At 40.8% G+C, this 51,638-nt stretch overlaps 2 long non-coding RNA genes across 2 annotated transcripts; both read right to left on the bottom strand.

The window, feature by feature from the left end:
• Positions 1 to 6,806: 6,806 nt before the first annotated feature.
• On the bottom strand, positions 6,807 to 12,429 carry LOC129653839 (uncharacterized). Its single transcript, XR_008715233.1, has 3 exons — positions 12,341 to 12,429; positions 9,390 to 9,962; positions 6,807 to 7,607 (listed from the first exon to the last, which is right to left on the bottom strand). It is a non-coding gene; the product is annotated as an uncharacterized LOC129653839 (long non-coding RNA).
• Positions 12,430 to 29,202: 16,773 nt separating this feature from the next.
• Positions 29,203 to 51,056, bottom strand: LOC129653838 (uncharacterized). Its single transcript, XR_008715232.1, has 3 exons — positions 50,983 to 51,056; positions 34,283 to 34,320; positions 29,203 to 29,576 (listed from the first exon to the last, which is right to left on the bottom strand). It is a non-coding gene; the product is annotated as an uncharacterized LOC129653838 (long non-coding RNA).
• Between the last annotated feature and the right edge of the window lie 582 nt (positions 51,057 to 51,638).

The following is a 51,638-nucleotide window of genomic DNA, read 5'->3' as shown; positions in this document are numbered from 1 at the left end:
TAAAAACTCTCCCCAAGTCACACAGCTAGCAAGTGACAGAGCCAACAGTCAAGCTCAAGACTGGCTGCTGTGACCATATTTTCATTCCACCATAGTTTAGATGGCACCAATTTTTAAGTTGAATATTTATTTTGTGAATGTATCAGTTAAGGTTCAGTAAAGAGATGAGAATTCCATGGACAGAGGCTATAATCCATGAGGTCAAAAAGTCAGACACAACTGAGCGACTAATACTTTTACTTATACAGTACTGAACAAAGAATATCTAATATAAGGAATTATTAGTGAAAGATATTAATTAAAAAGAAATTAGAAAGAACCCCCCAAAATACTGGAGTCGAAGGTGCAGGGTAAAGCTTCCACTTTTGTGGCTTAGGAAGAGCATCTGAAGCAGGAAAACACTTGGCAGTCTCCCCACTCCCTACCTCTTGACTCCAGCTGTGATTCAGACCTTGATGGAGAAGGTATTGCTGAGACGTATAGGCTGGTGATGTTCACTGAGGTGCCTCATGCCAGAGCTGGTGAACAAGAATCCGGTCGCTGGGAAGTTGCCTGCTGGGGTACCACTGAAACTCACCAGAGGACATCCACTACTCGCTCTTCATCACTGCCAATGCTTTCTGGCAAAAAAAAAAAAAAAAAAACCAAACAAACAAACAAACAAAAAAACCCTGTCTGCTGGTAAGGAAGGTGCCCTCTGGCAGTGCACCATACAAGCAAGAATAAAAGCCTGATTCCAGGCACAGAATCCCATTCTTCCTCCAGTATTCCTCTAGCACCCTCCACTGACAAAGTCATATACTGTGCTGTCTGTGAAAAGGGGAGATGTTTACAAACATCCAGATCTAGAATCAAAAAGCTTGGGAAAGAGGGTAGATTTGGAGGACCAAGGCAATACGTTGATAATGGGCACAGTGTATTAATTAGGGTTAGTCATGATAACTGTGAGATCAAAGAACTTTAAGTCAGTTTCACAATAATAATGATCATGACATTGAAATCATGATCAAGAGACTCTACAAGGTTACTCTTCTATAAGCAGAAATTCAACCACAATTCTTCCCTCGTGGAGCTCCATCTCCTGGAAGACTTTTGCTTCTGCAAATGGGAAGAAAAAACATAGGAGATTGAGGACCATGCTTACAAGCCAATCCTGTACATCGTTATATCACATTTGCCTACAGTGGACTGACCAAAACTTAGAAGATGCCATCTATTTGTAAGAGCAGCTGGGAACGAACCAGAGAAAAAAACAATGGAGATTGAACATTTGGTTTGTCTCTGCCACATGAGATAACAAATGTTTGCTCTGTCTTATTAGCGGTAACCTTGTATAAGTTGTTATGTCTCTCAGAGTCTTAATGAACTTATGTATCATATAAGATAATGATATTTACTGATAAGAATGCCACAGGATTTAAAGAAATATTATATAAAGCACTAAACAGCATGATCAATGCAACTTAGATCCTGCCATTTTAGTATTCAGTACATACTTTGCTATTCAGTAAATATTAGATTCTCTAAATCAGTCATCATCAAAGGTAGAAGAAAGAATGGGTAAGGCATTAAAACCTCAAAAAGATGGTGATAATGGGAAAAATACTTCAACTAATAGTTTTGTATTTGGAAAAATAAAATATCTAATATTTTTGTAATAGGCATCTCAGAAGATTTAAAAATCCTCACGGATTTGTGATGGTAAGGACTGGAAGATGGGAGTGATACACAGAAGGTAGAGAGGGTACTGGGAGAAGGACGGATCAGAATCTGATGTGTGTTTGTGAGACTAAAAGAAGGAAAGAGAAGAGAGGGATAATGTAACACTGACTGAACAGTCATGTGCTCGGTAGGGGGAGAAATAGTGCCCTAAATGCTCATTAGGTGCCTACCTAACGAGCATCATCACACCCATTTGGCTTAACTGGTACACTTGAAATTCAAGACATGAAGTTTGAGTGCTTTTGTTCCGAAATGATATTTGTTGTTCAGTCACTCAGTCATGTTTGACTCTTGCGATCCAATGAATTGCAGCACGCCAGGCTTCCCTGTCCTTCACAATCTCCCGGAGTTTGCTCAAACTCATGTCCATTGAGTTGGTGATGCCATCCAACCAACTCATCCTCTGTTATCCCATTCTCCTTCTTCCCCTTCTCCCTGAAATGATATTACCTACATTCAGATTCCAGACTTATGACTTAATACTCACTGCCCTTGAAGAATCTACTTAACATCTCTGTGGCAGAGATGGCTAGTTGCCACCTGCTGTTGTCTGAAAGTCTGTGTCCATCACCGACTCAATGGATATGAGTTAAGTAAACTCTGGGAGTTGGTGATGGACAGGGAAGCCTGGTGGGCTGCAGTCCACAGGGTCACAAAGAGTTGGACACGACTGAACTGAATGAACTGAATATATATATATATATATATAAAATGTGTTTTTTTAAACTAAACCATTAATACTGGACATCTAATATACTGTCAGTAGCTCTGCCTTTGCACAAGCTGGAATCAAGATAGCCAGGGGAAATGTTAACAACCTCAGATATGCAGATGACAGCACCCTTATGGCAGAAAGTGAAGAGAAACTAAAGAGTCTCTTGATGAAAGTGAAAGAGGAGAGTGAAAAGGCTGGCTTAAAACTCAACATTCAAAAAACTAAAATCATGGCATCTGGTCCCATCACTTCATGGCAAATAGATGGGGAAACAATGGAAACAGTGACAGATTTTCTTTTGGGGGGCTGCAAAATCACTGCATATGGTGACTGCAGCCATGAAATTAAAAGACACTTGCTCCTTGAAAGAAAAGCTATGACCAACCTAGACAGCATATTAAAAAGCAGAGACATTACTTTGCCAATAAAGGTCTGTCTATTCAAAGCTATGGCTTTTCAAGTAGTCATGTACAGATGTGAGAGTTGGGCCATAAAGAAAGCTGAGCACTGAAGAATTGATGCTTTTGAACTGTGGTGTTGGAGAAGACTCTTGAGAGTCCCTCAGACTTCAGGGAGATCCTACAGTCAATTCTAAAAGAAATCAACCCTGAATATTCATTGAAAGAATTGATGTTGAAGCTGAAGCTCCAATACTTTGGCCATCTGATGCAAAGAACTGACTGATTGGAAAAGACCCTGATGATGGGAAAGATCGAAAGCGGGAGTAGAAGGGGATGACAGAGGATGAGATGGTTGGATGGCATCACCAACTTGATGGACATGAGTTTGAGCAAGGTCCAGGAGTTGGTGATAGACAGGGAAGCCTGGTGTGCTGCAGTCCATGGGGTTGCAAAGAGTTGGACAGGGCTGAGTGACTGAACTGACTGATGCCTTTAAACAGTGCTACAAAGATAAATTTCATGCATACCCATGATCAATTCTTTAGAATAAATTCCTAGTAGCAAAATTGCTGAATCAAAAGTTAAGCAAAATTTTAAAGCAATCTTTATAATTGCTTTTGGAAAGTGTATACAAATTTCTACTCTCATCAGTGATATTTTGAAATATCCAAAGAGCACAATAAGATATGATTATAGCTCCTATTTATATTCACAAGCACAGCAGATCCCCTGCAGAAGGTCTTCCAATGTGTTTGGGGGAAGGGTAGTAAATATATGAATAGAAGAGAAGGCTTTGCTGACACTAAAAACATGATGTCAGATTACAGCAATGTCACTTTCCATTGGAGATCAGATTAAATTCAAATGTGAGTCTCTTCTCTCCCCTTCTCCTGCGATACCCTTGAGAAAGATCAGTTTGTTCTCTAACAGTCAAAGTATTATGGCAGTAAATAAAAATAAATTTAAGAGAAAACAGGGTTTACTAAGAAGTAGTTTGTCTACTTAATAGGTGAAATCTGCAGGCTCTTGCAAAACCTGCTTTCCCATAATATTACTAAAATTAATAAGTTGTCATTGTGTTTTATAGTCTGTATCATAGTACATCTATGGTACCAAAAATGCCATTACAATTTGGACTGCTGAATTATTTTACTTTGTTCTAAATCCATGGCAATAGAATATACTTCCCCAAACTACTGGCAGAAAGTGAAGAAGAACTAAAGAGCCTCTTGATGAAAGTGATAGAGGAGAGTGAAAAATTTGGCTTAAAACTCAACATTCAGAAAACGAAGATCATAGCATCTGGTCCCAACTTCATGGCAAATAGATGGGGAGACTGTAGAAACAGTGTCAGACTTTATTTTTTTGGGCTCCAAAATCACTGCAGATGGTGATTGCAGCCATGAAATTAAAAGACGCTTACTCCTCAGAAAGAAAGTTATGATCAAACTAGACAGCATATTAAAAAGCAGAGACATTACTTTGCCAACAAAGGTCTGTCTAGTCAAAGCTATGATGTTTCCAGTAGTCATGCATGGATGTGAGAGTTGGACTGTGAAGAAAGCTGAGCGCCAAAGAATTGATGCTTTTGAACTGTGGTGTTGGAGAAGACTCTTGAGAGTCCCTTGGACTGCAAGGAGATCCAACCAGTCCATTCTGAAGGAGATCAGTCCTGGGATTTCTTTGGAAAGAATGATGCTAAAGCTGAAACTCCAGTACTTTGGCCATCTCATGCGAAGAGTTGACTCATTGGAAAAGACTCTGATGCTGGGAGGGATTGGAGGCAGGAGGAGAAGGGGCCGACAGAGGATGAGATGGCTGGATGGCATCACTGACTCGATGGACGTGAGTCTGAGTGAACTCCGGGAGTTGGTGATGGACAGGGAGGCCTGGCGTGCTGCGATTCATGGGGTCTCAAAGAGTTGGACACGACTGAGCGACTGAACTAAATTGAAGTGAAACTATGGAGGTTGTTCATACATTAACTTAGCATAAACTAGAATTCTAAAAACAGGATATATGCAGACATGACAGTTTTCCCCTCAGTATATTCAGTCTTCTATTTTAATTAAAAAGGGAACCAGGTTCTTTGATAGATTAGTGGGACATAAAATATGAAACATCAAGGGTTAGTGGGCTATGCATTATAATTTTAACACACCATTTTTAAGTATTGTCTTATGCTATCTCTTGTTGTTTTTTTTTTTCCCATGTTATGCATCATCCCCTTTCATTTCTTTTGTTCCCTCAGAAGAATGCTTATTTTGTTGTATTTAGTTGCTAATTCATGTCCAACCTTTTTGCAATCCCTTGGAATGTAGCCTGCCAGTCTCCTCTGTCCATGGGATTTCCCAGGCAAGAATACAGGAGTGGGTTGCCATTTCCTTCTCCAGGGGATATTCCAGACCCAGGGACTGAACCTGAGTTTCCTGAATTGGCAGGCCGATTCTTTACTGAGCCACCACAGAAGCCCCAGAAGAACGCTAACCTCCTAGAAAACAGTCATTCCGTAAATGCTCCTCTATCTACTTTGACCTTAATTCAGAGTTTACGACATCTGTGAGACTATGCTATCCTCTTTCTTGGGGATTTGGGATAGAGGATGGAGTAAGTTCTTTTATTTGTATCTGTGTGTGGGGAGGAGGGGGCGTATGTGATTTATCATTAAGGGAGGCCATCAGAAGTTGCCAGGATTAAATACTTTCTAATAAAACAGCAAGAGTGAAATTCCTAATCATGGAGTTTCTGACTGGATGGAATGAGAGAATTTACTTGAAACAAGGGTTCCCTGATGGCTCAGATGGTAAAGAATCTTCCTGCAATGTGGGAGACCTAGGTTCCATCTCTGGGTTGAGAAGATCCCCTGGAGGAGGGCATGGCAACCCCATTCCAGTATTCTTGCTTGGAATATCCTCATGGACAAAGGAGCCTGGAGGACTACAGTCCATAGGGTCGCAAAGAGTTGGATATTACTAAGCATACACACACTTGAAGCAGAGTGTCTGAAATCTTAAACTAAGGACATGCTAGCTATTATTATTCTGATATGTATTAAAATTCAAGTTGTCACAAGGCAAAAGTCTTAACTGGATACTGTGTTCAAGGGTCTCTTCTGTGGCAACCATGTGTTTAGATTTAGAGAGATTAGAGCCCAACACTCCTATTCTAAGAGGATGTCAAGCCCTGCAAGTGCTGGAGGAAGCTCATTTGGCGTGCTCTTACATACGCTCCCATTCGTTAACCTCCTAGCTGGGAGCTCCGAGTTTGTGAGGGGTGTGTGTGTATGTGTGTGTGTGTGTGTGTGTGTGTGTGTGTACATGCCCACATGTCCCTGCACTGTGTTTTAATTTAGCTATGCTTACACTTTGGCTTTGTTTCCCCTCCTTAGGCAATTCTAACTGAAGGCAATGGAATGTTAATATGATTTAAACAGAATTTCCTGTGTCAATTTGAAGTTCTCTTTCTCCTTCCCTTCATATGATTTCTGAAATGTCACAAACACACACACAACAACAACTTGAGAGACTCAAGAGGGAATGAATTCTGTGAAAACTGAAAGGCAAAATAATATAACAAGGAAAAGGGTTTACTTGAACTCTAGAGCATAAAAGTCACTTTTTTATTTAATATTTAATATTATTTATTAACAATATTTATTAACAATATTTAATAACAAACCAGATTTTAAGCCCAGTCTATTTTTCATTTTATAGCATTTTAATATATTACACATCATCAGTTTGCAAAGGAGAAAGTTACATAGACAAATTTCCTATTCTATTGAGATTGCATTTGATTTTTTATATCAGCTATAATTCTATTTGGCTTTTAATAATCATTAAAACAAATAAAAATGATTAAAGAGCTTTATTTGAAACAAACAAGTAAGGAAGCATTTTCATTTCTATTGTTCCATTCTATGCTCAGTTAAAAACAAAAACAAAGAAAAGATTCAGGATAGAACTAGCTTCTCTACAAATAATCTATTTTATGACTTTTTTTTTTTTAGTTGCATGCCTGTTAAGAAGACACACATTGAAAATGGACTGTTTTTACATAATGTAGGGGTCTGTTCTCTCTAGGACATGATGGGGATGTCAGGAATAAATATCATACATAGGGTGTCCTTAGTCATTAACCGTTAAATCAGGCTTCTAGTAGGAGCAGCCTACCGAGGTCAGCTGAAGTGCACACTAATAGTACTGGCCTTGGGTTTGACTCTTCTGCTGCATCCCAGAGGTGCTTTTGTAAGACATTAGCGAAAGCACAAAGTATAGCTTTCTTTCTATATCGTCCCCCAAAGCTAAGTTGCTTTAAAAACATAGAGTGGCGATGTCTTTAGGGTTTTACCCAAGCCATTCATTTTACAAATGAAATTGAAGTTCAGGGAGGTCAGTGACATATGTGAGGTCATGCAACAAGGTAAGATATAGAATAATGGCTAAAAACTCCATCTCCACCATTCCCTTAGTAATATTTCCTGCCACTGAGTGGTCTATCGGGTACAGGCTATTCCACTCACATTATTTTACTCAATTGTCATCACAAATTTGCAATGTAGATTTAAATTTATGTTTGACAAATACAGGAAACAAGGCTTAGAGAGGGTAATACATTGCTTGATGTCACACAAAAGTAAAAATGGGTTCAAATCCAGTTCTGACTCAGCGGGGTGTCCTTCTGGTACACTGCCCTGTCTCCTCCACAACAGCCTCTCTATTCCATCCTGCTCTCTCTAGCTGTTGACGTATCTTTCATTGTGCTTCTGCCTGGTTTATACCAAATTTCCAATAAGAAGTCACTTATTAAGAAGGCACTGCAAATAGGAGAATATGTGATACCTATACATTTAAAAATGCATACATATAAAACATACATTATAGAGTAATGTGTATTATCTGCATCTCTAACATTACTGGTCTGTACTGGCTCAGACGGGGCTCTGGGCAAATGCCAAAGGTGCTTAGCCATTCTCCTTGATACAGCAAATAGAAAGGCAAGCTGGTGGCTGTGTAGAGGGGCTGACCACAAAAGAGAGTCCTGAGCAGTGGAGGGTTGCTAAAGTGACGCTGTGTGTATTTAGTGTTTTGTGGATCTTCACTATTCAATGTTCACAACCAAATATTTCTTTTTTACATAAATAACTCATTATTCATTTATTTACATGAATAGCAACAGAATCAATTTCAGCACAATAGTATTCAAAATATTGACATCTTAACATCTTAAAGTTAACAGTCTTAAGTATTATCATTTAGAAGGCTTAATAATGCTTTAACATATTTAAAATATTTTGGCTTGTTTGTTTTTTTGCCAGTCTTATTGAGAAATAATTGACATATATCATTGTATAAGTTTAAGGGGTACAGCATAACGGTTTGATTTAATATGCTGTGAAATGATGACCACAAGAGTTTAATTAACATCCAGCATCTTATATAGATACAATAAAAGAGAAAAAAACTTTCCTTGTGATGAGAAAAGTTAGGATCTACTCTCTTAATGACTTTCCTTTATATCAAATTATAGTATTAACTATAGTCATCTACACTGTACATTATATCTCTAGTACTTGTTTATCTTATATCTGGAAGTTTGTATTTTTGACTACTTTTCTCCTATTTTCCCTCCCCCCATCTTCCTATCTCTGGTAGCCATAAATTTGATCTCCTTCTCTATGAGTTTGGTGAGGTTTTTGTTTTTGTTTTTTTGTTTTTTGGATTTCATCTATAAATGAGATTGTATGGTATTTGTCTTTCCCTGTTTGATATATTTCATTTTGCCTCAAAGGCCCATTCATGTTGTTGTAAATGGTAGGATTAGTATCGCAAATGGTAGGATTCAAGATCCATTCATATTGTTTCAAATGGTAGGATTCCCTTGTCTTTTAAATAGTTGAAAAATATTCCATTTATTATATATATATACATTTATTTTTATATATTTATATATATATTTACATTAAATATATATATATGATGACCACAAGATGTTAATTAACATCTAGCATCTTATATAGATACAATAAAAGAGAAAAAAATTTTCCCTGTAATGAGAAAAGTTAGGATCTACCCTCTTAAGAACTTTCCTTTATATCACATTATAGTATTAACTATAGTCATCTATATTATACATTATATCTCTAGTACGTTTATCTTGTATCTGTAAGTTTGTACTTTTGACTATATTCCTTCCAATATCTGTAAGTTTGTACTTTTTACTTCCTTCCATCAAAAATAATTATTATTATATTGTAATTATATATATATATATATATATATATATATATATATACCACAACTTCTTTATTCATTGATCCATCAGTGGACACTTAGGTTGTTTCCATGTCTTGGCTATTATGAATAATGTTGCTATGAAATGAAAGTGCAGATATCTTTTCCAGTTAGTGTTTCATTTCCTTAGGCTATATTCTAGGAAGTGGAATTGCTGAATTGTATGACAACCACTTATTTTACTGATAAGAAAACTGAGGCTCTGATATTTGAGCGTAATTAAGATATCAGCTATTCAGAAACATAATCAGAACTTACCCTCCACCTTTGGAAACCTCTTTGGTCCTTTTCTAATTATCCAGGCTTCTCTTAGTGTAGGAATTTTTTTGGGTTTGGACATGGAGGTTGGCTATGAGAATGTAGAGCCAACGGGGAGATGAAAGCATGAAGGAACTCCAATGCTGTGTGTAGGATTTAATAAATTTGGTCCTGGTGCGTTCATCACCTCCCCACTACACCTTTATGAGAGACAGAGCTGAGGCCACCATGCGGCCCCCAGCCCTGTGAGGTCCCAGCAGCCCTAGCGTGTCCTGGCTGCGCCTGCAGAGGACTCCATCCCCACTGCCGGCCACTCGTTTCCCTGTGTTCCTGCAGAGCAAGGCACATGCGTTACTCACGGTAAAAGACTGCTTTTCTTTCCAAATTCAGACTTGGCGTCGTTCCCCCAAAGCTGATGAGCTCTCTGGGGCACAGATGGACTGGTGTGTTTCTTCCGTCCCAGCTCTCAACCAGAGAGGTGCTGAAGGCGTGCTGACGGTCTGATTGAGCCTGCCCAAACTGTGCGTCTCGAACTGGACTGGAAACACTCTGGCCCCTCCAGAATGACAGCCACTTCATGCCCGTGGGAAAAGGGATGGAAAGAAAAGTCTCCTTTAGGTGTAAAACCAAGTCTGTCTTGACTTAGATTGTCCTGTATTTGGGGTTTCTGTGTAGACAATGAATTTCTAAAATATGGGGATCCAGATTTCCTTTTTCTTTCTTGTATTTAATTCATAAGAATTTTTTCTGTTTACAAATTTTCACCGGAATAAATTCTGCTTTTTCTTTTAGAAAGACAAAATAACAGACAAAAGAATAGGCCCCTCCTCAACAAGCAAAATAAAAAACCATTTCACCACATTCATACTACTGAAAGATACACTCTGGTGATACTATAAGATACATATATTTCTAGACTATTTTCTATGTATACATGTTTTCTTTCCTTTTTAAAAATTTTTAAAATGTGGTATCAAGTTATTTACAGAATGTTACCCTAAATAAGATAATTTCTTCTCTGTACAGAACCTCTTTTTTAAAAACAAACAAACAGGTTTTAAAAGAAAATCTTAATTCCTTCCTTCACTTTATCCTCACTTTCTTTCTTTACTTCATTATTGTTATTGTAATAGAATTCTTTCTTTAAGCGCAATTATTTATTCAACAAGTTGCCAGCAGTTTTGAGTTGCTATGGATTTCTAGAGGTTGAACCCTAATGGTTACTAATGAACAATGTGCAAATAAATATACAAGATGGTCAATGTTAATGAATTTCACAGAGAAAAATAAGGACATGTAAGAGGGAGAGAGAATGTTTTGTTGGGGTCCTGTTTGCATAAAATAGTCAAAGAAGTCTTCTATGATGAAGCAACCATTGAGCAGAGACTTAAGCAGAGTTTCAAAGCAAAACTAAACCATGAAAATGTCTGAGAGAAGAAAATTCCAGATGGAAAGAATAGGAAATGCAGAAGCACTGAGATTTGCATGTATTTGGAGTGTCCAAAAAAAAAAAAAGTCTCAAAAAGGCCAGTGTGACTTGAAGATATTGAGCAAAAGGAGAACAGCATAGGAGATAAGAAAGAACTGGAAAGGGAGATGATACAGTTTTTTTACCTTGCCTTTTAATTGGAATAAGATAGGGAGTGATTGGAGAAGGCAATGGCAACCCACGCCAGCACTCTTGCCTGGAAAATCCCATGGATGGAGGAGCCTGGTAGGCTGCAGTCCATGGGGTCGCTAGGAGTCGGACACGACTGAGCGACTTCACTTTCACTTTTCACTTTCATGCATTGGAGAAGGAAATGGCAACCCACTCCAGTGTTCTTGCCTGGAGAATCCCAGGGACGGCAGGGCCTAGTGGGCTGCCGTCTATGGGGTCGCACAGAGTCGGACACAACTGAAGCGACTTAGTCGCACACTACTGAAGCGACTTAGCAGCAGTAGCAGCAGCAGGGAGTGATTAGACAATATTGAGAAGAAGAGTGGCATGATCTAGTTAGATCTGAAGAAGACCTCTCTGAGGTCTGAATGGAGAAGAGGTTATAGAATCAGAGGCAACAGCAGAGAGACCAGGTAGGAGATCACTATGATGATGATCCAAGGGAGTGATGATGTTGGTGGCAGTGAAGGAAGGTTTGAGTAGAAATGAAAAGGTATGAAATAGTCAAAGAAGGGAGAAGGATGACTTGATTAAAAAAATATAATAGCCTGCCAGCACAAATAACTCATTTGAAGCTGATGGTTGTGAATTTAAAATGAGGTCAGCCAGTATTGTTGTGCTTCTTTTTCCCAGGCGCATATGCCATGCAGGTTCAGTGAGAGTAGGAAGAGATTTAGATTTAACCTGCGTTGTAATTTAATGCGAAAGTACGACTTAGGAAAAGAGGGATAGTGGAAATCAGAGCATGTGAGAGTTCATACAGTAATTAGCAGTGGAGTTCTAGTGGGTAAGGGCGAAAGTGAGGACATGAGGAGTCGAGGCACAGTAAGGAGCTGGTATTAAAGGTATGCCTGCCTATGTGTACGCTCAGTCCTGTCTGGCTCTTTGCAACACCATGGACGGTGGCCCGCCAGCCTCCTCTGTCCATAGGATTTTCCAGGTAAGAATACTGGAGCAGGTTGACATTTCCTTTTCCAGGGGATCTTCCTGACCCAGCGATTAAACCTGCATCTCCTGCAGCTTCTGCATTACAAGCAGATTCTTTACCACTGAGCCCCTGGAGAAGCCCCTAAAGAAGATAAGGTCCATGCTATTAGAGAAATTATCCATGTGTCTATTTAAACCACAAAAAGTATTATCACACAGGTGGAATTAGAAAGTCATGGCGAGTCACAGGATAAAATCTTTAAATACAAAGGAAGAGAGTAGCTTTGGAAGTTGGTATCTCTCCAGGAATGGGGGAGAATATTGTATAAACACTCAAGCTGGTTGAAAGAAAGAGTCCACTTACCCAGGCTCCTGACCAGTGGAAGAGACAGAAAACAGATCATTAAAGCTGTGTTCTATGTGATCAACCAGCCATGGAGACAACAACAAAAGAGTGGAAGGTGTTGGAGGAATCTTCTCAGATAAGGTAGCTGGGAGTCCTTTGAAGGATAAACACATCTTTCAAGACAGATAAAGAGGTTAGGGCATCTTGCAGAAACAGAAAGTGTACAAAAATGAAGTGAATTGTGAGGGGAGAGTTAACTGGCAGGGCACTTACTTACTGTGTAAATAGTACATTAATAGAAGTTGTTGAGTTGGGTCTGAAACACAAGCTGAAGCTGTGGTAAGGATGCCTCATGTTGCAAACAGTTGGAGTCACCATTGGTTTTAAACAAAGACGTGACCACCAGGTCTAGATTTTATAAAACTTCTGGAAGTTGTATGGAAGATGGGTTGAAATCAGCCCTGGAGGTGGAAAACAAATTAGGATGTTGTTATAATAACCCAAGTAAAAATTGGCAAGGGTCTCAATCAGCAAGAATGGCTGTGAGTATATAAGGTTGCAGCTGATATTTTTTAAACCGTATCTTTAAATGTTTTTCAGTATATTCACAAAGTCTTTTGACGAAGACTACAATCAGCTTTAGAACATTATTGTTACCCTTGAGAGAAACCCCATTACCATGAGCAGTTACTCTCTATTGATAATCCCTTCCCTGTTCCCTAGCAATCACTAATCTACTTTCTATGTCCCTTTTTGTTGAGTCACTCAGGTTGTGTCCGACTGTTTTGCAACCTCAGGGACTGTAGCCTACCAGGCTCCTGCTCCATGGGATTTCCCAGGCAAGAACACTGGAGTGGGTTGCCATTTCCTTTCTCCAGGGAATCTTCCCAACCAAGGGATTCAGGGAATAATTTACTACTGAGCCACTGGAAAAATCCTTCTATCTCTTGGATTCGCCTATTCTAGACATTTTCTAATAAACTGAATCATAGAATATGTAGTCTTTCATGACTGGCTTCTTCACTTCAAGTGCAAGTTTTTCTGTGGACATGTTTCCAGTTCTCTTGGATATATACCCTAGGAGTAGAATTTCTGGCTCATACAGTAACTTTATGTTTAACTTTTTGAGGTACAGCCAAATTCTCTTCCAACATGGTTGTATCACTTTACATTCCCACCGGGAATATATGAGACTTACAGTTTCTCAACATCCTTATCAACAATTATTATTGTCTCACTGTTTTTGATTATAGCTCCCCTAGTGGATGTGAAGTGGTAACTCGTTGTGGTTTTGGTTTGCATTTAACTGATTTCTAACGATAAAAAGTATCTTTTCGTATTTTTATTGGCCATTTGCATATCTTCCTTAAATAAATATCTATTCAGATGGCCTGCCCATGTTAAATTGGCCCCTTGTCTTTGCATTGAAAGTGTTAGTCTCTCAGTCGTGTCTGATTCTTTTGGAGCCCTTGGACTTTAGCCCACCAGGCTCTTCTGTCCATGGAATTCTCCAGGCAAGAATACTGGAGTGCCTTGCCATTCCCTTCTCCAGGAGATCTTCCCCACCCAGGGATCAAACACAGGTCTCCCACTTTGCAGGCAGATTCTTTACCATCTGAGCCACTGTCCTTTTATTATTTAATTGTAAAAGAGTTCTTTATATAATTCTATATAAAAAATCTCATATCAGATTTATAAACATTTTCTCCTATGGGTTATCTGTTTACTTTCTTGATGGCATCCTTTGAAGTGTAAGTTTTTTATTTTGATGACATCTGATTTGTTCATTGGTTCTTTTCTCTCTTGTGTGATTGATCTCATAGCTAAGAAGGCTTTGCCTAATGCAGGGTCCTGACGATGTATTCCTATATTTTTTCCTCAGTGTTTATGCTTTTAGCTCTTATGTCTAGATCTATCATATATTTTTAGTTAGTTTTTGAGCATGATATGAGGATGCCATCCAGCTTCATTCTTTTGCACGTGGATTCCAGTCGTTCAAGCATCAGTTGTTGAAAAGACTATGCCAGCACCTGGATTTAGCCTGAGAGCCCACGCCCCTGCTGAGGACGACCCCTCGGGCTGGTACTCATTGTATAACCAGGCTCCATGCCGTCAGAGGTCACCTCCCTCTTGTGGCTTAAGGGGATGCTGTTGCAGGGAAATGTTGGAAGAAGAGAAAAAAGGAGTTAATGGATTAGAAAAGGGAGCACTTTGTAAGTAACTCTCCATATTTCCCACCTCTCTCTGGGTTAGGGGGTCGCAGAGAGAACCAGCCCAGGAGATAGATGAATATGGGAGAAAATGGACCCCAAGGTGCCCATGTACCACCTGGATACATCAGTGGGATTAATGGAACAAGCTCAAGTTCAAATGGTTGCCTATTCCTTTCAAAATGGAGATGTTTTCTCTAAGCAGGAAAGTACAGTGTTGGGCCAAGGGTAAAAGAGACTGCCTGGATTGGGTCCTTACTGTAACTCTTTCATTCTACTTCTTCCTCTTGCCAGCCCTAACTTGGCCCAATATTTAATTGTATTCTGACTTTGGAGTCATAAGAATGCTTGAAATACTCTGAACATAAGTCCTTTATTACTTTTGTGAATTGCAAATATTTTCACCTAATACACAGCTTGCCTTTTCACCTTGTTTTCAGTGTTTGGGGAAGAGTAAAAGTTTTCATTTTATTTGAAGACCAATTTATAATTTTGTCTTTTATGTTTCATGCGTTTTGTAGCCTAAGTAATGTTTGCATAACCCAAGTTCATAAAGATGCTTTTCTATGTTTATTTAGAGTTTTAGCTTTTACTTTGAGAGCATGTTCTGTTTCAAGGTAATTTTTGCCAAGGCTGTGAGGCAAGAGGGGAGAGGGAGCAAGGCGAGTTTGTGATTTTTAAAAAAGTCTTTGCTACAATAGGCTATTAAAAGCAACCATTCCATAAGATGTAGTGCTGTACACAGATGATAGAAACCCTGCTGATGCTGCCTGTGGAGGTGGAAGGGGTTTCATCAGGCAAAGTCACCTGGTGTCTCTTGATGGGAGAGTGGAGTGGAATTCCTCTACCTGTGCTCCTATATACGTGAATGTTCACAGCAACCATATCTGCAATAGTCAAAATCTAGAATCAAGCCAGATGTCATTTAGGTGAGCATTTAACCAATCTGTGGGTAAGCCATACTATGGAATACTGTTCAGCAATAAAAAAGAACAGACTATTGAAACACAACAGCTTGCATGGATCTTCAGGGAACATGCTAGGTAAAAAAGTCAATCACAAAAGGTTACACACAATGTGATTCCAATCATATAACTTTTAGAAAGGTATTTTAGAAATGGAGGACAGATTAGGGATTGCCAAGTATAGGCATGGGAGAAAAGGAGGTGGGAGAGGCAGGCGTGATTATTAAAGGGCATCAGGAGTGATCCTTGTGGTGTCAGAGCTGTTGAGTACCTTAACATGAGTGACAGATACACAAACCTACACCAGTGATGTAAATGTATACAATTTCACACAAATGCACACACATACACACTAAAACATGGGAAATCTGAAAAAGATTGGTGGATAAACCAATGTCAATATGCTGGTTGTAATACTCGCTTTAGCTTTGCAAGCTGCTACTCTTGTCCGAAACTGAGCACATTTTACAAGGGATCACTCTACATTATTTCTTGCAACTCTATGTGAATCTATAAAGATCTGAGTACAAATTTCAATTAAAAATTAGAAAACGGAACTAAAGGATTTTAACGGTCATTCATCTCACCAAAGGTTACACATGGCATGTAAGGACATGAAAAGATAGTGACCATCAGTAGCTATTAAGAAAATGCTAATTAAAACCACAGGAATGTGTTGGAGAGGCTATGGAGCAACAGGAACTCTCATTTAGTGCTGGTTGAGACACAAAATGGTACAGCTACTTTGGAAAGCAGTTTAGTAGAGTTTTCATAAAGCAAAAATTACAGCTGTTATGTGAACCAGATATCTTACATTAGGGTATTTACCATTTAAAACAACATGTCTAGGTAAAAAAATCATGCACTGATGGCCATAGTCACTTTATGCATGATAACTCCATTGAGAATTGGGAACCCAGTCATCTGTCTACTGATAAACTGATCAACAAAGCACAGTTCAGTTCAGTTCAGTCACTCAGTTGTGTCTGACTCTTTGCGACCCCATGAACTGCAGCATGCCAGGCCTCCCTGTCCATCACCAACTCCTGGAGTCCACCCAAACCCAGGTCCATCGAGTCAATGATGCCATCCAACCATCTCATCCTCTGTCATCCCCTTCTCCTCCTGCCCTCAATCTTTAGAATGAAATACTACTCAGCAATGTACAAAATGAGTGGACTGTTGATAAATGCACCAACATGAATACATTTGAAAATCATTATGTTGAAGGAAGGGATCCAGGCACAAAAGAGTACATAATGATTCCATTTATACGATATTTAAGAAAATGCGAAACCACACTGACATGAATCAGATCAGTGGTTACCAGAGGCTGACATTGCCTTCAAAGCGACATGGGGACTTCTGGGGTTGTTGGAGATGTTCTATATCTTGATCGCAGTAGCAGTTACATATGTATATTTGTCAAGAAGTATGAAATGTTACACTTAAAATGGGTGAAATGTGTTTTATATAAGTTATACCTCAAAAAACCTGATTTTACAACATCTTTAGGAAAACCATGAATAGATTCTCCTATGCTTAATCTGGAGATTTCTGAACGTTGTCTGATTGGCTCAGTTTGCTTTAAATCTCAGAACTGGAAGGAATCTTAGACATGGATATTTGAGTCACTCTCCTGTTTTACACGGAATGAAACTGAAGTCTAGAGAAAACAGTCTTTCCTAAGGCCTCACAGCCAGTGAATAAGAAGCTCGGACTAGAAGCCACTCTCCTGAATTTCTAATGTTCTTCATTATACAGTGGTCTCCTCTGAGGGTGCAGACCAGGTCTTAGCAATCTTTCCTCTTGAACTCTCAGCTGCTCTTTCCACCTGTGGTCACCCAGCGTGGGCCTCTGTATATGGCACAGAATGTCATATTTATTTTTGAATTAATAACAGAACCTGAGTGGCAGAGGCTGGGAGGAAGGACAGTGACAGGGGAAAAGGTCAATGCATCATCATTCACTCTACACCCAGCCTCAGGATCTCACGGCATACAAATGAGAAGAAAGGCGTCTTCTTAGGTGTATGTTAAAAATTTCAGTTTAATCCAATCAGTTTGATTTCACTTTCAATTGATATTGTACTTTTGCACAATATCAAAATTGTATTGTACTTTGATATTGTACTTTTCAATTACAGAATTTTCATTTGAATATCTTCCATAAGATCAGTTTTTAGCTAAATTTTAATCTGTCATTCGTTTTCTCTTGCTTAGTCATGTCTATCATTGTGAGTTCTCATTACTGCACTCCAGCAGCTTCTGCTGATTTAATTATTCCATTGTTTTTAGTTATGCAGACTGTCCTTTGTTGGTCTTATTAATTTTTAAAGAATTTTGATTGCTTATTAAAAATACAGAGACTTCAGATGATGTTATCTTTCACCCTTTTCTTTCTAGGCAGTTAGGGTGGAAGCCTTAACCCAATCATGGCCTGTTCTGAGGAAAGGCTGGGTTTTTGCAGCTGCTATAAGGGTGAATAATTTATCCCTGGTCCTCCCTACTCCCCTCGGATTTTCAACTGGGAGCTGATATATTCCTTACTTCCCCTCCTTGTGAGTACAGAAATGTCATCTCTGTGTTTGAGACTAAAGAAATCCCCTGCTCAGATCTTCAGAATCTTTCCGTGAGGGTCTTGGCTCCAGCCCCGGGGAAAGCCGGAAATGGGCTTGAAGCCCCTCAATTCTCCTCAAAATACTTTGCCGGTTTTTCTGCGCCCTCCACAGACTGAAAGCCTGAATTGTGAGCTTCCTGTCTGTGCCCAGAACCAACAGTGTCCTCCAGGGTGAAGGAAGTGACAGAGGGTGAGTCCAGGTGACTGGGGCTTTTCCTTCCAGAATTTCAGTTCCTGCAGTTTTAGCCGCATCAGAAGCTTTCTGCTGCTTTCCAACAGCTATTTGCTATATTTTATTGTTTTTCTCTCTAGTTTCTTTCGTCAAGAATACTGCCCCACTCTTAGTAGATGACTGCACCTCAAAATGCAAGTCTAGGACTTGCCTGGTGGTCCAGTGGTAAAGAATCCATAAGCCAATGCAAGGGACATGGGTTCGATCCCTGGTCCAGGAAGATTTCACACTGCAGGGCAACCCAAGCCTGTGTGCCATCAGAGCTGAACCTGCGCTCTGGAGCCTTTGAGCCCCAAGCACTGAAGCCCACGCACCCTAGAGCCGGTGATCTGCAGTGAGAGTAGCCTCTGCTGAGTCCACATGTGCCAGTGAACGCCCAGGACAGCCAAAAATACAATAAATAAATCATTTTAAAAAATGCAAGTCTAAACCACTGAAGTAAAATTCAACAGGTAAAATGCCTATAGTTAAAGCTCTCAGAATAAACTTGCAGAAAACTGAGCCAGAGATTCAGGATTGGGACGATTACTATAATGACTTCTCGGTTGTTTTTACAATCAACATTTTGTTTTCATCTGTATTTGCAGGAATAGTTACCATTTTTGTTGACATTTATACACACCTGGAAGCATTCTAAGAACTTTCCATATATAATCTCTTTTAATGTCCTCAGCAATACCCCCTGCTGTGGACCAATTATTCCCATTTTACAAATTGAGACACTGAGAGGTCATATAGCTATTGAAAAAGAAAACAGATTCAAGACGGAATTTTTTCTCAACCACTAGGCCAAACTACCTTCCATGGGAACCAGTTTGACAATATGAACGGCCTGTTGCGTCATTCACAATTACTTTCCTAATGATACAGTACATTTCCTAGGACTCGTTCATTTGTGGCTTGTCTTAGGTACAGAAGGTTTCCTGCGGCTCCTGCAGGGGTAGCTGAGATCTGCTCTCTATTGGCGCAGGATCCTCAGCCGTAGAAAATTCCCTGCCCTTTCCCAAGGTTAGATGGTTTTTTCTTCTGCCACTGTCCCAGGAGCAGCAAGTCTTGGCAGATTCTGTGCAGAAGAGGGTTTCCCATCCCTCCTCTATGGACAGGTGGATTTTTGCTTCCATCCCTCTCAAGGAATAATATCTCTCTGTCCGAGCCCAGGTGGGCTGTGTGTATATGTGCATGTGTCTAGATGAAAAGTTGGTTCTACCTGCTCCCAACGATGTCAGGTTTTTGCCTTCCATGGGGAATGTGTCCTGGAAGACAGGGAAGGTCTTGTGCTTATCCTCCAGCGGTCCGGATCAATTGTGCCTTGCATGCCTGCACCACCGAGCAGGGCTGTTTCCACTCAGTTCAGTCGCTCAGTTGTGTCCGACTCTGCAACCCCATGGACTGCAGCACGCCAGGCCTCCCTGTCCATCACCAACTGTTTCCACTCTCTTGCCCCAAGTTCCTTTTTTCTTTTGAGCATCTAGTCAAGGCCCATGAGAATTCTAAATGTGTCTTTGGGAACTCCTCTTGAGTCTTTTGGGCTCCCAGTTGTTTTAAACTTTTCATGCTAGTCCATATTTGGCCTTTAAAAAAATTCATTTAAAATTTAGTTGACGTTTTACCAGTTTTACAGCAACCACTTCTTCCTCCCTTGTTCTAGAAATACTGACACAGTTCACATGTCCTGTCTCTCCTTGAAGGAGCTTATCACTCTTTGAAATTCAATCCAGGTCTTACTGTCTTGAAACCTCAGCTATCTGATGGGCTCAAGAGAAGCTGTAATTTTGTATATTGCTTTTTATCCCCCCCTCAGTTTTTTGTTTTTTTTTTTGTTTTTTTTTTTTGTGGAGGGGGGTGGTGGTGATGAGAGGAACATTCTTTTTCAGGTTTCTCCATTCAGAGTGAAAGTGGAATTTTTGTCCAATGTGCTTAGCGTATGCTTGCTAAGTTGCTTCAGTCATGTCTGACTGTGATTCCATGGGCTGTAACTCTCCAGGTTCCTCTGTCCCTGGGATTCTCCAGGCAAGAACACGAGAGTGGGTTGCCATGCCCTCCTCCAGGGGATCTCCCTGACTCAGGGATCAAACCTGAGTCTCTTATGTCTCCTGCATTGGCAGGCTAGTTCTTTACCACTAGGGCCACCTGGCAAGCCCATTTTACTCATCTTGATACCCTGAAGTCTGGTAACCAGAGATGACTAGTATGTCATTCTTGATCTCAGTCTTCAGTGTTTTTATTTTTGTTTTTTAAATTGTCTCCCTCTCTCTCTTTTTCTTAGGTGATATTAAAACTTAAGAAAGTATTACCTGTCATCAGGAGGACAGTCATACTTTTAATTTCCGGAAAAGCTTTTTTTAAATTGGTCAGGTGCATGTTGCCTCCTAGCGCCCTACTCAAGAGACTATTTCATCAAAAATAGAATGAATTGGTGCCAGAGTTAAAGATGCTTTGACTTCAACTGATGTCCTCAATTTATTGAATTTATGATTCCTTGATACAGACAGCAATACTTTGTTTATCACAGCCTGACTGAAAAGGTTGACTTGCCATTTTAGGGGAAACCTATACTAAGATAATTCCTGGGTCAGAAAGATCCACTGGAGAAGGGATAGGCTACCCACTCCAGTATTCTTGGGCTTCCCTTGTGGCTCAGAGGTAAAGAATCTGCCTGCAATGCGGGAGACCTGGGTTTGATCCCTGGGAGGGGAAGATACCCTGGAGAAGGGAACGGCTACCCATTCCAGTATTCTGGCCTGAAGAATTCCATGGACTGTACAGCCCATGGCGTCACAAAGAGTCAGATACCACTGAGCAACTTTCACTTTCACTTTATAATAATATAAAGTACTGGTTTGGGTCAATGTATTTCTATAATAGCTTTAGAAAAATTCTTGACTTTTAATATAAAAAGTGTCACTGTATTTGGTTTTGTTCAAATATTAGTTAAATGAAAAAGGAAGAGGGCTTCCTTGGTGACTCAGTGAATCCTTCCGCCGGTGGTGGCAGGACACACAGGGTCAGTCTCTGGTCCTCGTAGGTTCCCGCCTGCCGCTGCCGTGTGCCTTGCACCGCAGCGATTGAGCCTGTGCTCGAGAACCCGGGAGCCGCAGACACTGAAGCCCACGCGCCCTAGAGCCCGTCCTCTGCGACGAGAGACGCCACCGCGGCTAGAAGCCTGTGTGCTCCCACTGGAAAGTAGTCCTTTCTGCAACTAGAGGAGTGCCCTGGCAGCAGCAAAGATCCAGCACAGCCCAAACTAAATAGTTGTTTTAAAAATGAAAAGGTTATTTTGCAAGTACCATTCATACATATAGTCTCAAAATTACACAGAATGTTTCAAGGGAGGTACACTACAGGTTTATTCTAGCTTAAAACCTCAAGGACCCAAAATTAAATTTGGCTTTCTGTGACCTTACTTTCAAAGTACTAGGGCACTGGATCCCAAATATGAAGCTATCACTGGCCAACAGCAATTAAAAAGTATATGGATACAGTAGGGAGTTTTTCATAAAATTATTCAATTTGCCAAATTGTCCTTTTCTCTGAGAGTATATCTTAACTAACTTGAGGGGCCAAAATGTCTGTTTTTCATATAAGGATAGTGATAAAAAGTTGTTTGAGTTGGCAGCCCTATATAGATCCTCTCCCCTCCTTTTTATTTTACTGGAAACTCTTATATAAAAGTGCTCCTTAAGCCTTTTGGAGAGAAAATCTTTCTGGGGAGAGGGGGGAAAGCATCCTGGACAAGTTCCCTGCTGCTGGAGATGTCTGCTTAATCCTCAGATGATATGTCAAATATCCCCATCTAATTATATGTAACTAGAGATTTTACTATCATGATCTTTGGGTTGCAAAGAGATAAGCTCTACAGTCTCTCAGTATTTAAATAAACATAAAACCCAACTGTTAAAAAAATAAATAAATAAAAAATAAAAAAGGAAAAGGAAAAAACGTCAGGCTTAAATACAATGACAGTTCAGAGGATCTGGAAATCCCTCATTTTCTGTTTTAATCCTAGTTTGCATCCTAACTTTCAAATTTACTGTTTTTATATGAGGTTCCTGAAGGTTCTAACAGTTCTTCAGATATTGATTGCTTTATTTCTACTTCACAAGATCAGACAATGCCTCCACATATAAAAGTTAACAGAATTTTAAAAAACAGTACAAAACACACGGAAGTATAGATGATATGTTATCCAAAGTAAGTATGACTCAGCAACACCTAGATATTTTATGCACACTCACCCAGGGCTTAAAATGTGCATACAATGAGTAAGAGTTTATCTGTCTTGATCTGACATCACCGTGTTTTCCAACTTTAGTATTGTATCACATTCTTTAACCTTCCATCTAAAATACTGAGTTTAATTTGGCCCTTTTGTTGAGTGTTTTGGGAGATTTGGGACCTAATTTAAAATAAAGTCTTCTTTCTTTTGATAAACAGTGGGGAGATACTGTCATTTGGAGCTAGATTAAAAATTTAATTCTGATTCCTCAAAAGTAAAGTGGAGAAGAGGGCAGAAATAAACTCTCTGGGGATTAGATGAGATAATATATGAAAAGTATGAAGGTTACTATGTTGCCATTTTAAGACCCAATGCTATTTTCCTTTCGCTTCACATGTCTTTAATATGGCAATCAAGGTGTTCTAGGAGCTCTAGAGGTGGACAGGGAGAAGGCAATGGCACCCCACTCCAGTACTCTTGCCAGGAAAATCCCATGGACAGAGGAGCCTGGTGGGCTGCAGTCCATGAGGTCACTAAGAGTCGGACACGACTGAAGCGACTTAGCAGCAGCAACAGCAGCAGCAGCAGAGTTGGACAGAGGCTTGAATTCCAGCCCTATGAGCAGTGAGTGGTGATGCTAGGAAGCTACCTAACTTCCTTGAGTTTGTTTCTCCATGAGAGGGGGGGAAGGAGAAGTGCTGCCTATTGTGAAAATTAAAATGACAAACTCCTGGCATAGTATCTAGAAGACATTCAATAAATGTTTAAAGATACCTTGTTTTTAGATATTCATTCCAAATTTTCTCCTTCTCTTTTCTTGATTTTTAGATACACTTCATCCCCTGTCAATTTGGAACTTTCTCTTCTAGCATTTTCTATGTGTGTCATCCTAACCATCACTTTGTATAGAAATATTAATAATAATAATTGGCTCAACTTTTTGAATGCTTATTAGATACCCCCAAAATAGTTTAAGCACTTTATATACATTATTTCACATTTTGTCATCCTAAAGAAAAAATTAATTTATAATAAGAAAATCAGTAGAGTCATTTTCTGGGTGAGATAGCCAGGAATTAACTGAAAAGGAACCCAAAAGAACTTTCTGAAGTAATAAAAATGTGCTGTATGTATTTTTAGATTTTAATTTACTTTATTAAATATTTTTAATTGAAGAATAATTGCTTTACAGAATTTTGTTGTTTTCTGCCAAATATCAACATGAATCAGCCATAGATATACATATCCCCTCCCTCTTGAACCTCCCTCCCATCTCCCTCCCCATCCCACCCCTCTAGGTTGATACAGAGCCCCTGTGTGAGTTCCCTGAGTCATGCAGCAAACTCTTATTGGCTATAAATTTTACATATGGCAACCTAAGTTTCCATGTTACTCTCTCCATACATCTCACCCTCTCCTTCCTTCCCCACCCCACATCCATAAATCTGTTCTCTGTGTCTGCTGCTGCTGCTAAGTCACTTCAGTTGTGTCTGACCCTGTGCAACCCCATAGATGGCAGCCCACCAGTCTCCCCCGTCCCTGGGATTCTCCAGGCAAGAACACTGGAGTGGGTTGCCATTTCCTTCTCCAATGCATGAAAGTGAAAAGTGAAAGTGAAGTCGTTCAGTCATGTCCAACTCTTATCCACCCCATGGACTGCAGCCTACCAGGCTCCTCCGTCCATGGGATTTTCCAGGCAAGAGTACTGGAGTGGGTTGCCATTGCCTTCTCCATGTCTGATTCTCCAAAAAATGTGCTATATCTTGATGAAAGCCTGTACACATTTGAAAAACTCATAAATTGTACACATTGAATATGGCTCTATCATAGAAGATAGTTTATACTGTAATGAACAATTGAAAGGAAAAATTAAGCTTCTTAAAAATATCCTACAGAATAGAAATTTTTATAACTACTTTCCAGATGAGAAAACTGAGAACCTGAATGTTCAGGTAATTTCTTCCAGTTCACATTTACTGGTGACTGTACAGAGGTCAAATCCAGGTGTGTTTTAAGTGCACAGCCCATACACTTAACCACCAGGCCCCACTCCCTGTGGGGAGACTGGCGCATCCTGCCATGTTTTGCAATCAAACTGTATTATTTTATCCTTAGTAACCATGTCACATCGACTAAGACAGAGCAGCATGCTTATGTTTGTTTTTTTTTTTTTTTTGATATTACATGCTTTTATGATATTACATACAAATATCCTGACTTCTTACTGGGGATATGAGTTACACAAAACTGTAGAAAGAAAACATACCTGTTTCAAAATGTTTGGGTAGGAGGATGAGACCCAGGATTCATCCAGTGGAATCAGTTCCTCTCCCTCATCAGCATGCATTTCCAACTATTTTGAGAGTAATATTTTGGCTGCAATAATCTCAGGCAACATATTCAAATGGCAACTCATAAGTCCTCTGATATGAAAGATGTTGCCATGTCTGTGTGCAGAGAGCCAGCGAGGAGTTGGGAGTGTCTCTAAGGTGGAGCTTTAGCAATCAGGTGAACCTATTATCTCACCATCGGTTAGAAACTGTGTGTTTAAATCTCCAAATCAGAAATGTCAGCAGAAGTCCCTGAGTGCTTCGGTGATTATAGAACAAAGCAGTCTGCCATGACTGTGCAGGGCTGAGGTCACTTCAGGGTTATTTCTTCTGTAAATGAGGCAGCAGTTTCTAAATTTACAATCACCTTACTTGATACTTCTCCAAACCTCTCATTAAAACGCTCAGAAAAAGATACAGAAAACTAAACCTGAAATATAAGTTTTCATAAGGACATGTGATTAAATCAAAAGGATGTTTTTCTCTTTGTATCATGATGAACATAAACTTAGAAATGTCTTATTGTGCTATATAACCTTTGTGGTTCACTCTCTGAAACCAAGTATTAATGGAGAGCACTAATACATCCATTCAATCCTCATGGCAACCCTATAAGGCCTCACTATTTTAAAAATTTTTATTTATTTTTAAAAATTGATATATAGTTGCTTTACAATGTTGTACAGCAAAGGGAATCAGCTACATGTACATATATATCCCCTTCCTCTTGATCCTCCTTCCCGCCCCTCCTTACCCTACCCATCTGGGCTTCACTATGATTATACCCACCCGTGGATTAACAAAGTATGTTAGCTGGCTGTGTTGATTTTCCCAAGGATACGCATCACACAGTTTTGAGTGGGAGAGTCAAGACTCAGTCTTATTTATTTATTTGAAGTATAGTTGATTTACAATGTTACATTAATTTCTGGTGTACAGCAAAGTGATTCAGGTATAAATATGTATATTATTTTCATTATTATTTTTATCATTATTATGTATATTATTTTCATTGTTATTATTATTAAAGGATATTAAATATAGTTCCCTGTGTTAAAACAGTAGGGCTGTGCTGTTCATCTCTTATATATATAGAAGTTTGTGTTTGCTAGTCTCAAACTCCTAATTTATCCAACCCCTACCACCACATTCAGGCCTTTTTAGCTACCCATTTTCTCCCATTATCAAATATTCTATCCCTTCCCCACTAAAATTGGAAAAACTTGTTGATCTACTCTACTGCCTATACTTGTTTCTGTGGCTGCACTGACCTAGGTCAAGGTCAACTTGTTTGCATACTAAGAAGACTGAGAAAATAAATATGTTCAGGTTCTCTAGGGGCGTAAATTATGGGACATTCAAGACTAACGAGATAAAAATACTAGATTGAAATATTCTTTGCAGCAAGTGTATCTATATTACAGTATAAACATTTTCAGAATTTTTCAAAAATATTCTTAGAAAATCATTTAGTATAACTTTAATTTTTTTTTCAATTTCGTATGATTTTTCTAAAGTTGCAATTTCCAGAACATGTGCACAAGTCATCTTTGTTCTACTAAAGATGATTTGTAAAAATATTGTTCCGTAGTTAAGGAAGATTGGAAGGCGGTGCACTCTGTAGTTTTCCTGTGAAAACCAACATTGTGCGTCAGTAAATAAAAGCTCTGATAAGCACTGCAATAAAAGAATCTGTTTAAGGTTTAACCACAGTTCCTTCAAGTTACTTGAATACAAATTTTTCCTTTTCAGGCAACACCTGTCAAAATCCCCTAGTCATCTGCTCTAAATGCTTAAAATGTATGGTTTTTTGAACATATTGGATTATCACTAAATGGATTTATTTCAGTGAGTCCTCCTGGAAAATCTATATTTCAGAGCTCTTTTTCTCTTCATAGCAAAATGATTATACCTCCATTATTTACTTTTGTTCTCTATCTCTTCAATGTTTATAACATAGGTCAGAAACCACATCTTTCTTTTCTTAGCCATCACTTGTTAGTGTCTAGAACAGTGCTAAATATACAGTGTGTGTGTGTGTGTGTGCGCTCAGTCGCTCAGTTGTGTCCCACTCTTTGTGATGCCATGAACTGTACTCCACCAGGCGCCTCTGTCCACGGCATTTTCCAAGCAAGAATACTGGAGCAGGTTGCCATTTCTTAATCCAGGGGATCACCTCTAACCAGGGATCGAATTGAATCCACGTCTCCTGTGACTCTTTACCACTGCACCCCCTGGGAAGCCGAAATATACAGTAGGTGTTTCATAAATGCATGCTTATTTTCCTGCTGAACCCAAATATCTGAAAGCAAAAAAGTGTTTGAGTCCACTTCATAAGAAACTTATCTGATACAAAGATCCTGCTGGAGAGTCAATATGGGCACTTTTCCACATTTCTCAGGAATAATGTACATGGAAGTAGTAATTCCTCTTTCTTGTTTTTGCACTGAAATCATCTTTCCTCTTATGATCCCATAATGAGGGAGGAAGGGAAATATTAAAACATGATAAAGGTCAAGGTTGTCACTTACATTAAAAGCTATTTAATAGCACTCTCACTATTACTGCTGCAACTAGCTGACATTTATTGAGCATATTGTAGGTGACAGTCTTTAAGCCACGTGGCAACCCTATGAGTTAGGTACTATTATTCTCACCATATAACTGCTGAGGAAATTGGGAGTTAAATAAGAGACATTACTTTGCTGACAAAGATCCATCCAGTCAAAGCTATGGTTTTTCCAGTAATCATGTATGGATGTGAGAGCTAGACCATAAAGAAAGCTGAGTGCCGAAGAATTGACGCTTTTGAACTGTGGCGTTGGAGAAGACTCTTGAGAGTCCCTTGGACTGCAAGATCTAACCAGTCAATACTAAAGGGAATCAGTCCTGAATATTCACTGGAAGGGCTGATGCTGAAGCTGAAACTCCAATACTTTGGCCACCTGATGTGAAGAACTGACTCATTTGAAAAGACCTTGATGCTGGGAAAGATTGAAGGTGGGAGGAGAAGGGGTTGACAGAGGATGAGATGGCTGGATGGTATCACCAGCTCGATGGACATGAGTTTGAGCAAACTCCTAGACAGAGAAACCTGGTGTGCTGCAGTCCATGAGGTCACAAAGAGTCGGACGGAACTGAGTTGAACTGAAGTCTACAGTAACAGAAGGACAATGAAGTCACAGAAGCTGGTCAAATCCTAGATGTTAGACTTTAGTTAAATTTCAGTTCAGCTCAGTCGTGTCCAACTCTTTGTGACCCCATGGACTGCAGCACACCAGGCTTCCCTCTCCTTCACTATCTTCCGGAGCTTGCTCAAACTCATGTCCATTGAGTCAGTGATGCCATCCAGCCATCTCATCCTCTGTCGTCCCCTTCTCCTCTCTCATTCCCTTCCAGCATCAGAGTCTTTTCCAATGAGTTAACTCTTCGCATGAGGTGGCCAAAGTACTGGAGTTTCAGCTTTAGCATCATTCCTTCCAAAGAAATTCCAGGGCTGATCTCCTTCCGAATAGACTGGTTGGATCTCCTTGCAGTCCAAGAGACTCTCAAGAGTCTTCTCCAACACCAGAGTTCAAAAGCATCAATTCTTTGGTGCTCAGCCTTCTTCACAGTCTCACATCCATACATGACTCAAGTTAATTAACGGCAGTTATGTTAAATAGCTACTTTTTAGGGAAAACATGTGCTACCACCTTCCATAAGGAGCTTAGAGATGCTTCTGGAGAGATAAGATTTACAGAAATAATTACAAAACAGATTTGATTAAAGCACTGCAAATTTAGTATTCGATTGCCAAATCTGTTTCATTAACTATTTGTTACTATACATTATTTATTGAACTTTTCTCCTCTTTAAAATGTTGATATATGAATATAAATTTATCTGACAATTCCAAGGTGGTGAGAATTTGAAATGAAAAAAAAAAAAACTTCTAGAACAGCAAGATTGACTCTGTTTTGTCATATATATATGTATACATTATATATATGCTTTGAAATATATGTATCATATATATGTCATATACATCAAGATAATAAGTAGAAAACACATCTCATTTTAATTTTTAAAATCTGTGATGGTGAACATGGTTTTCTTATATTTATTGGCCAGTGCATTTCTTTACATGAAATGTCTTCCTGTATACTTTTTTTGTGTTTCTATTGAGTTAATCATCTTCATCTTCTTGATTTATGAAAGCTCTTTGTATATTAAAAACCATAGGTCCTTTTCTGTCATACATATTAGAAATATTTCCCAACTTTGTTACATTAAAAGCTATTTCATGTCATTTTTTTCCAGTACATTAAGCACTTTTTATGACATCTTTTGAAAGATTAAAAAAGATTTTTCCCTGTACTATAAAATTTCCCCCACTGAAGAAGACTGTTTCAGAGTGGACTGAGTGGAGTAAACCTGCAGTCACTGAGATGAAGCCTTGCAGCCACAGGAAGGTTAAAGCAGAGAGGCTTCCTCTCACCGTGACAGCTCTGGGCTGTGCCAGCTGGGCGCTGGTGGAGAGGCCTGGCAGGTCTTCCTTGCGCGGCCAGTCATCACAGGAGAGGAAGACTGGCCTCACGCCTGTGCTGAACCATTCAAAGCAGTTCTCTGGAGCCTGCAGAAGTGTCTCAGAGGCACAAAGGGCAGAAACATCACCAGCGTGGCTTCAGTCTGTGAACAAGCTAGGATAAAAAAATGTGATATCATTTGAGTTTCTTTTTTCAATTAAGTTTATGTAAAGAAAAAGTCTTTCCATCGCCCCAGTGTTTCTAATTTGCCTTATTTAAATATGTTACCAGTTCAAAGCAGTCCTCTTTTTAAGGCAAACACATATTGCAATTTGATTCTTAAATGATTATTAAACAAAGCAATGTCTGCATTTACAATACACAAACAGGCTAATGTCTCTCGACATCTGGGATGCTTTATCCAAATATGTATGATTAATATTCTTATTTTACTCAGCACTGCAACTCGTGCTTAATTTGCTATTTTCACTTCCTTTCTGAAGCTTCTGCCAACTGCTTGCACTTGGGTGTTCTGCAGCATCTGTGACTGTCCATCCTTGGTGATCCCCTAAATGCTGGTGTGAACCAGGCAGAAATGAATGTCTGTGCTGGCCTTTCCTCTTCACAGCTGCCTGATCTGAAGCAGGCCACTTCATTTTCCTCGGTTTCAGTTTCTTCTTTTGCAGTATTAACAAGAGTGTTGTTGTAACTGTGATTATTACAATCCACGTTACCGTCACATCATCATAGGGTATTGACAATGTTGGACAGATCAATTAATAAACAATTCTTTAATAGCTCCCTCCCTTGATAAAACAAATTACTATCCCCACAAGCAATCCCAACTTCCTTTCCCTGATTCTAGAGCCTTTTTCTTAAGCTCCTAAAAGGTAAATGCTTCATGTATCTTTGCAGTGGTACAGTCCCTATTATAGGGCCTTATGTAATTTCTTCTTTCAGTGATTTTTCAGGAGGAAGGACCACTTAGGTTGGATAAATCATTTCTCTCTATCATAAGCAGCAGTTTTTAAAGCAGGGACATTTGGCTATATCCAGAGAAAATTTTGGCTGCCACAAATGGAGACTGCTACTGGCAGCTGGTTGGTATAGGTCCAAGTTGCTGCTAAACATTCTAAAATACAGGATGTAGGACATACATACAGACAGCAAAGGATTATCTGGCTTCCAAGTGTTGATAGTGCTGAGGTGGAGAAACCCTGATATAACAGAAAATATGGCTTTGGAGTCAGAGCTAAGTTCCAGTCCCAACTCAGTTGTTCTCCTGCTTTGTGGATTTGAACAAGATGCTTGACTTCTCTGTACTCCCTTGTTCTGTCTGACATAAAGTGTTACAAGAATCTAGACACAGAAAGGTAGTTCAGTTCAGTTTAGTCACTCAGTCGTGTCTGATTCTTTGCAATCCCATGGACTGCAGCACACCAGGCTTCCCTGTCCATCACCAACTCCTACAGCTTACTCAAGCTCATGTCCCTTGAGTCAGTGATGCCATCTAACCATCTCATCCTCTGTCATCCCCTTCTCCTCCCGCCCTCAATCTTTCCCAGCATCAGGATCTTTACCAATGAGTCAGTTCTTTGTATTAGGTGGCAAAAGTATTGGAGTTTCAGCTTCAGCATCAATCCTTCCAATGAATATTTAGGACTGATTTCCTTTAGGATTGACTGCTTGTTATCTCCTTGCAGTCCAAGGGACTCTCAAGAGTCTTCTCCAACACCACAGTTCAAAAGCATCAATTCTTCAGCACTCAGCTTTCTTTATAATCGAACTCTCACATCCATACATGACCACTGGGAAAACCATAGCTTTGACTAGACAGATCTTTGTTGGCAAAGTAATGTCTCTGCTTTTTCATATACTGTCTACGTTGGTCATAGCTTTTTTTCCAAGGAGCAAGCATCTTTTAATTTCATGGCCACAGTCACCATATGCAGTGATTTTGCAGCCCCCAAAAAGAAAATCTGTCACTGTTTCCATTGTTTCCCCATCTATTTGCCATGAAGTGATGGGACCAGATGCCATGATCTTAGTTTTCTGAATGTTGAGTTTTAAGCCAACTTTTTCACTCTCAACTTTCATCAAGAGGCTCTTGAGTTCTTCTCCTTCTTTATGCCACAAGGCTGGTGTCATCTGCATATCTGAAGTTATTGATATTTCTCCTGGCAATCTTGATTCCAGCTTGTGTTTCATTCAGCCTGGCATTTAACATGATGTACTCTGCATATAATTTAAATAGGCAGAGTGACAGTATACATCCTTGACATACTTCTTTCCCAATTTGGAACCAGTCTGTTGTTCCATGTCCAGTTCTAACTGTTGCTTCCTGACCTGCATACAGATTTCTCAAGAGGCAGGTCAGGTGGTCTGGTATTCACATCTCTTGAAGAATTGTCCCCAGATTATTGTGATCCACACAGTCAAAGGCTTTGGCATAGTCAATAAAGCTGAAGTAAATGTTTTTCTGGAACTCTCTTGCTTTTTCTATAATTCAGCAGATGTTGGTAATTTGATCTCTGGTTCTTCTGCCTTTTCTAAATCCAGCTTGAACATCTGAAAGTTCATGGTTCACATACTGTTGAAGCCTGGCTTGGAGAATTTTTAGTATTACTTGCTAGTGTGTGAGATGACTGCATATGTGCAATAGTTTAAGCATGCTTTGGCATTGCCTTTCTTTGGGATTGGAATGAAAACTGACCTTTTCCAGTCCTGTTGGCACTGCTGAGTTTTCCAGATTTGCTGGCATATTGAGTGTAGCACTTTCACAGCATCATCTCTTAGGATTTGAAATAGTTCAACTGGAATTCCATCACCTCCACTAGCTTTGTTCATAGTGATGCTTCCTAAGGCCCACTTGACTTCACATTCTAGGATGTATGGCTCTAGGTGAGTGATCACACCATCGTGGTTATCTGGGTCGTGAAGATCTTTTTTGTATAGTTCTTCTGTGAATTCTTGCATCCTTTTCTTAATATCTTCTTCTTCTGTTAGGTCCCTACCATTTCTGTCCTTTATTCTGCCCAGCTTTGCATGAAATGTTCCCTTTGTATCTCTAATTTTCTTGAAGAGATCTCTAGTCTTTCCCATTCTATTGTTTTCCTCTATATCTTTGCATTGTTCACTGAGAAAGTCTTTCTTATCTCTCCTTGCTATTCTTTGGACCTCTGCATTGAAATGGATATATCTTTCCTTTTCTCCTTTGCTGTTAGCTTCTCTTCTTTTCTCAGCTATTTGTAAAGCCTTGCCAGACAACCATTTTGTCTTTTTGCATTTCTTTTTCTTGGGGATGGTCTTGATCACTACCTCCTATACAGTGTCACTAACCTCCGTCCATAAGGTACACAGAAGTAGAAATCTGAATAATCTTAACAAGACCCAGAGATTCTTTTTAATTTTTATTAGATTATAGTTGATTTACAATGTTGCATTTAAGTGTATAGCAAAGTGAATCAGTGGTATATATACATATATCCATTCTTTTTTGATTCTTTTCTCTAAATACTCTATCATTACAGAGTACTGAGTAGAGCTCCCTGTGTTATACAGTATGTCCTTATTAGTTATCTATTTCATATACAGAAGTGTCAGGTGTTAGCCGCTCAGTCGTGTCCACCCTTTTGCAACCCTACGGACTATAGCTTGCCAGGCTCTTCTGTCCATGGAGTTCTCCAGGCAAGAATATTAGAATGGGTTGCCAATCCCTTCTCCAGGGATCTTCCTGATCCAGGGATTGGACCTGGATCCCCAGCAATGCAGGCAGATTCTTTACTGTCTGAGCCACCAGGGAAGCCCCATACAGTGGTGCATATGTATCAATTCCAGTCTCCCAATTTATCCCTTCCGTGCCCCCTTACCCCTTGGTAACCGTATTTGTTTTCTGCATCTGTTAACAATATTTCCATTTTGTAAGTAAGTTCATTTATGCCCTTTTTTAAAAGATTCCACATACAGGTGACACTATTTTATACTAGTCTTTCTATGTCATACCATACGTAGAAGAACTATACAAAAAAGGTCTTAATGACCTGGGTAACCACGATGGTGTGATCACTCACTGCAAGCCAGACATCCTGGGATGTGAAGTCAAGTGAGCCTTAGGAAGCATCACTATGAACAAAGCTAGTGGAGGTGATGGAATTCCAGCTGCTGCTGCTGCTGCTAAGTTGCTTCAGTTGTGTCCAACTCTGTGTGACCCCATAGACGGCAGCCCACCAGGCACCACCATCCTTGGGATTCTCCAGGCAAGAACACTAGAGTGGGTTGCCATTTCCTTCTCCAATGCATGAAAGCGAAAAGTGAAAGTGAAATTGCTCAGTCATGTCCGACTCTTAGTGACCCCATGGACTGCAGCCTACCAGGCTCCTCCGTCTATGGGATTTTCCAGGCAAGAGTACTGGAGTGGGGTGCCACTGACTTCTCCGAATTCCAGCAGAGCTATTCAAAATCCTAAAAAATGATGCTGTTAAAGTGCTACACTCAATATTTCAGCAAATTTGGAAAGCTCAGCAGTAGCCACAAGACTCAAAAGTATGACTTTTTAATTCTAATCCCAAAGAATGGCAATGCCAAAGACTGCTCAAACTACTGTACAACTGTGCTCATTTCACATACCAGCAAGATTATGCTCAAAATCCTTCAAGCTAGGTTTCAGCAGTACACAAACCGAGAACTTCCAAATGGGTTTAGAAAAGGCAGAACAACAAGAGATCAAATTGCCAACATTTGTTGGATCATAGAGAAAGCAAGAGAATTCCAGAAAAAAACATCTATTTCTGCTTCACCAATTATGCTAAAGGCTTTGACTGTGTGGATCACAACAAAGTGTGGAATATTCTTAAAGAGATAGAAATATCAGAACACCTTACCTGTCTCCTGTATGCAGGTCTGGAAGCAGTAGTTAGAACTGGGGAAGGAAAAAAATGACTGGTTGAATATTGGGAAAGGAGTACATCAAGACTGTATACTGTCACCTAGCTTATTTAATTTCTATACAGAGCACATGATGTGAAATACTGGGGTTGGATGAATCACAGGCTGGAATCAAGACTGTCAAGAGAAATATCAACAACCTCAGATATGCAGATAATATCACTTTAATGGTAGAAAATGAAGAGGAACTAAAGAACCTCTTGATGAGAGTGAAAGAAGAGAAGCAACTGGCTTAAAACTCAACATTCAAATAACTAAGATCATGGCATCTGGTTCCATCACTTCATGGAAAATAGAAGGGGAAAAAGTGGAAGCCATGACAGATTGTTTTTCTCCGGCTCCAAAATCACTGCGGACATTGACTGCAGCCATTAAATTAAAAGACGCTTCTTGGAAGGAAAGCTATGGCAAATCTAGATAGCACCTTAAAAACCAGATACATCATTTTCCCAACAAAGGTCCATATAGTAAAAACTGTAATTTTTTCCAGTAGTCACGCACGGATGTGACAGTTGGACCATAAAGAGGGCTGAGCACTGAAGAATCGATGCTTTTGACTTGTGCTGCTGGAGAAGATTCTTGAGCATCCCTTGGACTGCAAGGAGATCAAACCAGTCCATCCTAAAGGAAATCTATCCTTAATAGTCATTGGAAGGGCTGATGCCGAAGGTCCAATACTTTGGCCACCTTATAGGAAGAGCTGACTCATTGAAAAAACCCTGAAGCTGGGAAAGATTCAAGGCAAAAGGAAAAGGGGATAACAGAGGATGAGATGGTTAGATAGCAAATCGTTGACTCAAAAGACATGAATTTGAGCAAACTCTGGGAGATAGTGAAGGACAGGGGAGCCTGGCATGCTGTAATCCATGGGGTCACAAAAAGTCGGACATGACTGAACGACTGAGCAACAACAACAAATGTAATACCAAGAGATCTGTGGTTCTTAATAAGACTCAAGGATCTATCTATTCTTTGGACACAGAAAGTAGGGTGGACCTGATCTAAAGTATGTTTGCATAAAGAGTAGGAAATGGATACTGTGCCTTCTCCCTTTTGTGGCCGCTGAATAACTTTTGCCTTTGCCTCTCAAAGATAGGCCACTTTAAGAGAAGCTGGAGCATGCCAAGGAGCTAAAAGTGAAGATGTTGATTCCGTTCATTTGCTGAGCTCAGTGAGTATCCACACAATTCAATGTTGACCTAATTGATTGCTTAGAATCACAAAGGCTTACTTTTACCAAGATTATTATAGTGCAGCTAGAGCCTCCAAGGAAACTGTGAGCGTCCAGAGTCAGGGTGCAGCCTTGGGGTGGGAGAAGGCAGCACGTGTGCACCCACTGCAATTCACCGGCTAGTCTTCAGGCTCAAGCTTCGGTGCTGGCTGGCAGTGAGCCAGGCCAGGTTCTTGGAGATACATAAACCATGTGTCCAGTCTGTGTGTCCAGACTTGCTGACAAAATGATGAGACTTCAGGGATGCATTGACGCCTGTAGTACTTGGATTAGCTCTGGGGTGGTTCTGTAGGTAGAACACATTTTCTACACAGAGGAGCCCTGCTGAGAGGTCTGGAGTGGAATGAGACCAGGCAGAGGGATAGACCACTGGACCAAATGCTTATCATCCATTTGAGGATTCAAGTAGGACAGAGGAGTTCCATTTTTAAGGGAAGATCAAAAAGCTCTTTTAAAATAAACTATGTTTTACAAAATGTTGAAGCACGTAGGGAGTAGGAGCTGAGGAGCCTGTCTGGGGGCCCTGTGAGCAAGGATGCATGCAATCTGTTCACTATAAGAGGCTCAGGAGCAAGCCCAATACCTGGCACATAGTAGGTGCTTAATAAACCATTACTGAATGGCCCCGTGGAAACCCTGAAACAGAACATTCCTAAGGCTAGTAACGTCTGACTCTGAATCCCTCAAGGAACACTCTGGGCAGAAACCAAAGGAGTTTCCTCCCACAAGAGGTGTAATGGCTTGTGTGGAAGCCTTTGAGCTGCATGATTCATGGTTAGTTTAGGAACATTCCTGAAAGATGATGCTTCTTTCAAGAAGTGAGGCTTATGTTTTCACATAAAAGGAGTAACTGCCTAAGCAAGTGGATTCCTTCTCTCACATTAGCAGAGGCACTGGAAAGAAATCAACCTATGAGAACCTATTGTATAGCACAGGGAACTCGACTCAATGCACTGTGTGACCTGAATGGGGAGGAAGTCCAAAAGGAAGGGGTATATGTATATGTATGGCTGACCGATTCATTTTGCTGCACAGGAGAAACTAATGCTACACTGTAAAGCAACTATACTCCAATAAAAACTAATTTTAAAAAGAAATGAATAGAAATTAGAAGCCAGAATGAAATATAACCAAACTCAACTAAAGGAAATGACATGTTAGGAGAGTTAATGATTTCCCTTCATAGCATGTGTTAATAACTAACATTTATTAAATGACTTCCCTGGTGGCTCAGACAGTAGAGTGTCTGTCTACAATGTGGGAGACCTGGGTTCGATCCCTGGGTTGGGAAGATCCACTGGAGAAGGAAATGGCACCCCACTCCAGTACTATTGCCTGGAAAATCCCATGGACAGAGGAGCCTGGTAGGCTACAGTCCATGGAGTCTCAAAGAGTCAGACATGACTGAGCGACTTCATTCATTCATTCATTAAATGCCTACCATGTCTCCCATATTGAGTTAGGTGCTTTCCACACGTTTTATTTTTTGCTCATAACAACTCTATGATATAGATCCTATTGTTATCCCCATTCTTACCGACAAGAAAACTGAGACCCAGGGAGGTAAGTGACTTTCCCAAGGTCATAAAATTGACAGTAAGCAGTTGGGTAAGTATGAGTCTAGAACCTGGATTTTTAGCCACCATGTAATACTCCTGCTATACTACTCAGGGGGTTCATTCTCAAAGTCACAGATTCTCCATGCTTATCAAACTGGCTCTGAGAAAATGATGCTTATGCAGGACTGTCTGAGGGTTATACTGTCCATTTGTTCCTCTAGGTACTGTAAAATCTATTTCTAGTTTGCAAATCACCAGTGGGAACGTCCCGGGACTTCATGGTTATGGTCTTTCTGTTGAGTGCTGTATTTACAACCAGGGTGTTCTTGTGGGTATTGTTATTTAAATTAAACAGTGTCCTCTGTGTGAGGCCCCAGAGAAGTGATTTTCTGATTTTAATACCACTGATGAGTGTGTTTTTTCTCATGCTTTTGGTTTGCCTTCCTTTTTTACACACTGAATCATATAAACATTCATATTTCCTCCTTTGTTTTGGCTGCCAAAATGTATGGTCATTCACCTGGAAATTTGTAGGACCTTGCACTGAATGTAAAAACCTCTGACTGAGGCAGAGATTTGCTGATCAAGATTTTCTATTCGAGAGGATGCTCCAAGGAATTCCCTGACCTCCTGTTATTTCCACCTCCTGTTTATGGGACGAGTCAGAGCAGAGGGTGGACTCTCCACCATGACCCATCTGTCTTAGGTGGCCCTACATGGCATGGATCATAGTTTCATTGAGTTATACAAGGCTGTAGCCCATGTGATCAGATTGGTTAGTTTTCTGTGACTGTGGCTTTCATTCTGTCTGCCCTCTGAAGGATAAAGATAAGAGGCTTATGGAAGCTTCCTGATGGGAGAGACTGACTGAGGGGGAAACTGGGTCTTGTTTTGATGGCCCAGGCCATGCTCAGTATATCTTTAATCCAATTTTCTGGATTAAACACTGCTGCTATATTACTCAGGGGACAGGGCCGTGTTCCCTCCCTTTTGTTGGACCTGAGGCCAAACTATGGTAGAGGTAATGAAGATAATGACCTCCTCCTTCAAAAGGCCCCATGCAGGCACTGCTGCACTCAGTGTCCCCAACCCTGCAGCAGGCCACCGCCGACCCACGCCGCCACAGGAGACTCCTGGACACTCATGGGCAAGTCTGGGTCAGTCTCTTGAAATAACTCCAGAAAGAATGAAGAGACGGAGCCAAAGCAAAAACAACACCCAGGTATGGATGGGACTGGTGGTGGAAGTAAGATCTGATGCTGTAAAAAACAATATTGCATAGGAACCTGTAATGTTAGGTGCATGAATCAAGGCAAATTAGAAGTGGTCAAACAGGAGACGGCAAGAGTGAACACTGAAATTTTAGGAATCAGAACTAAAATGGACTGGAATGGGTGAATTTAACTCAGATGACCATTACATCTGCTACTGTGGGCAACAATCCATTAGAAGAATGGAGTAGTCCTCATAGTCAACTGAAGAGTTCAAAATGCAGTCAGATCAGATCAGATCAGTCGCTCAGTCATGTCAGACTCTTTTCGACCTCATGAATCGCAGCACACCAGGCCTCCCTGTCCATCACCAACTCCTGGAGTTCACTCAGACTCACGTCCATTGAGTCAGTGATGCCATCCAACCATCTCATCCTCTGTCGTCCCCTTCTCCCCCTGCCCCCAATCCCTCCCAGCATCAGACTCTTTTCCAATGAGTCAACTCTTTGCATGAGGTGGCCAAAGTACTGGAGTTTCAGCTTTAGCATCATTCCTTCCAAAGAAATCCCAGGGCTGATCTCCTTCAGAATGGACTGGTTGGATCTCCTTGCAGTCCAAGGGACTCTCAAGAGTCTTCTCCAACACCACAGTTCAAAAGCATCAATTCTTCGGGGTTCAGCCTTCTTCACAGTCCAACTCTCACATCCATACATGACCACAGGAAAAACCATAGCCTTGACTAGACGAACCTTTGTTGGCAAAGTAATGTCTCTGCTTTTCAATATGCTATCTAGGTTGGTCATAACTTTCCTTCCAAGGAGTAAGCGTCTTTTAATTTCATGGCTGCAGTCACCATCTGTAGTGATTTTGGAGCCCAGAAAAATAAAGTCTGACACTGTTTCCCCATCTATTTGCCATGAAGTGATGGGATCGGATGCCATGATCTTCGTTTTCTAAATGTTGAGCTTTAAGCCACCTTTTTCACTCTCCACTTTCACTTTCATCAAGAGGCTTTTGAGTTCCTCTTCACTTTCTGCCATAAGGGTGGTGTCATCTGCATATCTGAGATTATTGATATTTCTCCCGGCAATCTTGATTCCAGCTTGTGTTTCTTCCAGCCCAGCGTTTCTCATGATGTACTCTGCATATAAGTTAAATAAACAGAGTGACAATATACAGCCTTGACGAACTCCTTTTCCTATTTGGAACCAGTCTGTTGTTCCATGTCCAGTTCTAACTGTTGCTTCCTGACCTGCATACAAATTTCTCAAGAGGCAGGTCAGGTGGTCTGGTATTCCCATCTCTTTCAGAATTTTCCACAGTTTATTGTGATCCACACAGTCAAAGTCTTTGGCATAGTCAATAAAGCAGAAATAGATGTTTTTCTGGAACTCTCTTGCTTTTTCTATGATCCAGCAGATGTTGGCAATTTGATCTCTGGTTCCTCTGCCTTTTCTAAAACCAGCTTGAACATCAGGAAGTTCACTGTTCACATATTGCTGAAGCCTGGCTTGGAGAATTTTGAACATTACTAGCGTGTGAGATGAGTGCAATTGTGTGGTAGTTTGAGCACTTTGGCATTGCCTTTCTTTGGGATCGGAATGAAAACTGACCTTTTCCAGTCCTGTGGCCACTGCTGATGCAATTTCAAAAACACCAGAATGGTCTCTGTTCATTTCCAAGGCAAACCATTCAATATCACAGCAATCCAAGTCTATGCCCCAAACAGTAATGCTGAAGAAGCTGAAGTTGAACAGTTCTATGAAGACCTACAAGACCTTCTAGAACTAACACCCCAAAAAGATGACCTTTTCATTATAGGGATTTGGAATGCAAAAGTAGGAAGTCAAGAGATACCTGAAGTAACAAGCAAATTTGGCCTTGGAGTACAAAATGAAGCAGGGCAAAGGCTAACAGTTTTGCCAAGAAAATGCAGTGGTCATAGCAACACCCTGTAACAACAACACAAGAGAAGACTGTACACATGGACATCACCAGATGGTCAATACCAAAATCAGATTGATTATATTCTTTGCAGCCAAAGATAGAGAAGCTCTATACAGTCAGCAAAAACAAGACTGAGAGCTGACTGTAGCTCAGATCATGAACCCCTTATTGCAAAATTCAGATTTAAATTGAAGAACGTAGGGAAAACCACTAGACCATTCAGGTATGACCTAAATCAAATCCCTTATGATTATACAGTGGAAGTGACAAACAGATTCAAGGAATTAGATCTGATATGCAGAGTGCCTGAAGAACTATGGACTGAGGTTCTTGACATTGTACAGGAGTCAGTGATTGAGACCATTCCCAAGAAAAAGAAACACAAAAAGGCAAAATGGTTGTCTGATGAGGCCTTACAAATAGCTGAGAAAAGAGAGGCTAAAGGCAAAGGAGAAAAGGAAAGATATACCCATTTGAATGCAGAGTTCCAAAGAATAGAAGGAGAGCTAAGAAAGCCTTCCTCAGCAATCAATGCAAAGAAATAGAGGAGAACAATAGAATGGGAAAGACTAGCTATCTCTTCAAGAAAATTAGAGATTACCAAGGGAATGCTTCATGCAAAGATGAGCCCAATAAAGGACAGAAATGGTATGGACCTAACAGAAGCAGAAGATATTAAGAAGAGGTGGCAAGAATACACAGAATAACTATACAAAAAAGATCTTCATGACCCAGATAATCACGATGGTGTGATCACTCACCTAGAGCCAGATATCCTGGAATGTGAAGTGGGCCTTAGGAAGCATCACTATGAACAAAGCTAGTGGAGGTGATGGAATTCCAGTTGAGCTATTTCAAATCCTAAGAGATGATGCTGTGGAAGTGCTACACTCAATATGCCAGCAAATCTGTAAAACTCAGCAGGGGCCACAGGACTCAAAAAGATCAGTTTTCATTCCAATCCTAAAGAAAGGCAATGCCAAAGAATGCTCAAACTACTGCACAATTGCACTCATCCTCACACGCTGGCAAGTAATACTCAAAATTCTCCAAGCCAGGCTTCAATAGTCCGTGAACTGTAAACTTCCAGATGTTCAAGTTGGATTTAAACTAACACAGCATTGCAAATTAACTATACATCAATAAAAAAAAAACCCTATCTTATTGTTCAGGCACCATGTTCTCTGTGAAACATACCTGTCCTCCTGAGCAACGTTAGTGGCCTCTTTTACATTCCTTCTGTTCCTTACATATCTTTCCATCACTGGCCTTATCGCACGAGGCAGTCCAGTGAGATTTCTGTCTGCCCAGCGATGCTTTGGGCAACTAGAGGGCAGAGAACGTGTCATCTCCAGTAGCTGCTCAGTGAACCCTATTTGAGCTGAACTATCAATCGGGTTTTTTGCCTTCACACTGTGTTTGAGGCATTCTTAGATGATCTTTATTACCCTTTTGCTTTTTTCCAAAATTCATACTGATATTCCAGGTGACCTACTTGCTTCACTGAGTTGTTTCAAAGCCAGGAAGCTGCAGAACACTACCCAGTGGTATAGTCAACTCAAAGAGACCTGGTTTTATTCTAGCCTGATTCTTCAAGCCTTACGGAAAAGGATAAAGTTGGAAGGCTTTTCAAACGAATGCTAATTGTCATTCCACATGCAAGAAAAGTGCCTCCTCCTGAATACCCCAGCCCTCAGAGGTGAGGCCTGGTATGTGCAAGGCCCTTCATGTGCATTAATTCTTCCAACAGTCACGAGAGGCCACATCATAGCTTCATTCTCCACAGTTTATGAAAGTGAGGTCAGGTCAGAGGGACTGAGTTGGCTAGAAAGTTCATTCAGGTTTTTCTGGACCATCTTACCGAATGAACTTTTTGGCCACCCTTAATATAAGGACCTGCTCATGTACAACTGGAGATGTGCGATTTATGACAAGTTCTGATTTTAAAATGACACTTTGTACTATACTACCTGGTATGGGACACTTGCTCTATGAGCAACAATGGCATAAATAGGAATGCTTTTTTCATCTCAGTCATTCAGATGTTTTTCCCTGACCAGTGGCTTTGCTGTAGAATGAAAATGCTTAAGCATTCTAACAGTACACCTGATTGAAAACTAAATTGGCTATTTGTCCTTGGCAAACCTCTGTGTAATTAAAGCTTTTGATAAAACTCATTTAAATTCCCAGGCTTGGTCTCATGGCCCCAACCATCTGATTTCATTTGGCTTTAACTTTACTATTGTGAGTGAAGCTCCAATTTTCCCCCCGGACACGGCTGTCTGGTGACTTTCATGTTTGTGTGATGGCTTTCTCGGAGGTAAGGGTAGGAGGTATATAATTTTCACATTAACCTTCCCCTTCACCCTCAGCTAAAGGCCCAGCAAGTAAAGAGACCCCACATACTGAAAGCATGTCAAGCTGATTTTCAGAGGGGTGGCCTCAATTTCTTTTAGGCCACTGGATATTTTCATCTATTAAAGAAACTTGATTTGAGGGAAACTGCCTGGAACACAGTTGTTAATGCAGCAATGATAGATTGGTGTCAGGAACTTTTGAGAATGGAGGAAATTACGAGAGCCAAATAATACCTTCCCTTGACATTTTAAAAAGGAGAGTGTCTGTTTGGAAAGTTCAAGTGCAGACCTAGCAAAGCACATAAACAGGACCTGAATGCATTTTTGAGTACAAAAAAGACCTAGGATTGAAATCTGGTTTGCAGTAGTCATTATATGATTCAATATAAGCATTAAAATTTACAGAACTGTTCAATAGAAAATTTGAAGTTTTAGCTAATATTATTTCAGCAACTATTTTTTCAGCACCAAATTGTCCTCACCACTTTCTGGGACTTTGTGTGTATAATGTAGTGTGTGTGTGTGTGTGTGGTGTGTCATTGTTCAATCATGTCCAACTCTTTGTGACCCTATGGACTATAGCATGCCAAGCTCCTCTTTCCATGGGATTTCTCCCCACAAGAATATTGGAGTGGATTGCCATTTCCTACTCCATTCTGGGACTCTGATGACAGAAATATTTGACCTTTTTTTTAAAATTTTCCTACAGTTCTCTAAAACTGTAACTCTTTTTTTTTTGCTCAATATTTGTTGCTCAAACTGGGTTATTTATGTCTATCTATCTTCAAGTTTTCTGATTCTTTTCTCAATTTTTTTCAATTCAGTTCCATTTCACTGTTGAATCCAACTACTGAATTTTTATAATTTTTTTCAAGCTTTATTAAAATACAATTGACACATAACATTGTGTAAATTTAAGGTGTGGTTAATTCTTTATTTCTGCTATTGTATCTTTAAGCTGTAAGATGTCTACTTTTTTCCTCTTTATATCTTTTAATTCTTCGTTGAGACTTTCTACATTTTCATCTAAATAAATACATAAAGAGTATTTACGATGGTTTGTTGGGTCATTTTATAATAGCTACTTGGGAGACTGTTGGATAATTCCAACATCTCTATCATTTTGGCCTTGGTATCCATTGATTGTCTTTTCCAGTGTAATTAAGATTTTCCTCATGCTTCATATGCTGCCTAATTTTAAAATAGGATTCTATCCTATTTAAGTACTACGAAGAATGCTGATATTTTGTTTCAGGTAGGTGCAGACTGCAAGTCACCCCTGCTCTCTGTGGGACTGTCCATCTGTGGTTCCAGTGTCAGCTGAGTTTTCAAAGCATTTGCTCGTGTCTGTCCTGTCCTACATGTAGGGGCCAGTCTATGTCCTTGGTAGTGATGTACTGTGGTTCAGTACTAAAGGTTTGCTGATTAGCATCAGAGTTATGCCTGGACGGCTTGGGGTTTAGCCCAGGAGTTCATACACATTTTTTAAAAAGATATTGATTGATTGATTGATTGATATTTGTTTGGCTGCACCAGGTCTTAGCTGGGACACGTAGGATCTAGTTCCCTGACCAGCGCTTCCCAGGTGGCGCTAGTGGTAAAGAACCTGCCCGCCAGTGCAGGAGACGTAAGAGACGCGGGCTTGACCCCTGGGTCTGGAAGATCCCCTCAAGGAGGGCATGGCAACCCACTCCAGTATTCTTGCCTGGAGAATTCCCATGGACAGACGAGGGCTAAAGTCCATGGGGTCGCAAATAGCTGGACATGACTGAAGTGACTCAGCAGCAGCAGCAGGATTTAGTACCTTGACCAGGGACTGAACTCAAGCCCTTTGCGTTGCATGGAGTCTTAGCCACTGGACCACCAGGAAAGTCCTCATATATAATTTTCAGGGAGTCACTTTCCTGAGCGCCTCTCTTTTCATCTCCTTGGCAGTTTCCAATTTCCTTGGGGCTCACTTTTCTGGTCCTCCAGCCAAAAAGCTGGGGTTTAGTTACCCCACCTTCCTACAGGGCCAGGATGAGGGTGAAACAAACGAGGCACTTGCTGCAAGTGCAAAATTTAAGGGGGCGCCAAAAGTCAATAATGAAGATAAATAAAGATTTAATGTATCATTTAAAAATCAAAATTAATGTCAAACTCATAGTGAACAAAATATTACAATTTTAAGTAAAGACCAGATCCAGTTGTGCACTTTATATCTCTGCACCACTCATCTCACCGGAATTCCAGCCTTGCTTTTGTGTGTGTGTTTCCACACCTGTGCCTCCCTCTGGCACGAAGTGGTGGAAAAAAATGGTAAATAGTTTGGTGGCACTTTGAATTCCAGTCTTCTTCCTTAGCCTATCTGCTATCATTGGTTTTTCAAAGTCCTGAAGCATCCACTCTATGCATTTTGTCCACATTTCATAGCTGTACTTAGTGACAGAGACAAGGTGGGGGTGCCTACTCCACCTTAACTAGAACCAGAACCAGAGATGACTCTTCTTGAAGTGCTGTAAAGATCCACTGATCCATCGATCGATCGAGGCCAGAGGCAAGACAAGGACAAAGGAAGTAAATTCTAGGAAAACAAATAGGAAAAGTTTCTTAAAAAAAAAAATTCTGTCACATTATTCTTCCTGGTAAATCTTGGAGTGATTAAAAATAAAATTAACATTCAGACTTTCCAGGAATGATTCAATGTGTTCCTTTCCTTTCTTTCATCCTCCAGGGGAAAGTATACACATGTTTGTGTGTACATGAGTGTATGCACACGAGCAGGCATGTAGGCATTGATGTTCCAGACAGAGAGAGAGAGAGAAGCAGAAAGATGGGGTGGAGGAGACAGATAAGGATGCTATAGATTTAGCTATATAAAGATTCCCCATGTTTTCCTCAAAATTAATGAAAGAGAAAAATATTAGAATTTTGAACTTTTGAGTCCCTACCTTGGCTTCCTCTTTCCTTCTTGTTTTGGGGAATTATCAGGGAATAAACCTTTTTCATGAATACAGTATTTGCTAGCATTGAGCACACTGCAATCTGTCCTATTTATAAGAAAAAAGAACACTTAAGGGTAGATGGTTGGTGGATAGCAACACTTAAGGGTAGCAGGTGGATCAAGTTCAGAGCTGTCTTTCGCTATTTGCACACCTACCTTGAAAAAAGTTAAAAAAATATTCAAGTGCCCTGTTTGAAGTCCTTTGTTTAGGATTTCTGCTTATTTGCTCCTGGGCCCAGGAGTTTTATTTATTGAATATGGGCAGCTGTAGGTGAAAGAAAGTTAAAAAACATTGCAGAGTGTATCCAAATGTTGTTTGATCATTGAATTTCATTGGAGCAAAGGAGCTATGTTCAAAAACTGCTGAATGCTTTTTAACTTCATGGCCTCTGGACATCTTGCATCCCTAGCAATGAAAAAATAATGGTTTTAACCTATATTTTGACCCAGAGAGTGGATTTTCTATACTCTTGGAAAACTCTGAGACATCGCTCATCTATTTTCCCCCTTATCTCCTTTCCTGCCTCCATCCTGCCGGTGTTGTCTTCTCCCCATCTTTCCTTCCTTTTTGGAAACACTGGTTTAGCACCTCCTTTATTCCTGTCACTTTCCTAGACACCATAAACTATACAATAGTAGACGAGATAAACACTGATGTGGCTGGGAACATCATCTATTTGAGGAAACAGGCAGGACTGCATGAAAGAATTGAAGCAATCTTGGAACAACAGTGTAGAAATGTCTCAGAGAAATGGTCCTTCTAGATGATATTTCTGATCTTTAGAGTCAGTCAGCATTTCTCAAATTTGCCACTTTTTCACAGGCTTCTAAGATCATGGCATCTGGCCCCATCACCTCATGGCCAACAGATAGGGAAAAAAATGGAAACAGTGACAGACTTTATTTTCTTGGGCTCCAAAATCACTGCAGATGGTGACTGTAGCCATGAAATGAAAAGACTCTTGCTCCTTAGAAGAAAAACTATGACAAACCTAGACAGCTTATTAAAAAGCAGAGACATCAGTTGGGCAACAAATATCCATCTAGTCAAAGCTATGCTTTTTCCCAGGAGTAATGTATGGATGTGAGAGCTGGACCATAAAGAAGGCTGAGCACTGAAGAATTGATGCTTTTGAACTGTGGTGTTGGAGAAGATTCTTGAGAGTCACTTGGACTGCAAAGAGATCCAACCAGTCCATCCTAAAGGAAATCAGTCCTGAATATTCACTGGAAGGACTGATGCTACAGCTGAAGCTCCAATACTTTGGCCACCTGATGCAAAGAACTGACTCACTGGAAGAGACCCTGATTCTGGGAAAGATTGAGGGCAGGAGGAGAAGGGGACACCAAGAGGATGAGATGGTTGGATGGCATCACCGACTCAATGGACATGAGTTTGAGCAAAGTCAAAGAGATAGTGAAGGACAGGGAATCCTGGCGAGCTGTAGTCCATCAGGTTGTAAAAAATCGGATACAACTAAGGGACTGAACAACAACACAGCTGTTTGTTGAGAACAACACTTCTTTTCCAAATAAAGAAGAAATTCTCTTTTTGCTCACTGTGTGTGCATGTGTGTGTATGATGCGAGAGCTTTTATTTTAAAATACATACTACTTGTGTTTCAAGTGCTTGTAGCTGCTGCTGCTGCTAAGTCGCTTCAGTCATGTCCTACTCTGTGCGGCCCCATAGACGGCAGCCCACCAGGCTCCGCCGTCCCTGGGATTCTCCAGGCAAGAGTACCGGAGTGGGTTGCCATTGCCTTCTCCGGTGCTTACTGCTATCCCAACCTTATTATATATAAAGCTATGGCATTATTAAGTGGAATTTTATTCTATTGACTTTTGTAGGATCATTTCTGTTCAGTCTCTGAACCAAGGTAGGTGATAATGATCCGCCATATAATGAGTCCTGAGTTAGGCATCCTGAGGGCCTCTAAAGAAGACCACCTGGGGGTCCTATTTCCCTATGCTCACGCTTTCTTCCAGGCAAAACTGCCCGTGAGGTCTTTACTCTGTCCTCTGAGTTGCTGTCCAGTGATGATGCCACAGGCAGCCAGGGTGCCCTGAGGTCTGCCAACCTAGATGGCTTCTGTCTGCTCCCACTAATCAGGGTGGGGAGCAGACAGGGACCAGCCTGTCTCCAGGGCACACTCCCTGGCTGGCCCAGGCACTGTGCCTGGGAATTAACCTCCGGTTCTGTCATTCAGGAGGGAGGGTCGCCCACGGTGCCTTCCTCTGGCCAACCCAGGTGAGGTACTCCCAGGAAGCCTGGAAGCTGCTGGTGTCAGAAAGGGGTAATGAGAGCAGGAGGGGAGCCCTCAGGATCTCCTGCGGAGGCTGCCAGGCTTCTCAAACACCCCAAGGAAGCAATTACCTCTGGTGGTGGAGCAAGGCTGTGTGCAGAAAGTGACTGCTCTGTTAATCAGGAAGCAGGTGAGGAGCTGTCTGCCATGAAGAGAGAGCTATAGCTTGGAGACTTTGTTACCTGGGAAGAGCTGACTTTTGCCTTCTGCTGGGAAGTCGATGACCTAGGATTGAATAGAAATAATTTTTTTTTTCTCCTTGAGGAGAGATAGATCTCGAATATGGATGTGATGAAAAGGGCTTTAAAATTTTAGAACCTGGACTAGCCTTTCAATTTGTTTGAAGGCTCTATTATATGTCTCCCTAAATCCCCACTCCCTTCCCTGAGTTACGAGGTGGATTTTGTTTCCAGGATAGGGTTTTCCATCTTAATAAGTTGGGAATGAAAGTCCCTGCCACCTGCTCGCTTGTAACAGCTCCCAGCAGGATTGGGTGGGGGAGGGGGGTCGCTACTGAGCTGTCAGGTGTCAAGTGAAGGCTGTACTCAGGGTTCCTGGACCCTGTCACCCACACACGCCACAGCCACAGAAGGAAGGCAGTGGTGTTGTGAAAATCTCAGCAGAAGAAAAACAATTTTTGGAAAGTATGTTTGTCTTTTCTCCTTATCAAGGTCCTGCCTCTGTTGTTGGAATGGGCAATCGGAAACATATTATTTTAAGACTTATTTAAAAATGAAACATTTTCTCAGTTTCATGGAATAGGCATGGGTCACCAAGCAATGCATGTGTGTGTGCTAAGTTACTCAGCTGCTTGCTAAGTCACTCAGTCATGTTCGACTCTGTGAAACCGCACGGACTGTAGCCCACCAGGCTCCTCTGTCCATGCGATTCTCCAGGCAAGAATACTGGAGTGGGGTGCCATGATCTCCAGGGGATCTTCCTGATCCAGGGATCAAACCCGCATCCCTTACGTCTCTTGCATTGGAAGGCAGGTTCTTCACCACTAGCGCCACCTGGGCAGCCCCTCCAAGCGATTTTACAATCAAAATCATCAGCAACTAATCAATTCATTAATCATTCAGTTAACAAATCTTAGTTGGGCTAACAATATTCCACATGCTAAGCTCTAAACATTTAATTATGAAAGCTTCTCTCCTTGTATCCAAGGCATTCTGAATCCTCTGGGTAAATCACGTAAGACAACTTACAATTTTAATCCGATGTAATGTGTATTGATAGTGGCAGAGGCATTATTCAATAATACAAGAGTATAAGAGGGACAGGAAACCAGACGGCAGGAGGTAAGGTCAATCTAGGCAAAGTCAAGAACACGTCCAAGGGGAGAAAATATATGAGTGCAAATGACTTGCTCAGCTCACCAGCATATAAGGGAGGGGCAGTGGGTGGAACTCAAGGGCTGGTAAGGAGAGTCTTTAAGGACTGCACCATGCTAGGGAGTACGGACTTTAGTCTGAAGGTGATACTTACATAAGAATATTAAACTTGCTTGTATCCTAAGCTGGTGAAGTATTCTAAGCTGTATTTTCACCAGCTTAGAATACAAGTGAGTTTACAACGTAAGAACAAAAACATCCACAGACATGTTTTGGGGATAAATACTGATGATTTCTGTGGAGGGACAGAAGTGGATGGGAGTGAAGAAGGACTCGTGGGGACCCCCAATCACGTCTTCTCCATCTTTTTAACAAAGAGTTCTGAAGCAAGTTGGCATAGCATTGGATATGATGAAATTGGTGATGGGTATTGATTGAATAATAAAATACCTTTAAAAAAGCTAAAAGTTACATCTTTCTAGCATTCCAATTCACTCAAGTCTCCAACTGCTCAACTTGGTAAATGCTATAGACTGAATTGTGTTCCCACAAAGCTTACACGTCAAAGCCCCAATCCCAAGCACCTCAGAATATTACTATGTTTGGAGCTCATGTCTTTAGACAGGTGATCAAGTTAAAGTGAGGTCCTATGCATGGTTCATAATCCAATATGCCTGGTGTCCTTATAAGAAGAGGAACCTGGAGCACAGACACACACAGAAGGAAGACCATGTGAAGACTCAGGGAGAAGATGGCCACGCACAAGCCACGGAGAGAGGCCTCCGAGGAAAGCAGCTCTGCTGACATTCCAATCTTGCACTTAACAGACGTTAGAACTCCAAGAAAATAACACCAATACAGTATACTAATGCATATATATGGAATTTAGAAAGATGGTAACAATAATCCTGTATATGAGACAGCAAAACAGACACTGATGTATAGAACAGTCTTTTGGACTCTGTGGGAAAGGGAGAGGTTGGGATGATTTGGGAGAATGGCATTGAAATATGTATAATATCATATATGAAACGAGTCACCAGTCCAGGTTCGATGCACGATACTGGATGCTTGGGGCTGGTGCAATGGGATGACCCAGAGGGATGGTATGGGGAGGGAGGAGGGAGGAGGGTTCAGGATGGGGAGCACATGTATACCTGTGGCGGATTCATTTCGATGTATAGCAAAAGCAATACAATACTGTAAAGTTAAAAAATAAAATAAAATTAAAAAAAAAGGAAAATAAGTTGTTTAAGCCATCTAGTCTGTGATGCTTTGTTACAACACTCAAACTAACACAACAAGGATTTTAGAGTATCTCTTTGAGGGCACTCTCAATACTCATTAATTGTCTAAGAACTCTCTGGGGAACTTTTCAGCCGAGTGGCCAGTCCTGCTTCTAAGCTAATTTCCTCCTCCAGGGGATCTTTCTGTCTCAAGGAGCGAACCTGTATCTCCTGCATTGCAGGTAAATTCTTTATTGGATGAGCCATCAGGGAAGCCTGAAGGGTGTGGCCAAAATGGTGGAGGAGTAAGACCCTGAGGTGACTTCCTCCCATGAACATGCTAGAATTACAGCTAGGTACATAGCAACTGTCTATGAGAGCAGCCTGAAGACAAGCAGAAGAGACTGTCCACAATGAAAGATATAAAGAAAGAACCACAGCAATATAAACAGGAGGGCTGGAGATGTGATGGACTTGAGACCTACCTCCGTAGGTAGGTAAACCAAAACAGAATAATCATGGTTGCAGAGAGTCTCCCAAGGACGGAGGAGTCTGAGTCCCACATCAGGTTGCCCAGCGTGGGGTCCTGCACCAGGAAGACGAGCCCCCAGGGCATTCAGCTTTGAAGGCTAGCCGGGCTTGCGTATGGGAGACCTGGAAGACAGTTGGAAATAGAGACTCTGCTCTTAAAGGGCACACACCAAGTCTCAGACTCTCTGGGTCCCGGTGCAGAGGCAGTAATTTGAAAGGAGCCTGGGTCAGACCCACTTACTGAACTTGGAAAACCTCCTGGAGGGGCGGAAGGGGATTGGGATTCTGCCTGGGGACGCAGATGCTGGAGACAGCCGATTTGGGGGACTTGTTTTACACGAGGTTACTCGCGCTAGCAAGCACCATTTTGGACTCTTCCTTCTTGCTTACTAGGGCCAGGGGCTTACCTTCCCACTAGCAGGCTGGCTCCAGCTCTTGGACCACACCTATCAAGCTACCAGCCATATCTCAACGCAGCCATGCTCACCTGTGGGCTAGCAGCCTCTGCCCTAGAACCTCGAAGCCAGCCGGGCAGAGACGGGGATTCCACATAGCAACAGTAGTTGGTCCTGCCACAGGAGGAGGACCCATGGAGGAGGACCCATGAAGC

This window comes from Bubalus kerabau, chromosome 5 (genome assembly GCF_029407905.1).
Source record: "Bubalus kerabau isolate K-KA32 ecotype Philippines breed swamp buffalo chromosome 5, PCC_UOA_SB_1v2, whole genome shotgun sequence".
Taxonomy (NCBI): Eukaryota; Metazoa; Chordata; class Mammalia; order Artiodactyla; family Bovidae; genus Bubalus; species Bubalus kerabau.
This window is presented reverse-complemented; position numbering and strand designations above follow the sequence as displayed.